This window comes from Garra rufa, chromosome 1 (assembly GCF_049309525.1).
Source record: "Garra rufa chromosome 1, GarRuf1.0, whole genome shotgun sequence".
NCBI classification, from domain to species: domain Eukaryota; kingdom Metazoa; phylum Chordata; class Actinopteri; order Cypriniformes; family Cyprinidae; genus Garra; species Garra rufa.
The window spans coordinates 51,344,089-51,416,177 of NC_133361.1; the positions used below are offsets into that span (position 1 = coordinate 51,344,089).

General features: G+C 36.2%; 5 protein-coding genes across 6 annotated transcripts; 4 read left to right on the forward strand and 1 right to left on the reverse strand.

Annotated features, from left to right (window-relative positions):
- The first annotated feature begins 9,414 nt into the window (after positions 1-9,414).
- On the forward strand, positions 9,415-16,948 carry prr15la (proline rich 15 like a). The gene is made up of 2 exons (XM_073833513.1): positions 9,415-9,653; positions 15,843-16,948. Exon 2 carries the CDS (start codon positions 15,865-15,867, stop codon positions 16,195-16,197), a length of 333 nt encoding a protein of 110 aa, XP_073689614.1. The 5' UTR covers positions 9,415-9,653; positions 15,843-15,864; the 3' UTR covers positions 16,198-16,948.
- A 696-nt stretch (positions 16,949-17,644) lies between these two features.
- On the forward strand, positions 17,645-21,110 carry atf4b (activating transcription factor 4b). Its single transcript, XM_073833514.1, has 3 exons — positions 17,645-17,803; positions 19,206-19,604; positions 19,693-21,110. The coding sequence occupies exons 2-3, from the start codon at positions 19,304-19,306 to the stop codon at positions 20,655-20,657; spliced, it is 1,266 nt and encodes a 421-aa protein (XP_073689615.1). The 5' UTR covers positions 17,645-17,803; positions 19,206-19,303; the 3' UTR covers positions 20,658-21,110.
- A 778-nt stretch (positions 21,111-21,888) lies between these two features.
- On the reverse strand, positions 21,889-27,942 carry LOC141324035 (GTPase IMAP family member 8). Of its 2 annotated transcripts, none has more exons than XM_073833517.1 (4): positions 27,668-27,942; positions 25,228-25,926; positions 24,084-24,665; positions 21,889-23,978 (listed from the first exon to the last, which is right to left on the reverse strand). In XM_073833517.1, exons 1-4 carry the CDS (start codon positions 27,696-27,698, stop codon positions 23,926-23,928), a joined length of 1,365 nt encoding a protein of 454 aa, XP_073689618.1. In that variant the 5' UTR covers positions 27,699-27,942; the 3' UTR covers positions 21,889-23,925. The 2 variants fall into 2 exon arrangements, with proteins under 2 accessions (XP_073689618.1, XP_073689616.1); XM_073833515.1 differs by having other exon boundaries at positions 25,228-25,929.
- A 1,682-nt stretch (positions 27,943-29,624) lies between these two features.
- On the forward strand, positions 29,625-38,847 carry adsl (adenylosuccinate lyase). Its single transcript, XM_073833518.1, has 13 exons — positions 29,625-29,840; positions 32,411-32,614; positions 33,886-33,930; positions 34,615-34,694; positions 34,978-35,149; positions 35,751-35,797; positions 35,948-36,038; positions 36,141-36,210; positions 36,694-36,841; positions 36,955-37,045; positions 37,724-37,813; positions 37,974-38,150; positions 38,702-38,847. Exons 1-13 carry the CDS (start codon positions 29,694-29,696, stop codon positions 38,786-38,788), a joined length of 1,449 nt encoding a protein of 482 aa, XP_073689619.1. The 5' UTR covers positions 29,625-29,693; the 3' UTR covers positions 38,789-38,847.
- Positions 38,848-50,222: 11,375 nt separating this feature from the next.
- tmem150b (transmembrane protein 150B) lies at positions 50,223-55,204 on the forward strand. The gene is made up of 6 exons (XM_073833519.1): positions 50,223-50,316; positions 50,401-50,460; positions 52,404-52,471; positions 52,548-52,675; positions 52,880-53,057; positions 53,183-55,204. Exons 1-6 carry the CDS (start codon positions 50,252-50,254, stop codon positions 53,380-53,382), a joined length of 699 nt encoding a protein of 232 aa, XP_073689620.1. The 5' UTR covers positions 50,223-50,251; the 3' UTR covers positions 53,383-55,204.
- Positions 55,205-72,089: the final 16,885 nt, after the last annotated feature.

The following is a 72,089-nucleotide window of genomic DNA, read 5'->3' on the forward strand; positions in this document are numbered from 1 at the left end:
CCTGAATTATGCTCTAATTACCTAATAACCTCCAACATAAATGAACAGAGTATAATGTTGTAATGTTTTAATGTAGCACCTGCATAATAATGTCAGCTCGACTTGCTATCTAGATACCGACAGCTGTAAACGTCTGAATTTCTACCAGGAAAAGCACTGTTGCTTCAGTCGACGACGCTGGCTTTTATTGTGAATGAGTGATGCTGTGTTTTCATAACCGAGACAGATCTTCAGCACTTACCGCAGATAATTCAGAGCGTACGTTCACCCCGTCACTTTATTACACACTTTATTAAAGCACTCTGACCAGAGATGAGAGGCTGCAAAATCCACACCATTATTTTTCTTAATGCCTGCGATCTATCTCTTTGCATTAATGCATCCGCAGAGGATTGCACCAAGTTTGTGCGTACAGTAATTGTGCAATGCGTGATACATTAAAAAAATAAATGAAACTATAATATAAAATGCTTTATTTATTTAAAAATATGTATATAAATAAGAAAGTACACCTGCAGAGGATTCTGAGTGTGTGTACACTGTGTAGAGTGTGTAATAAAATGCTCTATTTATAAAAAAATATATCAAATAGAACTAATACAAATTTAACTCAAATATAATAAGAATAAACATTTCTAAATATAATTGATTGCTCCAGCTCTTTGTGCATAAGAAAAAAACATTATTTAATTTTTTAAGTTTTCATATTTTTAATGTGGCATGGCTTTTATGCAAACGTGACGTCTTTGACGTTCTTTGTCTATTGAGATTCTTCATGTTTTTAGATTGATACACGTCTAGAACATCATTTGCATGTCCAGCTGTGCAGATACAGACTGTGTGTATATGTGTGTGTGTGTGTGTGTGTGTGTGTATGTGTGCTAGCAGCTGAGCGAGGTGAGGTGTGTAAATCGTGCTTTGCTGATGTATGTGTTTGGCATTCTTATGGTAATGGTGTCAGATAGCATGTAATGAATTCATTATACTGCCTTATTGCACCCTCATCTGCAAACAGACAGCCACTCAGGGACATACTGTATACGTGTGTGTGTGTGCAAGGTTAAATGAAAAATATTATATGGCATTATAAGATAATAATGATCTTGCTTTTGTTTAACCATTTATTTAACGTCAAAGCATTTTGCTTGTGTGTATTTATATTTATTTTTAGTCAGTTCATTTGGTTTATTATTTCTATCTGATGGTGTAAAAGGTAATTGTGCAGTGATTTTAGATGTGAAGAATCTTAAGTCTCTGCGGTTGTAGATGGCATCATGGCTGATCGGCTCGGCCCACCCTTGTTTCTTCAGTTATGAAGCACTGGTTGAAACGTGAGAACAACGGCAAAGCTACAGAAACGCTTAAATAAACATTTGATTCAATTTCAGCCTAGGAAACTGAGAGGTTTGATCTTAGGCCTTAAATTTACTCATTTATTTCTGTACAGATTAGTAGCGTCCCACACCGCACTGGGAATTGCTGATTATTACGTACTATATTATTCATACTCATAATGATGATGATTAGGACAATGGAGGGAAATTAAATTGCTGGAGTATTTGGTATGTTTGGAATGGAATTCGAGCACACTGCATAGTATGTACTTACTGTATACTGCAGGGCAATAACCATCATCGACATTGACAGGAACAAAACCCACCAAATATTCCCATTAGCAGTCAATCTGGATGACATTTTCATAAATGATTACATTTGGTCCACCTCAGACCTGAATATGTGGTTACATGACTGCTATACAGCCTATTATTTTTTAAATAACACACAATGCAACAATAATTTCAAACATTTATGTAGGATTCAAGCCATTTTTGCATGCTCTTTTAAAGCTAAAGCATGTGCATGTTTTGAATCCTGGCAGTCCGATCAAATAATCAGTCAGGAAAAAGATGTTTATTATAGAATAAATCGCTGTCACAAGATCTCATTGAATGCGTGGTGCTTGGTTATCATCTCAGAAATAAAAATGTTTATTTTGGATTTTTAAACCAATTCAGGTCAACTGCGTAAAAATCGCATGAAGTTTCTTAAAATGAGAAAATAAATAAGTTAAATGATAATCATAAATAAGAAACTACACCTGCAGAGAATTCTGAGTACACTGAGTGTGTTTGTGTGTACAGTAATTTTAAAATAAATTAAAATATAATAAAATGCTTATAAAAATATATAAAATAAAAGTTATACAAATTAAATAATCAGTCGAGAAAAAGATGTTTATTACACAATAAATCATTGTCACTGGGTCTCGCTAAAAATGTTTGTTTTGCCTTTTTAAACCAATGCAACTCAAGTGTATATTCAGTGCTTACAAGTTTATTTATGGCATCCAAGAATCTATGAAAACTTGCACAGATGTTTTCTTTATCCACCTTTTTTCTTTAACGCGGAAGTATGTCTATGGGTAAGACTTCTGGTTCATAAGTCGCTATAGAGAAAAAAACGAGAAGAAAAACAATGTGCAGTAAACAGTAAAACTGTTTGCACTACAAACCAGTGTGTTCATAACTAAGATAATACATTAAAATAATATGGCAAGGCACATCAATTTGCAATATCAAGCTGCAAAAGAAGCTGTTTTGTACAGCTAAAAATAGCTGGACGTGGATGAGACCAGAAGCCAGACCCATAAAATGTACAAATGGTGGCGCCCACTCTTACAGGAAGAAAAAGGTGGATAAGAACTTTCATCAAGGACAAACAACATCTGAGAATATTGTTCTAAGAACGTTTTCTCTCAACCTATATCAAATATAAATAATTTTAAAAGCATGTTGCATGAACATTACTTCACCAACGTTTTGTACTCTTTTATATAAGTGGCAGAGCAGACTTGGAGTAAGAAAAGTCCAGCACTTGGTGTTTGAGTAGGCCTCCACACAAACTCTTTACTTCACAAACACGCAGAATCTCCTTCCCTCTTGCTCTGCTTGGCTTCATATTTCTCAATTACGCAGGTTTTTAAACACCTCTTGTACTCCTATTAGAGAAAAAAGAAGCCGAAGAAGAAGAAGTTCTGCACTATTTATCCCGTCAGACTATCAATCACTGTCGCTCTCGCTGCCCCGTCTTGGGCGCAAAGACAGCGCTACGCGGCCAGCCATTTGTCAAAGCGGCCCCGGAGGCTACGCATGGCTGTGTCCGGGGAGGACGGCCTGTCGTCGGGCCGACGTGGATGAACGAAAGCGCTATGCAAATTAGCGGCTAATCTGTGGCGGAACACAGGCGCGCCCGGCTCGCAGGTTCCATTACTCCTCTTTAGCTCGGTTGATTATGATTAAACTGATGCCTGCCGATCGGTTTTAACCCTTTTGCCCGCCAAAAAAGCAGCCCGGTGCGGATGCTGCGCTCTGGCTGGAGGCGCACGGAAGATGAACTGTCTGTTTATATAAATAAACACGCTAAGTTTGAGTCTCGATGGTTCCCCACAGAATCAGCAGTTTGGAGGCAAACTTCCTTCTTCGATATGTTAATGAAACAACCTTATCAAAATGAGGAAAAACGTGAAATAATGAAGGCTCGGGTTTTGTGTAAGCCCACTTCACTACACCTGACAGACTTTGTGTTTTTGTGCCTCTGCTAATCCTAAAAGATGATACATTTAAATGTTCTCACTACAAAGTCTGAACGCAGAATCTAATGTTTGAAGTTTATTTTATTCAGAGACATTATTATGCGTATCTTCGGCAGGAAGATGCGGCGGATAGAAAAGAGAGATGGAAGCAGAGATGTTATGATTGATGGCTTCCATCATTCAGCATCTCTTCTCCACATCGTCAAAAACGAGTGTCTGTGCAAAGATAAGGTCTGGTAGCCACGAACTAAGACCTCTGTGAGAACATGCTCTAAGCGAGATTTTGGGAAGAATGAAAGCAACAACCCTAGTCGGGTTATTTCATAGTAGCCTAGTTTTTTAAAAATGTTTGTTTAGGTTGTTTTGTTTGCACTTCTGGTGCGTTTTCCAACCTCATAATCCTGTTCAGCCTTCATTGTTCACTCTTTGTCCCTGTGATTCTTATTCTTGGTTTTCTTTTATTCACGAACAATGTAATCTTTATGTGGATACCATACTCTGCACAGTTTGCTGTATTATGTTTCTGATGCAGCCATTGTTTACCCCATAATATGGCACGGAAAATAGGGAACAAGGGACTCCAGGACTCCATTCAGCAGAATAAAACAAAGAAACGGCAAAATAACTGTGTCATCCTTTTTCCCTCCTCCTTTGAAACGGCTCTATCTGCACCCGTAGCCCATCTGTCCGTTTCTTTCCCTCTGTGGACTATGATATGACATAACTTCATTCTCTCAATAGATTGACAGTAATTTCATTTTCAATTTGTTGTGGTTCAAGGCTGTAATGATGACTGACGGGTGCTACTGCCACCTGGTGGGAAAATAGAAAACTGCGGAGCGTTAACCAGCACAACTGGCGAACCTGTTGTTCATGAATCTCGCCACGAGAAGGCGCACTAACACAACACGCATTCAATGACGCAAGGTAAATAAAAACAATGCAAATGTAATGCATCTCTGAGAGTGTCAAATTGAAATTGTATCAAAATCATTTATTGAAAAACAGCTTATGTTATTTAGAGTTTCATTGAGGTTAATCAAATTCATTAATTTTAAGTGAGGTAGTAAAATATGATGTATTTTAATTCTAATTTGAGAAAAAAATAGATTTAAAAATACAATAAATAAACTCATAACATCTGTTTGTAGTTTTTACCCCGTGGGTTTTCATAGACAACATGTGGTGCAGAAAAAAAAATAAAAATAAATTATATATATGTGTATATATGTATTTATTTAAGACTGTGTCCAGCAATTTAAATATATATATATAGTATATAAATTGAAATGCCATCAAAATCATGTAATGAAAAGAGATAGATAGATAGATATTAGATATTTATTTAATTCTAATTTTAGAAAGAATTAGATTTAAAAACAAAAATCAAAATAATTATATAATCATATAGCACCTGTTTGTAGTTTACAGAGCACTTAATTTATCAGTTTAAATACCCCAATTTTTTTCATATATACTACATGTGGTGTATTTACAGAAAAAAATATAACCAATATGTAAAATGCAATCTATAGATATTTGAATTTAAGTGAAAAAAAATTCTAAAACGTAAAATATTTATAAAAAATAAATATATTAATAAATATGTGATTTTTAAATGGCCTCAAAATCATTTAATAAAAACTGTTATTTAGAATAAAAATCAAGATTAATCAAAAATTTTAACAAAGGTTGCAAAATATATAATATTTTAATTCAAATTTTAGAAAGAGGTAGATTTAGAAATAAGGCACCTAATTTATCAGTTTGAATACCCCATGATGTTTTATAGATGTGGTCTATTTATAGAAAACAAACAAACAAACAAACAAAAAATATATACAGTATATATATAACCTTTATGTAATATGCAATTTATAGATATTTGCATTTATTTAAGTATGGTATTTAATATAATAAATATAATATAATTAATACAATAAATAAATAAATGTAATATAAATATAATATGGTATGATAAATAAATATTATAATAAAATATAATATAATAAAAAATACATATATTTAATATATATTTAGTATGTCATTTCTTATGATGAAAGAACACTTTTCCTAAAATGCTCTAATTTATTTTAAAGTCGTGAAGCAGGTTTACAAGGCAGAAAAGCCTGAGAAGTTATCTTGCCTATTTTGTTGTGTTGGGCTAGTGACATTTTTCTGTTGTGATTGACTTGGATTTCTTTTAATTGCAATTCAGTAAATTCATCTTCCTGTCATTCCGTTCCAAAATTCCGTATCCATTTAAATTTAAATTCCATCTCATCGATTTAAAAGGGAGACAGTTCCTAAATTCTGAATTCGTTTAAACTGCTGAAGGTTCAAACCTAAAAGTCAGATATCAGAAATAGGCCAAACATTTTACATGCCTTTTAAAATGAAAAAATGACTGTTGTTGGGCCAAATGAAGTTTCCCATCACAAGCTATAAGATAATGATTAATGGACTGTGTGTTCTGCAGACTGTGAAGCGGCAGATCTTGGCTGCCATGAGCAAACTACCAACGCCAGAGCCCAGCTGGTGCTGAACAGCCCCCCAGCCGCACGCTTTTCGAGTGGGCCATGAAATGTGGCTTGTTCTTATTTAATCCCCGTGTGTATGAAGGCCGCATACGCTGTCCTACCGCCAGCGCACCATGTGAACCAGGCAGTCCCTAGACGGAGGGCAAGTCCTCCTTAACACACCCAGCTAGGGCAGCGGTCAGCCATTAGTATCCCTCAACCAGCCTAATCGCACCAGTGGGCATCCTGGCATCAGCCGCTTCTCTGGCCATTGTTCCTGTTCAAATGCTGCCAGAGCCTGCACTGCTGATTATTACTTCTCAAGTAAACAGGACAGAGAGTCTGCCCTCTACTGGTAGGATGTGGAATTGTTATTTATTCTTGAGATTAAGATATTTATAGTTTAAATTAAGCACAATGTCTTACATCTATATGTAATTAAAATATAATTTCATAATTGCCTATAGAATAGGAGAAAAAAAGGAGATAATCTAGAGAATTTTAGACAATTTAAAGTATTTATCGAAATTATTTGATAAATGTAATTTAAAAAGGGTTTGCTCTGCAGTATTTTGCCAAAATGTTCCCTGTCTGAAGGTAAAATGACATTCAGATGTTTTCTAGACAATTTTATTAGTATCTTGTAACTGTGTGGATCTACGTTGAGCCGTATTTATTTAAATAAACAATCTAAAAAGACTAATAGGGGAAAAACCAGCAACAAAACAGCTTTAGCACAAAAAAGAGTTGAAAAACACAATCAGTGTCAGAATAGTTAATCCAAAAATGAGAATTACCTCATGATTTACTCACCTTCAAGCCATCCTAAGTGCATATGACTTTCTTCTTTCTTTTTTTCAGATCAATGCAATTGGAGTTATATTAAAAATGTTCTCGCTCTTCCAAGCTTTATAATGGCGGTGAATGGGTGTTGAGATTTTGAAGTCAAATAAAGTGCATCCATCCATCATAAAAAGTGTTATGGCTCTGGGGTGTTAATAAAGGTCTCCTGAATCAAATTGATATGTTTGTGTAGGAAAAATATCCATATTTACAACTTAACTGTTATCTCTAGCTTCATCTAACTGTCGTACACACGTTCACGAGAGAGTGGCGATCCAGTGTCGCTTATCATCAGAGCCTATGCTTTGAAACGCCACTCTCTTGTGAATGCACGTACAACAATTAGCAGAAGCTAGAGATTTAAGTTTAAAAAGCAAATATGGATATTTTTCTTAAATGCATTGATTTGCATCAGAAGGCCTTTAATAACCCCCTGGAGCCATGTGGAGTACTTTATATGATGGATGGATGCACTTTATTGGACTTCAGAATCTCAACACCCATTCATTGCCATTATAAAGCTGGGAAGAGTCAGGACACTTTTTAATATTACTTCGATTGTATTCGTCTGAAAGAAGAAAGTCATATATACTTGGAATGGCTTGAAAGCAAGTAAATCATGGGTTAATTTTCATTTTTGGGTGAACTATTCATTTTATAGAGACGTGAAACATATGTTTTCTTATGAGATGTTGTATACACATGACACGTGGACCTTATATTCAGACTAGACATGTTTAATTCCATTTAGAAATGGAATGTGATGCTTTTCAGAATGTGTGCTCTAAAAATATGCATACTGTATAATATATGTTAATATATGAAGAGTTCAGATGAAATGTTCTTCTAAAACTCTCAGGCTCCAATGTTTATGTTCAGTTATTTCACTTTGATGGCAATGGCACAAACCTATTAAATGCCATTAAAATAAAATTATTAAACCTACACATAGGAGCCTGATAAAAAATCTCATTTTAAAAGAAAATTTCAAATGGAACTTTTCATGCTGACTTCACCAAGATTTTGAAACAGTTTGCCATTGATGATTGAATCTGCAGAGCCTATTGACATTTTTAAAAGGAGACTTATGTAGTTTACCCAAAATGAAATTTCTGTCATTTATTACTCACCTTCATGTTGTTCCAAACCCTTAAAGGATTAGTTCACTTTCAGAACAAAAATTTACGGATAATGTACTCACCCCCTTGTCATCCAAGATGTTCATGTCTTTCTTTCTTCAGTCGTAAAGAAATTATGTTTTTTGAGGAAAACATTTCAGGATTTCTCTCCATATATTGGACTTCTATGGTGCCCCCAAGTTTGAACTTCCAAAATGCAGTTTAAAGGCAGCTTTAAAGGGCTCTAAACTGATCCCAGCCGAGGAAGAAGTGTTCTTAGCAAAACAATCGGTTATTTTTGAAAGAAATTGACAATTTATATACTTTTTAACCTCAAATGCTCGTCTTGTCTCGTCTCTGCAATGCACATGTGTAGTCTGTGTGATCCGGGTCAATACAGTTAGGGTATGTCGAAAAACTCCAATCTCGTTTTCTTCCCCAACTTTAAAATCCTCCTACATCACTGCAGAAGTGCCGACTCAGTGTATACAAAGTCAACATACAAAGAAGATCAAACGCCCTTTACAAAAAAAAGGTAAAAAGCATTGTAGGACGATTTTGGAGTTGAAGACAAAAACGAGATGGGAGTTTTTCCACATACCCTAACTGTATTGACCCGGAATATACAGACTATGCGCACCGCAGAGATGAGACAAGACGAGCATTTGAGGTAAAAAAATATATAAATGGTCAGTTTGTTTCGAAAAAAAAACTGATCGTTTCAAGGAAGAGAGGAAATTGTTGAATAAAGCCGTTATTTTTGTGTTATTTGTGCACATAAAGTATTCTCATAGCTTCATTAAATTACGGTTGAACCACTGATGTCACATGGACTGTTTTAATGATGTCCTTACTACTCTCTGGGCCTTGAATCTGTCAGTTACGTTGCTGTCTATGCAGGGTCAGAAAGCTCTTGGATATAATCAAAAATATTTTAATTAGTCTACTCTAGATGAACGACGGTCTAATCTATGAAAAAACAACCAACAAGTGTCCTTGTGCATATAATGCCTGAGAAAATGTCCTGAGAATATATATATATATAGATAGATAGATATATAAGAAAAGCTTTAAATGAAACATATATGGCAGTCTTGTAAAGACAGAAAAAGTTGGCACACAGTGTGAATCCCTGCTGATTACATTCCTAACAACCTTTTATAACCTTTTAAACATTAACTAATGTAATATCCAAAGCTTATCCAGTCATTATTCTTCTACACCCAATCCGAGTAGCATATATATCAGCTATTGTTATGTGATGCTGATGTCACGTTACCCTGTTTATTCAGGCAGCAGAGATAGGAGGGGCCTGATGTGGCTGCAGGAGGGAGGAGTCATGCACCTGTGAATCTACACCTGGTTGCCAGAGAGGACGAGAAGGACAGCCAAGCTGGAGAAGAGGCAAGAGAAGAGACAGACAGAAACTCATAGAAATCCAAAGAAAAAAAAACAGGCTTCTATAGGGTGATGACTGCACTTGCTGGACTCAACAGGACAGACAACTGAACCTAAGGATAGCGACTGCTCTAACGCAGATAACAACCATCGATAACAGCGGACGTACATTCACCTACACAGGTGAGAGAGGCTTATTACAGGAATTCACCTGACGGGAAAATGCTTTCTCCATATAACATCATCCAGTGGAAGTTAGTTTCGTATTAATTAGTTGACAGATAAAGTTACTGTGTAAAATGCAGATGCAATGTTGAGTTCTACAGAAAGAGATAAATCAATCCTATGGGAATGTATAGTAAGTTCTAGAGAGAAAATAAAAGCATACTGATAGCTTTGAATTTTAATGACCTTTGGACAGAGACACATTTGATTACACATTTATAGCAAACAGTAAACCTTTATGACTGGGTAATCATACACAATGAGAAGCCTGAGATGAGTCTGTGTGTGTGTGTGAGGATTATTGCAATCAAGTGAACACTTTGAAATGCAAAACATTTCTTTCAGTTGTGTCAACAGCACAAGTTCAGTAGGCACCATGAATGTCTTTTGAATTTACTCATCCTGACAAAATCATTGCATTGGGAAGGAATCCAGATAAGAACGTCCTAAACTCACTGAACTTTTCAAACAATTAATCTCTCAGTCTAAAATTGGTGATATATTCAAAGTAGAATATTCAGGTGGACAAATACAAGAAGAAACAAGCATCGTGATGAAATTAAACGCAAACGTTATAGAGTCAAGTGCCTCTACTGCCTGCTTTATTTGTTTACCATGTGCCTGGGCATTTGTATTCACGCACAAAAGTCCCCATCTCTCCATTAATAAAAAACTTTCGGTTTTGTTTCTACTAGTCAAATAATCTCACGTGTGTCTCCTCTACAGTTTCGGAAGAGATCTCAAACTCTGCTCAGATTTGCTACACTGCAAAAAAAGGCTTTTCTTACTAAGTATTTTTGTCTTGTTTCTAGTCAAAATATCCAGAAATTCTTAAATTAAGATGCATTTACTAAATAAGCAAAATCACATAAGATATTTAGTCTTATACTAAATTAAGTTTAGTTTGCTTAAAATAAGTACAGTTATCTGCCAGTGGGGATAAGTTTTAAGATTATTTTACTTACCGCACTGGCAGATAATTTTACTTGTTTCCAGGGGGAAAAAACTAAATTAAGTGCATTTTGCATTTGTAATTTTTGCTTATCTAATAAATTCATCTTATATTTTTAGATATATTTTGACTAGAAACCAGGCGAAAATACTAAGTAAGATAAGCCTTTTTTGTCTTCAGTTGAACTTCAAACATTTCTCATCAAATTCTCTCTAAAGCAAATTATCTGTGCTGTACTATCCACATTCAATTACTTTAGGTCAGCAACTGTCATTTATGTGTATGGTTTTTATTTCTCAAGTAATTTTGGAGGAACATCTGAAATCACTTTGATACTTAGATACTTAAGATCTCCAAATGGTCTTCTGCTCTTTAAAAGAGCAACTTCTGAATCAGTAAAATCCACTAACTTGGAACTAGTTTCCCTTTTTTTCTTTTTGAAAACAAATCTGAGAGGAAATAGGCAACAATACTTTCAACATTTTCGGCCTACACGAAGGTTCAAACAAGAACATCTTCCCAGAGGTTCTTCTGAGCGTCACAATTATTGTCATTTGCGCTACTTTTACCCACTTGTGTGTGACTTTTCTCAGAGCGAAGCTCTCTGAGGACCTCCAGTTAACACCTGATGTTTTTTTCCAGCCACCGACAGGAATAATTAATTCATCAAGATGTCTACAGAGATTTCGATCTCTCGTAGGAGCTTCTGTTGAAACCTAATGTACTTTGTGTCGTTATTATTGCGATGCCAGTAATGAACTGAAATGCTTTTGCAAGAAATGAACGCCGTCCGTAATTCGCGTGACAAGACAAATCAGAAGTTTGGTTTTCCGAAGCCATTGTTTTCTCTACATTATCGCAATCTGTCTATCTTATCAAATCTTTGAATAATCAGCACACAGAGAGTTCCTGATGGCCATTGACATGTTCCCGGAAAGTGCTGGGTTTTCCTCCTGAACAATGATGTCCATGACCCTTATCATTATTTTTATCTTTATATGAAAACCACATGCGTAACAGCTTAAAGTGCACACGTACGACCATGTGCTTTGCGTAAAAGTTCCCCTTGCATGCAAAGAGAAACCTTCCTTAACCCAATCCTGACAAACCATAATATTTCCCACGGTAAAACTGATCGAATATTAGTGCATTGAAGTTCTAGAATGTTTCAGAATCTACGTTTTTATTAAAAATCATAGACTTTATGTAGTTTAGTAAGTGTTGACATTACTTTTTGACAACCAAACCAAATGCTTTAACAGTATGCATACTCGTTTTCTACTTGAAAACCAATTATTTGTGAAATTTATTAGCCATTTCTGAATCCTACGCCTTTTTTTTCACTGAAATACACTTATCATTGAAACCATCTGGATTAAAGGCCTTCCTTTTATAAGGTTAAAAGCGGTTAAAAAACAAGGCTGTAAGGTTGAAAGGGAGCTGACCGGCAGCACCTGATCTCTGTTTGCTCTCGTAAACATAAAAGCAGGAGCAGGAGTCAAAGCCCTGAGAGAGAGCGAACAGAAATTAGCATACTGTATGAAAATGACCTCTCTGTTGCTACGCGACAGAGCCAAGCCTTTCCTGTGAATGGATATTGCCACACGCTACAGCAGTTTTGTGTGAATCTGAGTGTGGGAGTTTATTTTCGCATTTCACAGAAGGCTGATTCAGTTCCCGATATGATAATGGACAGTGAAGCAATAAAATTTTTCCAGGATATCAAGAAGTAGCCCAAAGTATTTGTTTATTGTCGCCGTTGTGTGTGTGTGTGTGTGTGTGTGTGTGTGTGTAAGTGAGCGGCAAACCTCAAAATATGATATGAAGTTTCATTTGGACAGTGTTCTGCTGTGTGTACTGTATGTCGAAGGCGTGCTCGCTTTTATTGTAATGTTTTACTTCAAAGCAGCCATTCTGGCTTGTGTAAGAACCTTAAACGCTCTCTGGACTGTGAACTCCTAACACGTGAATGGACCGTGTCAAATCAAATGAATGAATGAAGCATGTGAAATCCATTTGCAAAGCCACAAGACTATGTACATTATGGCTAAAATGAAACAAGCTGCATCATTCAGAACTGAGACGTGAAGTCTAAGAAGTCGTTACTGTATCCACCTTATTTTTCAACGCGGAAGTAAGCTGTTTTCTGTAAATATGTGATGCTTCCGGTTCATTAGCCGTTGTACGGAAATAACAAGAAGAATAACAAAGTGCAGTAAACAGTAAAACTGTTTGCATTACAAACCAGTGTGTTCATAATTAAGATAGTACATTAAAATAATATGTAAACCACACACCATTTTTCAATATCAAGCAGCAAAACAAGCTGTTTTGTAAAGCTAAAAATAGTTCGAAGCGGATGAGACCGGAAGCCTCGCACTTTATATTTACAAATGGCTGGGTCCGCTCTTACGAGAAAAATAAGGTAGATAATGACTGTGTTTACTTATGGCCTAAACGGAGACTGTGGACCAGAATTAGGCTCTTACATGTTTATTTATGAAATATTATAGCTAATGTGAATGTTCTTTAAGCTCCGTTCAATGTTTTGCCACATTATTAGGTCCTTTTAACAAAATTATTAGTGCTGTCAAATCGATTAATCACAAGTAATCGCATCCAAAATAAAAGTTTGTGTTTTGATAAGCAATATGCATCGCTACGAGCTTCAAATAGTTGTATATAAAAATATACAAATATACATATATGTATGTATGTGTATACATATGAATATACACAGCACTCGTGTGTATATATATATATATATATATATATATATATATATATATATATATGTAAACAAACTTATTTTGGATGAGAATAATTGTGATTAATCGATTTGACAGCACTAAAAATAAAAAACTGAGACATTTATAAACATTTTTATATATACTGAAGTACAAATGTAAATTACCATTCAAAAGTTTGAAGTCTGTAAGATTTCGCTTTTTCTCTCTTTTTGAAATTAAAGAAATACATTTTTATTAATCCAGGACACATTTAATTGATCAATTCATTTTAAAGACTTTTACATTGTTACAAAAAATTTAACATTTAAATAAATTCTGTTATTTTAAACTTTCTATTCATTAAAGAATCATGGGGGAAAGTATCAGGGTTTCCACAAAAATATGAATCAGCACAAATGTTAACATTAGTAATAATAATAAATGTTTCTTGAGCATCAAATCAGAATATTAGAATGATTTCTGAAGGATCATGTGACACTGAAAACTGAAGTTTCAGCTTTGAATCACAGGAATACATATTTTAAAATAAAAGAGTTTAAAATGCATAAATGTTAACATTTTTTACATTGTAATATTATCTCAATATCAATGCTTTATTTTTGAGTGAACATAAATACATTTACTACCCCAAACATCTAAACCATTGTGTAAATTGTCTGGTTACATGTAACTGCGTTACGTAATCTAATTACAAAATAAATGTAACTGTAATCTGTTATGGTTACTGGGAAAAAAATGTGTCATTAAATTACAGTTACTTATGAAAATGTTAACGATTACAGAGTCTGACAGTAGTCAGTGCTGAGTACTACTGTGAGGTTAACCCAACCTGCTTTAAATGTTTGAAAACGATTAACAGTGAAAAACATTAGTTAGAAATGTAGAAAAGTAATCAAAAAATAATCAATTGTACTCAGTTACATTACTTCAATAAAGTAATCGAAATAGTTGCACTACTTATTAGTTATTAATTATTAATCTTTAATATTACTTCTTCAAAATAGCCTTCCCAACCTTGCTCATCAGTGTTGCCAAGTCCGCAGTTATAATGCAGAATTGGGCAACAGTACATTAACACTGTTGCCGCAGGTTGATTTTCATGTCCGTGGTTCTCTTCCAGAACAGAAATTTACAGGTAATTTACTCACCACCTTGTCATCCAAGAGTCTTTCTGTCTTCAGTCGTAAATAAATTTTGTTTTTTGAGGAAAACATTTCAGGATTTCTCTCCATGTAGTGGACTTCTATTGTTCCCAGCCGAGGGAAAACTGTCTTATCTAGTGAAAAAATTGTTTATTTAAAAAAAATAAAAAGACAGTTTAAATACTGTCTAGCTCTGTGTGAACTCTGTGTATTCTGGTTCAAGACAGTTAGACAGTCGTCTTATTTTCTTCTCCAACTTCAAAATCGTCCTCCATCGCTGTTTTACCTTTTTTAGTAAAGGTCATTTGATCTTCTTTGCATGTTCACTTTGTAAACAATAAGTCGGTACGTCCACAGCAATGTAGGACAATTTTGAAGTTGGAGGAGAAAATGAGATGGCAGTTTTTCGACCTACCATAACTGTCTTGAACCGAGTTCACACAGAGCTAGACAAGACAAGCATTTGAGGTTAAAAAGTATCCATTTTTTTTGTTTAGTTTGATAAGACCCTTTTCAGAGCCCTTTGAAGCTGCATTTAAGCTTCATTTTGGAAGTTCAAACTCGTGGGCACCATAGAAGTCCATTATATGGAGAGAAATCCTAAAATGTTTTTCTCAAAAAACATAATTTCTTTACAACTGAAGAAAGACATTAACATCTTGGATGACAAGGGGGTGATTAAATTATCTGTACTTTTTTGTTCTTGAAGTTAACTTTAACTTTAAAGCGACCTCAATAACGTGACATTTATCCCATGGAATGTGAATTTTACTGGGGAACCCAAATAAACATACATTTTACACCCCGAAACACAAATAAGATTTTTAAGTTTTGGGCTACTTTTAAGTAGCAATTGGGCAGGTTTTGTTGTGAACATCTGGCAACCCTGCTGCTCATACACTAACACATACAAATAAAATAAACTAGTCACCTTTATTTTAAGCACTCTGTCATTTAACATTAGAATGGTCCACATTACGCATTTCCATCCTCCCAGCATATAGCTGCAGTGCAGCGTGTGTGAAATTTGATGCCTGTAACCGAAGCTCTACAGGTTAAAACTTTGCATACCTCTACCATATGGTGCTTATTGAATGACACTGAAAAATTCATGAGCGGCTGCCCCTTATAATGTAAGACACAGATCTTACATTAGCATTAGCTCACACCCTCAGGGCTCAGCTTACACATTATGACTATTCCTACTACGAAAGTAGTTTATTAGTTCACATCATTTTTATATTCAGTCCAACTGTTTATCCTCTAATCTAATATGAAACGCTCTCATTCTGTCCTCTTCCAGAGCAAAGTCTGTTTTCATCTCAATGGCAACCGCAGAACCTGCACCATCCTGGTGGAAACTGACCTTCCTGCGTAAGAAGAAATCAGAGCCGAAAGTGTTGTATGAAATCCCTGGAGATCACAGCAGCAATGCTGGGGAGACACCAGGGACCCCTGACGCAGCCACGGACAGCCAGTTTAACGCCCGCTTGGAACGCATCGTGGATAAAACTGCAACAAAGGGACGCCATGTGAAAGTCTCACATTCAGGCCGCTTTAAAGAGAAGAAGAGAATCCGCTCTACACTAGCAGAAAACCCTGACCTGTTCCCCGAGGCAGAAACGGCGCCTAATGAGAATAATAAAAGCGGAAAATAGAGTCACTGTGTAAACATAGAGTCACTGTGCGTGAAGCAGCTCGAGAGGGCCTTGGTCTGTGCAGCACTCTTCCATTGATGTCCTCTGCCGTTTACAATCACCTGAGGTTGAGCCTGAAGCAAGAAAAGGATGGCTGAATTAGTGACTGATCTCTACTAATGTTTGGGAACAAAGACAGGCACAAACCCAAAGATCAGGTTTCTTCACAGATAGGCCTACACACTGCAGGACCGCATTGTGGTCGCCTGATGAAAGGCTGACAGTTAGCAAATGTTTAGCTAAGAGAAATCCACTGAGAGAGAATCAAACCAATCATATATCAGCACAAGATATCAGTCACGTTTTGATTATCCTAGTATATTGCAGCACTTGTGATCCAGCAATAATATACTACTATATTAAAAGATCATCATATAGAGACTATAATATATATTGTAATTGTATGAAATATCATTATTTAAAAATGGTAGAAGTGTCTGATGTGACATGTTATAGCGTCTGATCACCAAATTATCTGTTTTGAATAAATGTGTCTGTGTTGCTTTGATCCTGGTTGATATTTATTGTATATAGTTTATAAAATGTAATCTGAACATGGTGGGGTTTTCCATTTTATTATTGTGTTTTTATGTTACAAAAAATGTAATATTTGCACACTGCCTAATTGTTTGCTTAGCTAGGATTTTGTACAAAATTACGTGTTGTTTTTAAATATACGTCTTTAGAAAATAAATGAATGCCTTCAAGATGAGAGCTGCCTTTTATTATGTAACTCTCCATGTTCTCCTAATGCGTCACTGAATCCCTAAAGCTCTTTGTAAACAAACTACACACATTCCTGCTTGCACTGACTAGCTCTTTTGTTCCTATCCGAGTTCAATACAGCCGTTTTCGTTTCTCTATTCAGTTTTTCCACCAGCAAGAGCAATGGCCTTTTCTTTCCTTTGTCTTTTTCCATAACAATAATTTTTGTAACCGAGGTAAACCTAGTTTAATTTTCATCCAGCAGAGGGTGATAGAGCCACTAACTTTACATACGGGGAATGTAGACACTTCCCTGAAATGACTCATGCCCTGCTTTAATATTCGTTTTGGTAGACTTTGTGCTCACGACATACGTGTTCATAAGTCTATCGACTGATAGACAAATATAATGTTAATATCTATTTGTTATCAGTCAGGTCTGATTATATTCTTTACAATACGGTGTCCAACACCAATATCATTATTTTTCCTCATTTGATATAATCAAAAAGACTCATAAGTAATCACACAATAGATATAAAACGTTTCATAGTTATTTTTGATACCTCAACTAATACAAATGGGCTAAAAACAATGGGACTATATGCCGCCTCCGCCCAGTAACACAAAACAAAGCTCTAAAGCGGAAGGATATGGCTGAGCGGCACTGCGGTCCTATATAAACACGAACACGACGTCATCACCCGCAGATCAATTCTTCTCCCAGTTGATTTTTTGTTGATACTCGAGCGATTCTGCTCTTCGCCGAAATGGCCGTGTGATCTGCAGTCGGTAGACAGCGCCCAAACTCCTCAGTGCATCAACATAGTGCACTGGTCCAGTACATTTATTTCAAAATGGCGTAAGTACACTTTTAATTGTTTTTGTCTTACAATGTCATGCCGTTTAGACCAGACAGCCGGCGAGTCGAAAGTTTAGCATTAAAGTTGTCAACATTATGATCATAAATGTTTAATCCTATTTCTTACGTGCCTTATAGAGATATGTGAGGATTTGTTATATTAAATAGATATAGGAAAATGTCATGACAGCCGTCTCGAGTTCAGCGCGCCATATGTCTGCCAGACAGCGGGAACATCAGTCGATGGATTTGTAGTCATTTCAGTTTTAAAATGTACCACAATGTCTCTTTTTTCGATAAGGGATGCTTATGTAATCATCCTGATCGTGTTTTAGTCAAATAAACCCGAGTTAAGGGTGTTTAAATGACTTTTCTTTGTCGTGGCGTGCTCCTTATAAAATGGCGCACGTTCCTGAAGAGGGAGCGGTGGTGAGCCCTGAAATGGCGGAGTCTTTTTTTTGACTTTCATGCTGTATAACAATAGCACATCGCTGTGTCTTTTACTGAAAATGACATTTTTAGTTAACTCTATGATTTTAGATGAAAAGCACAGAGGTTTTGCCTTTTGGTTGAGGTTGAACATTTATAAATAGAACCAAGTCTCCTGACTGTCAGTGATAAAAGCGTCATGTGGGAATGTCCATATGTTTTTTTTTTTTTTTTTTTATGCTTTACACAACACATACAAACAAACACAACAGAAATTATAAAGTCAGGGAAACTTAAAAAAGAAAGAAAAAAAAACAAAAAAAAATAAAAATAAAGTTACAATCGAAGAGATGCATGACCTTTACATTACTCAAAGATTTTGAAGACAGAAAACAAACGGACAGTTTTGATTGCTTTTCTATTAGTACTATGAAGAATAGTACAGAAATAGTTTTCCAGTTCTTTATAAAATACTGTAAAACAGGGTTTTTTGTTAGTAAATTTGCATTTATGAATGTGAAACTTAATTAGTAATATAAATAGATTAATAACGAATGCTTCATTATTCATATTATCATAATCAAAATATCCAAAAACAACATTTTCAAAATGCAAATTAAAATTAGAGAGTATCTTTTTTTTGATAAACACAGAGGTATCATACCATAACTTTTTAACATGACTACAGTGCCAAAAGATGTGGGATACAGTTTCCAAATATAAAGAGCAAAAAGAGCAATTGACATCAATATCCCTCTTAAATTTGCTGAGAAAATGTTTAATAGGATAGAATGGGAATGTCCATATGTGTAGGAGTAGGGTGTGGACAAATGATGTCATCGTGCATCAGTAATAGCTAATGAGGCTTTGTTTTCTGTTACGTAATAGCTTTTGCATTTGATTGTTTACAATTATGATTTAAATTGGTATGTATTACATAAGAGATTAACTACTTTCCATCTTTTTTTCCCAGGTCCCTTGTGGCAACTCTGATCTTTGCTGTACCTGACAGCACGAAACTATTCGAATTCTCAGTAGAAGATTCTCTGATACCGCTTGAAATAGACAGCCATGTCTTTGATGAGCTCACGGTTTGGCCCGGACGATATGGAAGTCCTTCTTTGGGACCCATCATCACCGATGGCTGACCCTCTGGGGTCCTTCCTAGATAAAGATGAGGAGGTTCTTCCTCTCGGAGGCGCAGAATCGCCCCTCTCATCTTTCTCTTCCTCTCCACTTCCCTCTCTCTCCCCACCCTGCACTCCTCCCTCCACTCAGAGGGGGGAGAAGGCTGGGCTCAATCAGATGTCCCTGTCCTGGTTTCCCTCAGACGAGCTGTGCTTAGATAATCGTGGCACAGACAGTGGTAATGGTAAGGTGTAGCAGTTTATTTCACCACAGTTTCAGCATATTAATAGTTGAAGCAGTTATTTTAAATGTTTTTTGTTTGTTTGTTTTAGATCATTCATTCAGTGAAATGGATTGGATGACCGAGCGCATTGATCTGAGTGAGTTCGATCTGGAGTCTTTCATCAGCTCCTATGATTCTGAGGATCCACCCAGTTCCCCTGAGGAGCTCATTGCTTCTCTTGAGTCACAGATAGACCTGGAGTCCCAGCCTGTAGCTTCTGACAGTACCCCTTCGCCCTCTCCCCCAGTGTCTGTCCCTGAAATCGATCAAGTTTCCAACCTTTCATTCACTTTGAATACTCCACTCATTCCTTCAACACCTTGTGAAGTGTCAGATTCCTCCGCCGTAGTCCCTGAACCCCAGGCTGAGCTCGAGATCAAGTCTGAGCCGGCCTCCCCAGTCCCATCACCCTCCATCCTCCCACCCGAATCCCCTACTGACACGCTTGAGCTTGGTTGCGAGGTTGACATAGCTGAAGTTCAGAGTCCAACCCCTGTTGAGGTGCGGGTGCCCAAAATTGTCCTATCCCTCTCCCCAACCCGCATCGTTCTTGTCCTTGCTCCCAAAGAGGAGGCTAATGTGATGGTAACCCATCCAAGTGAGGTGGTTATGGATGATTCCCCAAGTCCAACTTCCCCTGAACCAGAAACCCCAGCCTCTCCCCAGTCTCGATCTTCTAGGGTGAAGCCATATATTTCACCTGAATCTAAGCCCACCCAAAATCAGTCAGAGTCACCTTCCCTCACAGGAAGAGTGAAGACAGCCAGTGGCTCAAAGGTTGTGGTCGAGAAGAAAAAAATGAAGAAAATGGAGCAGAACAAGACTGCGGCAACCCGCTACCGACAGAAGAAGCGTGCAGAGCAAGACGCCCTCCTGTCAGAGTGCACAATCCTAGAGGAGAGGAATCAAGAGCTGGTGGAAAAAGCAGAATCTCTCTCTAAGGAGATTCTGTATCTGAAAGAGCTCATGGATGAAGTCAAGAGGGCAAGAGAGGGTAGGAGTACAAAGTCGTAGAAAGAAATGGACACAGAGGCTTGAAGCTGAGAGAAATGGACGGTTTCAGCATAGCCTGAAGTGCAGAATACTAGGAATGTTGGTCCTAAAGAAAGTATTTCTTGAAGGGTTGAATTAATCATTGTTTTCATTCTTCCCCAGTCTCTTAGTAGAAACAGCTTCCTTTTAGCATGTCAGCTATCAGTAAAGCCTGGAACTTTTACGAGTGTATTTTATTTTTTTATATTATGTGTCTCATTGTATGCACAGTATTATATATTAGTGCATTGTGAATTGTTGATTATGTCCGTTTGAAATTGTGCTGTATTAAATGCTTAATCTTCAACCTTTCCTACTGTCTTTATTCAAAGAAATGGTATAGTGTGCAGTGCACTTACTAGATTGTGTATGGAACTTTCACTAATTATTAACTATTTTAAATGTTATTTGTAAAATAAACAATTTAAAACATAATGTGTTTCATGTGTCCTTTAATGATGAAACAAGCTTTAATAATTTATAAAATTGATTTTGTGACAAGTGTTCGCTACCTTTGTAGATAGGTCATGTGATATACAGTCGAGGTTGAAAGTTTACATACACCATGCAGATTGTGCAAGGTGTATGTAAACTTTTGACCTGGACTGTATAAACAAGTTTTGTTATTATTTGACCAAAATAAGTGGGATCATGCAAAATGCAAGTTACTTTTTATTTAGTGCTGATATTACACATATAATACATTTACATATAGTCCACAAGAGAAGTAATATTTGAAAAATGACCCTGTTCAAAAGTTTACATACGCTTGATTCTTAATACTAATTTAGTGATAGTTGTTCACGAGTCCCTTGTTTGTGGGACCTGAAGGATTTTTCTGAAGAACAGCAGGCAGTTTAACTGTTCAGGACAAACAAGGGACTAATGAACTATTTAAAAAAACAACAACTTTGGATCATTCAGGTAACAACACAGTATCAGGAATCAAGTGTATGCAAACTTTTAAATGGGGTAATTTCTATAAATGTGATATTTTTTCTCTTGCGGACTGTATGTAAACATCTACGTGAAATATCCTTTTCAGGTCAGTACTAAATAAAAAATAACATGTATTTTGTATGATCCCTCTTATTTTGGAAAAAACAGCTGTATCTATTGCTGGCAGAAAAAACATGGGTTTTAGTTATAATGTCCAAAGAGTAAGAGTATTTGAAATAAGAACACCACTCGCTATGCCAATTTCTCTGTAAAATTATTCTTTATTAATATGAAAATATGAAGGGAAAAGCATACAAAGGCTCTTAAGTCAAACCAGTTGAAATGTCTCTTTTGAGGCTGAAATGTTTGCCCAAGCACTTGGGAATTCATAGCATATTATCATATTGTGCCAAAAATGTGCAGACATAATTATTATTATTATTATGCAATAGTAACTGCCATGCCCTGAATGCTCAACACACATTGTTAAAAAATGTGTTTAGGTAGAATTCAATGCTGATATCACAGTCGTAAGTATGATATGTCCTCCTTATTAGTCACCAATCATTAAATTCACAACAAAATAAATGTTCTTAAGGTGCTCAATTGCACATTCAGTTCAGTCTGTGAAACTATACTAAAGAATCCAGCTCTATTTCAAGTGCACATAATTCCATGTACTAGAGTTTATGTTAATACAGTGAGTGCAATCAAACTACATTTAGATAGTAAGTAATTGTGCATGAAAAACTATCAGGTTGTATAAATACTGTGCACTTCTGGGCATGAGAGCACTAGACAACAATCATCATTGAAGCCAGTGCATGCATTTGGCAAGAGTATCAATATTTGAGTACTGAGAATCACTGTTATTTGTGGTCTTAGTTATTCATGTTATATGTCGCTCACAGGATTAGATGAAACCAAATGTAAAAAAAATATTATGTCAGTAAGTGCTACGTGCTTCTAGCAAAGGTGAATGTCCTCTGAAAGAAATCTTTCTGTATGTATGCTACTGAATGTCAACATAAGTCAAACATACTGACTATGAAGTTAAAAAGCAGTGGAATGTCTAGTTCAGTTCAGTTTACATTCTGTCAATATGACTTTGACACAATAGTGTGATTGGTTTTATGGGTAATAAAGAATTGGATCCACCTTTTAGGGTGTGTTCACACTTGTCATGTTTAGTTCAATTAAACAAACTCTCTTTCTCTGTTAGTGGGGTTCATTTGAGTAGGTGTGAACACTGCCATTCGAACCCGGTGCGCACCAAACAAGCGTCAGAGGCCGCTAAAAAGATGGGTCTCTGTCCGCTTCTAAACGAATCCCAATGCGATTTCTTTGTTAGTGGGGTTGATATGAGTAAGTGTAAATGCTGCCATCCGAACCCTGGTGCGCACCAAACAAGTGGACCCTGACCCCTAAAAATATGAGTCTCGGTCTGCTTCCAAACGAATCCTAATGTGATTTCTTTGTTGGTGGGGTTCATATGACTAAGTGTGAACGCTGCCATCCGAACCCTGGTGCACACCAAACAAGCGGACCAAGACCGCTAAAAAGATGAGTCTTGGCCCGTTTCCAAATGAACCCTGGTGCGATTGCTCTGTTACTGTGATTTATTTGAGTAAGTGTGAGCGCTGCCATCCGAACCCTGGTGCGCACCAAACAAGTGGACCGAGACTGCTAAAAAGATGAGTCTCGGTCTGCTTCCAGACGAATCCCAATGCGATTTCTTTGTTAGTGGGGTTCATATGACTAAGTGTGAACGCTGCTATCCGAACCCTGGTGCGTAGCAAACAAGTGGACCAAGACCGCTAAAAAGATGAGTCCCGGTACGCATACAAACGAATCCTAATGCGATTTCTTTGTTTGTGGGGTTCATATGACTAAGTGTGAACGCTGCCATCCGAACCCTGGTGCGTACGAAACAAGTGGACTGAGACCCCTAAAAAGATGAGTCCCGGTACGCATACAAACGAATCCTACTTTGATTTCCTTGTTAGTGGGGTTCATTTCATTAAGTGCGAACGCTGCCTGAAAACAGGAAGTAATGACAAGATGTGACACTATGCGACATGATTTCAGGAAGGGAGCAAGATGGCATTAGGTGTATTCGACTTAAAGTGCTGCTGAGTTGAACGCACCTTTTTCTTTTGTTTGGAGTGTTCAGTGAGTTCTGTCACAAAATATACGTCATTCAACCTGACCAATCCATTTTGGTCCAGACCAAATGAACCAAAGAAACCGAACTACAAGTGTGAACACCCTTAGATTCCTCTAGGATTTTCACTTTGTGTCAGCTTATTCTTCACTGCAGAATGCATCTTCCACTCGCTTCCTCCTCGTCTAATTCTTGGTTCACTGCAGAACAGAGAAGCAATGATTAGGTTTACATAACGAACAAATGAATACGTAACTTGACGTGAAAGCCATTACTTTTAAAAATGTGGAATCAGAAACACTTACGTTTGACTGGTAAGAAAGGCTTCTGTCCATTCTCCGCCACCATCTCCTCTATTTTCTGTAAGAGTTCAGTCACCTGCGACTTGTCCTTGCTGGCTTTGGTGCAGTCTAGCACATGGTAGCAGTTCCAGCAATGCTGCATTAGTTTCAGCAGTTCACCTCCGTCCCGCTGAATGTGATCCTCAATTGAAGTACCATACAGCCAGTCGCCACATGAAAACAGCACCAGCGTGTGCTGACATGCTTCATCACCAAACATTTCCAAGTGACTCTTAAGGGCCTGTCTCTTTTTGGGAGTAAGTGTGGATACCACGGGGATGACTAGCAATAGCGCATGTGGGCCAGGATGGAGAAGCCCTGCGCCTAGTTTGATTTCTTTTCGTATGTTGCTTGGTGTGCGCTGGATGGAGAACCAATCCCAACCTGGTGTGTCAACAACTGTAAGGCGCCGGCCAGCAACCAATGCTTGGCGGCGGACAGACACATCAGTGGGGCGCCCTGATTCAAACACGTGACAGCCCAGTAGAAGATTACCTGCAGAGCTCTTACCTGCTCCACGCCAGCCTACCAACAGTACTCGTAACTCTGTTAAAATAGAGAAAGTGGGAATTTGCAAAAAAGAAACTTCACATGATCAAATTGAACTTTACATGACCTAAGGCAGGTGGTAGGCAGTTAAGTAGGTAAGTTTAGTCCTATACCCCTTTTCCACAAAGGCAGTTGGGGTGCTGGTTCAGAGCCAGAGCCTAGTTTCAAATCGGTTCTTTCTCTTTTGACACCCAAAGCACCAGCCCGGAACCAGGAAAAGTGGTTTGTAAGCAGCACTAAAACATAGCTGGTCTAGAAGTAAGTAATGCTTGCGTCAGGAGCTGGGGGCGGGGACCAACGGTGACCAACAAGACAAACAGAAACTTTTGACTGGGCTTTTTTTGTGCAATATGTTTCAGACATTTAACCAATAGACTTGATGTCTGAGGCTGAGATTGTTGGTTAGGTTATTCAGGTGTGTTAGATTTAGGGTTAGAGCTAAACTCTGCAGGACAGTGGCTCTCTCGGACCTAACTTGCCTACCCCTCACCTAAGAAGACATTCTGCAATTCTACCACCAAATCAAAGGTAAAAACGTATGAAAGAGACAAGAACTCACCTCTTGGGGGAGATCTAAACATTGCGGCTGTCCTCTCCACTTCTGTACCTCTTTCTTCTTCTCTTTCATTGTCAGTCTCTTCATTACCAAATCCAAGGCTTGGCCTTACCATTTCAAAGAACCAGCCTTGATTCTCCTGCACCATCTCTTCCACTTTCTGCAAAAGCTCTGCAACCTGGGCACTTTTATCCGAGCAGGTGTTATTCAAGGCGTGGTACCTACAGCCGCACCTCTCCACCAGCCTCTGCAGCGCTGCCCCACCATCCACAATAAATTGCTCCACACCCATGTCCTGTGGCAACTGGTCCGCACAGGTGAACAAAACCATTGTGTGCCTCCATATCCCTGCTCCTAGTGCCTGAACTCGGGTCCAAAGACCTTGCCAGTGGTGTTCAGTGAACGGAACTCCAATGGGAACCACCAGCAGCAGGGCATGAGGACCAGGAGAACACTGATCAATGATGGACTGCTGATTCTCTGAGTCCATCTCCTCAGTTGTATCTTCGGTTTCCAGCTTCCATCCTGGGGTGTCTATGATCAGTATTCGCCAGGTGAGTATGTCTACCCAGTGTTGTTGGTCTGTTTGGGAACTGTCGGAAGAGTTTTTCTCCTGGCTCAAGATGGTATTCAGTGTTGAGGTCTTACCAGAGCCCTGGAACCCGAGCAAAAGGAGGCGCCGGATGGGTGGAGAAGAGCCCTCTGCTTTCGAGATATAGAGATAATGATACAGTGAGAAAATGATACAGTGAGTGATCGAACTACCTGCAGTTCAGTCCATGCTGACTACATCCACAACACCTATTTGTCTACACCAGGGATAGGCAATGTCAGCCCTAAAATGCTGATTGTCCTGCAGAGTTTAGCTGCAACCCTAATCAAAAGCCTCTTTCACACAGCGATTCCAAACAAAAAAATGCACAGAAAATGTGTCCTGCGATTTTCCGGAAATCACATCCCCTAAAGATGCCGTAAAGACATGGGACATTTGAATGTAACGTAATGCGATGCTGTTCCACTAAACTGGTGAACGTTCTCAGCTTAAGCACGGATAGCAAGGAGCTCCCTGATATCTGCGCCATTCCTATTTACACATATTTGTTTGTCGGTAAAAGAGTCGTAACATAGCGTGTGTCACCAATACGGCACACCCTTTACGGCATTGGTCTTGGATCAATCCCGGGCTGGTTTGCGTTCACACAGACGGCACTATGGCAATTTTCTGGCAATTTTCCAGAATTAATGCACAGTGTGAAAGGGGCTTAACACACCTGAACAAGCTAATCAAGGTACTATTAAGGCCAAACCTACTAGAAGCCATGTTGAAAAAAACAGCATATGCTCATTAGGTATGTTTTGAAGCGTGGCTGCTGGTTTGAGCTGGTCTTTAGCTGGTTTAAACTGGTCCTTAGCTGGTCATGAGCTGTTTTAAGCTGGTCCTTAGCTAGTCATGTGCTGGTCCTAACCAGCATATGCTGTTTTTTTAACAGGGAGGCAAACCTGCAAGCTTTAGCCAGAGAAATGTAATGGCTAATGCTAACGGAAAGGAGACCAGATGCCGTTTTTTTAATGGATGTAAATGGAGGAGAGGCTTCACCAAGCTAAATAAACAGCTTTTTGGAGGAAACAGCTCATCGTTTAATGAATCATTTAAAATTAATCAATTAATTTTAGTTTATATTGAATTTTTTTTAAAGAGAAGTGACTGACTTTTTGCGACAAGTGGGATTCAGCTTAAGGCACTTATCATTCATTCCTATAGTATCCGTAAACGTGCGACGTTGTGAGTGTTGCACACATCTGACTGAAATTCAGTGACACCAAGGCTGTAATGTGATTGGTTATTAAGGCACGCATGAACAAAGTTGACTGTTACGCTTATGTCTCTAACAGTAAGTAATACAGACACTCTCATCCCCCAATAGTAAGACAATCTCTGCTAAGGCTATAGGCAGGTAAGTTTTTTTTTTTCAGGGTTGAAGCTAATCTCTGCAGGCCTTCTGCACACCAGTCTGATGACCGGAAAATAACACTTTCATTTGATGGGAAAGAAACGTTCCTGTCCATTCTCTGCTACCATCTCCTCTATTTTCTCTATAAGTTTAGTAGTCTATGCCCTGTCTCTGTTAGCTTTGGTGCAGCCCAGCACATGGTAACAGTTCCAGCAATGCTGCATCAACCTTGACCGTTATCCTTATGATCTCATTCCAATTTTGATCCAGGACGAATGATTTTTATGTGGGCATTTGCCTTTATATGATTGCTAACTCATCTAGATACAGCCAAATCTCTTCAGTCTGCATTAGAAAGTCCCTGAGACGCAGGAAGTGCATGCAATGCAGAAGGGAAGTGAGTCAGCTGTGTGTGTAGGTGGGATTTAAAAGTGAACGACTGTCCACCACACTAGTGAGATGAATGGAAGTAAAAGTTTAATGTCACTTACCAGCATTTGAATCAGAAGAGACTGTAGCCATCTTGTGTCTAGCTGGTGCGTTGTCTCCTTGTCTCGCTCTCTTTCTCCCCCTTTCTCTCGCTCTCACTCTCTTGCGGTTTAGTCTCAGCAGCCAGTTGCCTGTGCTCAAAACATGTCTTTCTCCCCTCTCATCTCCCTCCTACACTCTTGCCCTCCCTCTTCAATTCATTTTTTTTTATCATACAACACCCTCGAAACCTTCCCCTCTGCTTCTCTTTCACTTTCTTTCTTCTATGAAATGATACAAGCAAGGACAAACAGCAGGAGGGAGCTGGGAGAAAGAAGCAAGTAGAAATAAGATGGATGTAAGGAGGGGGAAAATATGTGGCTTGTGATTGTGATCTTATGAGAGCTAGTAGGCTGAGTTTGACCAATATTATACCGTAAACAGCCTCCCACAATTCTTTGGTAGTAATACATAGTAATTTTTGGGGTGGAGCAAAGGCTGTCAATAGACCAATGAAAACAAGGTAGTATCAAGTTTAGACCTGCCTTCCTGATTCTGCAGTATGACCTAAACCCAGCTCCAGCAAAACTGAAACACTAAAGCAAGGGACACCATCATACAAATTGCATTATTTTTTATTTAGTACTGACCTGAATAAGATATTTCACATAAAAGATGACATATAGTACACAAGAGTAAAAATAATAATAGTTGAATCATAAAAATGAGCATTTTACAGTATTTTTATGTATTTGAAAGCTTTCCAACAATGACTGTATGATTTTGAGATTCATCTATTCACACTGAGGACAACTGAGGGACTCTATATATGCAACTATTACAGAAGGTTCAAACACTCACTGATGCTCCAGAAGGAAAAACCATGCATTAAGAGCCGGGGGTAGAAGCTTTTGAACAGAAAATTCACCTAAATATTTTACCTAAATAACATATATTTTTTTTATTTAGTATTGCCATTCAGAAGCTATAGAAAATACTTACATACTTCCCAGAAGACAAAATACATTAAATTTACCCTGATCTTCAAATTAAAAAAAGTTTTCACTTCTTAATGCATAGTTTTTCCATCTGAAGCATCAGTGAGTGTTTGAACCTTCTGTAATAGTTGATTATGAGTCCCTCAGTTGTCCTCAGTCTGAAAAGATGGATCTCAAAATCATACAGTCATTGTTGCAAAGCGTTCAAATACACAAAAAAGAATTTGTGGGACCTGAAGGATTTTTCTGAAGAACAGCGGGCAGTTTAACTGTATAGGACGAACAAAAGACTCCTGAACAACTATCACTAAACAACAACAAAACAACAGCAGCAAACAGCTGTGGATCATTTCAATAACAACACAGTATTAAGAACCAAGCATAAGCAAACTTTTGAACTTCAACTGTAAATATATACCCTGCTGAAAAAACTGGTTTTAGCTGGTCATAGCTGGTCAGACCAGCTAACTGGGAGACCAGCTAAAACCAGCTACTTCCAGCTTAAACCAGCCAACCAGCCTAGGCTGGTTTTAGCTGGAAGTCTATGGTTCAGTGTTTTAATATTTGAAAGGGATTCAATACACATTATGATCTGTTACAAAAAGTAGTGCACAAAGGCAACTCTTCCTTTATGAATATATAAATAAAAAGTAAAAACCCTTGGCACATTAAAAACTCTGCACTGTTGTATAATATTGAATCTATTAGATAGGATGATAAACTCTTAGAATAAAATACTACACTATACAAATGAGACTTGAGAGTGGACCGTTTTGAGCCAGTGAAAACCCTCTTTAAATAAGACACAAACTTAATAAAGCATTTTTTTTTCATTTATCTGTATGTATTTTGCTATTGATCACTTTTCAAAGAAATTTAAAACCTAAAACCTAAAAAACACTAGATGGCGTCAACCTCCACTGTGCCTGGATGTGCCGTTGCTCTGTCAGAGCTGTCGCAAAAACTGTTAGCCTAGCTTCCTCGTCTTGGACAGAAGTGTCTCTGACTTGCAGACCGTGAGTGGCCACTGCTTCACTGAACTGCTACTAGCATGGAGGGATCCGGGGACGAGTTTATGAAATACCGCTCACCGCTGGTGTCTCGGTACGCCAGCAAAGAGATGGCCTACAACTTCAGTGACAGAAAGAAATTCACCACATGGAGAAAACTGTGGATTTACCTCGCTAAGGCTGAAAAGGTTAGTCACTGTTTATTGTGTGTTCATTTTTATAGACCATATATATATATAGAAATATTAATTAACGTTAGTTGTTTTTGTAAAATTCTCAATGCCAAGTGTGTCTTAAGTTTTTGACCTTGAGTGACTTGAGGGAAATCTCAAGTTCCCAGCTCTTAGTCTAAAAATAGTTTGAAAGGGTGGACATGAGTTGTGCTGTAATGTTTAATGTTTTACAACTGGACCAGACTGCCCATACAAAGTACTGTGGTACCATAGTCCACTGATGGTATTAGGTGGAAGTATTATAGTACTTCAAATATGTAGCATAGTACCTAAGTGTATGTGCCATGCTTTAAGTTTTTTTTTCTTCCCACGAATGGTACTACCATTGTATAGGAATAAAAAAGACAATAGCACCATGGTACTCTTTGTATATTATAGGCTACATATAATATATATAATTACACTCCCAGTCAAAAGTTTATGAACAGTAAGATTTGTAATGTTTTTTTTTAAAAGAAGTCTCTTCTGCTCACCAAGCCTGCATTTATTTGATGGAAAAAGTACAAATTAAAAAAAATATTTTTACTATTCAAAAAAACTGTTTTTATTTGAATTTATTTTGAAATGTAATTTATTTCTGTGATTTCAAAGCTGAATTTTTAGCATTATTTCTCCAGTCACATGATTCTTCAGAAATCATACTGTTCAAGAATCGTTTATTATGTTCAGGATTCTTTGATGAATAAAAAGATCCAAAGATCAGCATTTATCTGAAATATAAAGCTTTTGTAACATTATACACCATACCATTCAAAAGCGTAGTCAGTGTTATTTACTTATTTATTTGTTTGTTTATTATTTTTTTTCAGGTAGGAAATTATAGAAATTAAAATGTTTATTTTTCAAGTATGCTTTAAATAAAGTAAATTTTACAAAAGATTTCTATTTTTGATAAATGCTGTTATTCTGAACGTTCTATCCTTCAGACACCTGAAAAAATTCAGCTGTTTTCAACATAAGAATAATAATAACAATTAATGTTTTTTGAGCAGCAAATCAGAATATTAGAATGATTTCTGAGGGATCATGTGACTGGAAAAATTATGCTAAAAATTCAGCAGCGAAATCACAGAAATAAATTACATTTTAAAATGTATTCAAATAGAAGCAGTTATATAAAATAGTAAAGCCATTTCAAAATTGTACTGTTTTTGCTGTACTTTGGATCAAACAAATGCAGGCTTGGTGAGCAGAAGAGACTTTAAAAAAACATTAAAAATCGTACTCTTCAAAAACGTTAGACTGGTAGTGTATGTACAATGATATTGTATACATGCTAGTCCAATAAGCTTCTAATCATGCCTTTACTAAGGAACAAGCCCCAAAAAGAATCACAATATTCCCATAGCAATGTAGTACATTTGTATTAGTGTATTTTTGTATGTAATATATTTATTGTAGTAGACCTGTTTGCACTTCTATTGCACTGCTATTTGTATGTGCATTTTTATAAAGGTATATAATACCTTTCTACTTTACACCCATAAACTGGGTCTCAATATGTCTTGTGTATGTGGCTCAGGTTAAATGTCACTGAATTTCTCAAAGAATAAGGTCCTAGTAAGCCATTTAGAAGACAACACTAGACTAGTATCAAAAAAAGCCCTCGAATTCAGATAACTGATAGTCCGTTGCTGAGACTAACAATAGTTGGCTTGATTTAGAAATGAATATCATTGACTGGAGACCTGTGGAATTTGCTGGTTTAGCTAATGTAGGTGGATATACATATTTATTGTTTGTTTGATTTGAGTTACGAAATCAAGAACTAAGATTCTGTGATCACCCAGTAATCCATAGAGCTCCAAAGTAAAGGCTGCAGTCTGTTTGATTATCACTTAATTGAACACAGTCATGTGGTCACATGCTGGTCATTCTCTGACTTGTGGAGACAGACAGGATTCTGTTCACTCGTGTGATCCATGCTCTGGAAATGAAGTTACGTTGCAGAACTTTGCTAATCAAGTCCATGGGACACACTAAGGCACAAACAGTACTAGACGAAGCCCTGGGAAAGAGTGTGTGCATTTCCAAAATAACTGATGTAAATGTCAGGGTAAGAGGAGAGTGGCTCTTGTGGGTTGACCTTTACCCTGTCTCTGTGTACTGCTAAAGATAAAGCAGATGTGATTACTTCAGTTTACTGTAACACATTTTGTAATTTTGCATCAATATTGCAAATTTGGCCAATATGAGATAATATTTTAAAAAATGTGTTATAATAAATGTTAAAAATGTATAAGCTACAAGAGAATTTAGACGTCACAACATTAAAAATACCATATCAAAATGGTCATTTATTTTAAGATTTGCTACAAATGACATTTAACAGTCTTATAAATTGTGTTTGTGAAGATGAACTTCAAGTGAGTGTTGGATGATGTTAAATGTTACGTAAATTTAATAGAAGTGAGAATGGCCAATTAAAATATGTAACTGTGCATTAAATACATTTTGAGTTACATTTAACATTTTTAATCTTTCATCTTAGTTTCATCTTTATCGCTGTGATATCTTCTCTGCAGGAATTGGGTCTCCCCATAACCGATGCCCAGGTGAGCGAGATGGAGTCTCACTCGGACGACATTGATTTCGCCATGGCTGCAGATGAGGAGAGGAAGTTGAGACACGATGTCATGGCACATGTTCACACATTCGCTCATTGCTGTCCCACCGCTGCTCCCATCATCCACTTGGGCGCCACTTCCTGTTATGTGGGAGACAATACGGTGAGGCCAAAATATTGCCATCTTTTACTATGATTGCTATGAATTGAACTGCTGCTAGACAGTGTTGTTTTCGTCAACGATGACGATGACGAAATCATTTCGTTGACGCCACTTTTTTCCATGACGATAACGAGACGTTGAAGAGATAAAAATGGCTCGTTGATGACTAAAACATGACGAGACGTGTGTGAGTTTTCGTTGACGAGACGAGAATAGACGAAAATGTTAGTGGGTGGTCCGTCAGACGTTTAAAATGCATGACATTTCTGCTTTTGTGCATGCCAATTAAAACCGGAAAATATCTGCCGCTATGGCAAGCCGTTTTAGCATTAAAAACTCCTTGCCATACTAGTATGGCAAGCCGCTTTAGCATTCCATCCTTGTTTGTATTTTATGTTTTAAAACATTCCTTCATTATTGTAATTATTGGTGAAAATAGTCGATCCGGAAGCTCACATTGTGTTGAACTATAGATCTGCTATTTTCACAGCTTATAAGTGACACTACCCAACAGCAAAATACTTACTGACCTACATTAATTTGTTAAAAGACTACTTTTTCCCCTTTTTTTGACTAAAACTAGACTAAAACCTTTTTGACTTTTCGTCGACTAAAATTAGACTAAAACTATCACATTTAGAAGTGACTAAAATTTGACTAAAACTAATAACCATTTTAGTCCAAAAGACTAAGACTAAGACTAAATCTAAGATGGTTGTCAAAAACAACACTGCTGCTAGAAAAGTGTTATGCACAACAAAATTCCATATTCTATAAAATATGGAATCTTTTTTTTTCCTGAATAAGTCTTTTGTATGTGTTTCATTAAATATAAAGCGGTCGTACTCATCATAACCAGTGTCCATCCTATATGCAGATTGATATCTAAAATTATTTTTTTCCACCTCATTGACATTTGAATATTAAAACTGAATTAAACGCCACTAATAAAAGCAGCTAGCTTGGTTAGCTTATTACCTTAAAAGTCCGTAGATATTGCAGTCAGTTCATAGTGATTTCAACTTTCTCCAGCAAGCGGATGCAGTGAGACCTGTTTTGTAGTTTGCTTAGATGATGTTCAGTGTATATATACCCCATTGTCTGAGTGGCTGTGGAGGAAACGTGTATTAAATCTATTTTGAATTTTTAAGTTACAATTAGAAGCAGGATATATGAGCATGAGCCATCATGCCAAATCCTTACAAGAAAAAGCATGGTGTTTTCTTTTGAAATGGTGAAAATGGTCTTAAATGTGTTTGTTCCATCTGTAGGATCTGATAATGCTGCGTGATGGATTTGATATCCTGCTACCCAAGGTTTGGCTTTCTGATATTTACCATTTCAATCCAAATAATGAATGTTTATGAAGGTGCTTAGGAGTGACATTTAAAAATAAAATAAAGAAATCAATTATCATTATACTGTATTCATTCAGAAATAAATAACCTTCTTTTTTGACAAATAAATAGATCTGTGTAAAAGATGTGTGTTTTATTTATTTATTTACTTCATGTTTATTAAATGTTATAAATAAAATAACACATTAATCATTACATTTTTTTAAATTAAAATGTTAAATATGGCCAGACAACTACATACGGTATGGTACTTGTAGTCTTTCAGTTTTATTTTACTGTATTTTGACTTTTTTTTTTTTTTTTTTTTTAATACACTTTTAGTTTTCATTTTAATTTTCAGGTCATTTTTAGTTTATTATCTTTAATGTTGCTATTTAGGTTTATTTACATTTCAGCTTTAGTAGTTATTTTATTTATTTTATTTCCACTTTTAATTCTTTAAATTAAAATGGGAAATGTTGCTTACTGAGTTTGTTTTTCATTGAATATTTTTATTCAATTTTATTTAAGCTTTTTCAATGAACAAAAATAACAAAATTTATTTTAAAAAATGTATACAAATTTAATAATTTTAGTTTAGTAAATGATAATAACCCTGTCCTTAATAATTCTCATCCACTGAATGTTCTCTCTCTTTTATAGCTGGCTCGTGTCATAGACAGGCTGGCTAAATTTGCAGAGGAATATGCTGGACTGCCGACTTTAGGCTTCACCCATTATCAGTGAGTTCAGTGCATGTTAAATATTTAGCTATTTCAGCATGTTTAGAGTTTGCATATAAAATTAACTTTTATACCATTTTAATTTTTTCCTCCTTGTCTTTTATTCTTGTCATTTCTGACAAATTCCACTCACCCTTCAACATTGACTCAATTTGTAACCTTTAAAACATTATTTTTTTTTATACAGATTTTTTGAATTAATTTGAACTTTCATTTATTTAAAACAACAATACTAGACTTTTGGCTTTTATTGTCCCTCTCCTCGTCCACATCTTTTTGTCAGACCAGCTCAGCTGACTACAGTGGGGAAGCGTGCTTGTCTGTGGCTGCAGGATCTAGTCATGGACATGCGTAATCTTCAGCGTGCAAGAGACGACCTGCGCTTCCGGGGCGTCAAAGGAACCACAGGCACTCAGGCCAGCTTCCTGCAGCTCTTCCAGGGGGATCATGACAAGGTTAATGCAGCTGCATGAAATTTTTATACCTCAACACCGTTTAAGTCAAAAGTTTACATACACTTTGCAAAAACTGCAAAATGTTATTTTACCAAAATAAGAGGGATCATGTTATTATTATTATTTTTTTTAGTACTGACCTGAATAAGATATTTCACATAAGAGACATTTACATATAATCCTTATTGAAAAAAAAGACCATGTTGCAAAATCTGTAAAATGTTTTATTAATTATTTTATCAAAATAAGAGGCAGTATACAAAATGCATGTTTTTTTTATTTAGCGCTGATCTGAAAAAGCTATTTCACATAAAAGACATTTACATATTAGTCCACAAGAGAAAATTATTGTTGAATTTATAAAAATGACCTTGTTCAAAAGTTTACAACAAATAAATATTCAGGTTAATATTAGACTCTTATTACCTTTGTTACCCCAGAACAGCAGCATTGATTGTAATTGGGTTTTATGCAACTTTGAAACTTTTTGTGGAATTTGCAGTTTTGTATCCTGAAGGGAAGAATGTCAGTAATGTCATGTCTTTGTGGTTTACTCTGTGGTTAAACTGACATTATTAGTTTTGTCTCTTTTCTCTGTTAGGTGGAGGAGTTGGACAGGAAGGTCACTGAGATGGCTGGATTTAAAAAGTATGCTCTTAATATTTATTTTTTTTCTTCATTCATTGTTGACTAAATGCTTCATGTTATTCAACAGTGTGCTGATGGCTATAATATTACATTGTGTATAATTTTATGTGCATATGGTTAATCCATTCCTCCATTTTTTTTTCATACCAGATCATACATGGTGACGGGTCAGACGTACAGTCGTAAAGTGGATATCGACACACTCTGTGTGTTGGCCAGCCTCGGAGCCACAGTACACAAGGTCAGAAACATATAAGAAACTCTTACGCATTTGTAAATGTGATTTGATTAAAACAACCTTCTTTTTCTCAATCGTGGTTTTCATCTCTCTTTTTTGCTATAGATTTGCACTGATATCCGTCTGTTGGCTAATCAGAAAGAGATTGAGGAGCCGTTTGAGAAAGAGCAGATTGGTGAGTTTCTATGTGTTAGAATTTAGATCATAAGTGACCCTGGGCCACAAAACCAGTCTAAAGTAGCACAGGTATATTTGTAGCAATAGCCAAAAATACATTGTATGGGTCAAAATTATCGATTTCATTATCGAAATCATTATGATATTAAGTAAAAATCATGTTCCGTGAACAGATTTTGTAAATTTCCTACTGTAAATATATATTTGATTAGTAATATGCATTGCTAAGAACTTCATTTGGACAACTTAAGGGTGATTTTCTCAATATCTAGATTTTTTGCACCCTCAGATTCCAGATTTTTAAATAGTTGTATCTCGGCCAGATATTGTCCCATACATGATTGCAAAGCTTATTTATTCAGCTTTCAGATGATGTATAAATCTCAATTTCAAAAAATGGACCCTTATGACTGGTTTTGTGGTCCAGGTTCACATATATTAAATCAACCTTTAATCTGTCATGTTTTTCCTCTGCCTGTAGGTTCCAGTGCCATGCCCTACAAGAGAAACCCCATGCGTGCGGAGCGCTGCTGTAGTCTTGCTCGCCACCTGATGGTGCTGGTGTCAGACCCTCTGCAGACAGCAGCAGTGCAGTGGCTGGAAAGAACCCTGGACGACAGCGCTAACAGGCACTGTTATGATATCTTGTCTGACCATATGAAGTGACACTGCATCTTTTGTCTCTGTGTGGATGTAAACTTTAGACTCCCTTACTCAAGGTTTTCTTTTTGTGTGTATTCAGGAGAATCTCATTGCCTGAGTCCTTCCTCACAGCAGACATCATCCTCAGCACTCTGCAGAACATCACTGAAGGACTGGTGGTGTATCCTAAGGTGTGTGTGCTACTCTGTGTAAAAAGCAAATGTTTTAAAATTTTGGGACAATTATTGGTCTATTTTATTAAAATGAACTACATGATGCAAAATGAATTATAACTAATTGCATACACTACAGTTCAAAAGATGTATGTTTAAATATTTAAAAAGGTATCTTATATTCACCAAGGCTGCTTTTATTTCATCAAAATGCAGTATTTATATACTAAAAACAGTATTTTTTTTTAAATATTATTACAATTTAATTTTTTTGTATTTTGATATTTTAAAATGTAATTTATTCCTTTGATGGCAAAGCTGAATTTTCAGCATCATTGCTTCATTCTTCAGTGTCGCATGATCCTTCAGAAATCAGTCTAATATGCTACTTTTTTTGCAAGAAATAAGAAACAATTGAATTATTATTAATGATTAACAGTTGTGCTGCTTAATATGATTGTGAAAACTATTGTACATTTTAACATTCTTTGATGAATATAAAGTTAAAAAGAACAACATTTATTTGAAACTTAAATTCCTTTACTGTCACTTTTGATCAAACTTGATAGAAAATTCAAAAACTTTACATTAGACAATTTATTCAGCATATTTAATATTATTTTTTATAATTAATTACACTAAATTTACAGCACTGCTTGTTATTTTTATTTTTTTAAACGCATTACCTTTTTATAGGTGATTGAGAGGCATATCCGTCATGAACTGCCCTTCATGGCTACTGAAAACATCATTATGGCCATGGTGAAGGCTGGAGGAAACAGACAGGTGATTAATGAATAGAAAAAATCATGTCTTGTAATTAAAATTTGCTTTGGCAAATCAACCCATGATGTTTGAACAAGTTACTTGCACAGTAAATATTGCTCTGTAAGCACAGCAGACTTTCATGCAGGAAGAACACTGACTGACATTTTTGCTAAAACAGGACTGCCATGAGAAGATTCGGGTGTTGTCCCAGCAAGCTGCGGCTGTAGTCAAACAGGAAGGGGGAGATAATGACCTACTGGATCGGGTTAAGGCTGATCCATATTTTACCCCCATACTTCCTCAGTTAGATGCTTTATTGGACCCCAAAACCTTCATCGGCCGAGCCCCACAACAGGTACATGCACATGCTACCTAAAAAAATATTATTCCACTACTAATATGTGACCCTGGACCACAAAACCAGTCATACGGTTAAATTTTACAAAACTGAGATGTATACATCACATGAAATCTCAATAAATAAGCTTTCTATTGATATATGGTTTGTTAGGATAGGACAATATTTGGCCGAGATACATCTATTTGTAAATCTGAAATCTAAGGGTACAAAAAAATTTAAATACTGAGAAAATCACCTTTTAAGTTGTCCAAATTAAGTTCTTAACAATGCATATTACTAATCAAAAATTACATTTGGATAGGTTTACAGTAGGAATTTTACAAAAAATCTTCATGGAACATGATCTTTACTTAATTTCCTAATGATTTTTGGCATAAAAGAAAAATCAATCATTTTGACCAATACAATGTATTTTTGGCTATTGCTACAAATATACCCCAGCGACTTAAGACTGGTTTTGTGGTCCAGGGTCACATATTTGTCACTAACTTTTGTTTTAATGAATGATGTGAGCTGTGATGCCTTTCCTTTTCTCTTCGTCTCAGGTTGCAAGGTTTGTGTCTGAGGAGGTTAGGCCTGTTCTAGAGCCATACAAAAGTAAAATGGACGTCAAGATTGAACTAGAGCTCTGAAACAAACATGAGACTGACTGACATGTCAAAACAGTATTACAATAAATAAGGTGTTCAAACTTTTGTGTGCTGTTTTATGTGGCACTTTGACATTTCTTTGTGACAATTGAGATTCTTTTAAAATAGTTCACTTCCAGAACAAAAATGTACAGATAATGTATTCACCCCTTGCCATTCAAGATGTTCATGTCTTTCTTTCTTTAGTCTTTAATGCAAAAAATTGATCGATTCCACATTAGTCATGTATATCTTTGAGTATGAAAATAAATACCACAAATAAAAGAATAGCAGCAATAACAAAGAGTCACATCATTATGACGGAAAATTCCATTAATATAATTTCGATTAAAAGGAATAAGCATATTAATTCACAAAAGTTGTCAATCTGATCAAATTAAGCTTAATCAAATATAGTCAAATTGGAATTAAAATAAAGGTTGAATTAAAGATCGAAGTCAAATTTAAAGCCAATTAGAAATTACATCAAATCTGAGAGAAGTAAGTCTAATAGAAATATTAGACTGTCTATGTGCACCCAGTATCAGAGTAAAAGAGTAAGAAGTGTGAAGTCTCTAATGTACAGGGGTTAGCACTTCTTATACCCTTAACCAGACAGTTCTGGAAGATGTGATTTCCTGTAGCAAACAGCTCGCTTCTATGTCTAATATCATTAGTCATGTCTCAGCTTGTGATCATTTAATGTAAAAGGTGTCAATTTGCATGTTTGCCCACCAACCCAAACTTCCTCTATTCTTAAAAAAATGCACATTTACAAAGAAGTACTTCTTGTTCTAAGAAGATCGGTTTGTGTCGGAGTTGTTGATAGATATGATAAAATGTACGAAAATCACATAGCAACAGCATACAGTGCAGTCAGGGTAAAACTGTTTACCCTGGGCATTGAATATATATTCTCAAAAAGATGAATAATTATTTAAATATAATAATTCATAAGACATATTCATAATACAGTTAGTAATGCAAAATCTTAGATATGAATATGCAAATTCTTGTTAATTTCATAAAATCGACAAATCAGTCTGAAAGAAATTGTTTTTTTGAGGAAAACATTTCAGGATTTCTCTCCATATAATGGACTTCTATGGTGCGCCTGAGTTTGAACTTCCAAAATGCAGTTTGAATGCAGCTTCAAAGGGCTTTAAACGATTCCAGCAGAGGAAGAAGTGTCTTATCTAGCTGTTATTTTATTAAAAAATGTGCAATTTACATACTTTTTAACTGCAAATGCTCATCTTAGTCTAGCTCTGCATGAGCAGTGTGTATTCCTGTTTATGACAGTTAGGGTATGTCAAAAAACTCCCATCTCATTTTCTCCTCCAACTTCAAAATCATCCTACATCGCTGCAGAAGTACTGACCCGGTGTTAACAAAGTGAATGCGCAAAGAAGGTCAAACGCTGTTTACAAAAAAAGGTAAAACAGCGATGTAGGATGATTTTGAAGTTGGAGGAGAAAATGAGATGCAAGTTTTTCGACATACCTTGTTCCGAAACTGAATACGCAGAGCTAGACCAAGACGAGGGTTTGCGGTTAAAAAGTATATAAATTATTTTTTTTTTTTGTTTTTTTTTTTTTTAGAAAATAACCATTTGTTTTGCTAGATAAGACCCTGATTCTTCAGCAGGGATTGTTTAGAGCCCTTTGAAGCTGCATTTAAATTGCATCTTGAAAGTGTAAACTCGGGGAACCACTATGGAGAAAAATCCTGAAATGTTTTCCTCAAAAAACTATTTCTTTACGACTGAAGAAAGAAAGACATGAACATCTTGGTACTCTGGTACTGTTATGAGTTGATCTCTCTCTCTCTCTCTCTCTCTCTCTCTCTCTCTCTCTCTCTCTCTCTCTCTCTCTCACACACACATCTAAAAATCTAAATTACATTTTAATTGTACTGTGTTTTCTGAATATGGATGTATTAAATGTAGGTTAAATTAGTCTGTTTAAGTGTATTAACTTTTAACTCATAAATGTTTCTGTATTGTCAGACATACATATATCTGAGAGGCTAGGAGGGAGGGAAGTGGTAATAGGCCTTATTACCCTTTAAAAGCAACATGGCAGCTTTTGGAAAAACAGGCATGAGAAGACTACTTTAAAGCAGTCATCGGATGCAAAACTAACTTTTACATGTTGTTTGAACATTAATGTGTTGGCAGTTTGTGTATGGAATGTAGTACAGCGATCGCGAACACCGCTTTTTTAGGGGGGACCCTTTAGCTGAGTCAGTGCACAGGGCCCAGAATTCCCAGCGACGCCCCTGGACCCGCCCTCACCGACCTGAAACAATCCGAATACGATCACCATTGTGTGACTCAGGTGCATGGGAAGGCTCTAATTGAGCGATTGAGGTGTTCTGTTGTTGGATGTCATAATGAACATAGCAGTCGTCATTTACTCCTGGTATCTGAGCCGCTGAAGAGACAGAGGACAATGTTACTTTCGTTTTTAAAAGGAAAGCCCCGATCTACATATGTGTCTATGTTCGTGTAAATCGGCTTCACCAACAGCAGAAGTGAGTATAAGTGTTTTTTATGCAAATTTGCAAACAGCCTTTCTTAATAATGTGCTTGTTGGCAGGTTTCGCCGATAAACGAGGCTAAAGTAAACATTACGGCTCGTAATCCCACAGCAGAGAGGCAAATTTGCATTTAAAGGACCATGCAATAAAATGAGTTGATATTTTGCAGAGCTGATTTTGACAAGGTAAAAGGGTGTTTTTTTACACTACTATTGAGAATTTTTTAACCAAAGTATATTAGAGACTTTTCATTAAGACCCTACAGAATCATATGAACTTCTGGAAAATGGGCATCCGATGACCCCTTTAAGGTAAATGTAACTGACATCAGTCCCTTTCAAGTCAAAGCTGGCCATAGCTGGTGAGGGGCTGGTTTTAGAAGGGTTTTGACTACTTTTTAGTTTTTTAGGCTAGTACCTCATCACAACCAGCTGGAGAGACCGGCTGACCAACCAACCAACCAGATAAAGCCAGATGAACACCAGCTTGAATAGATCAGCAACCAGCTAAGACCAGTCATCCAACATAGGCTGGTTTTAACTGTTTTTCTGCAGAAATCTTTGTCATATTTTAAGGGGGAAAAAATGTTTCTAAGGATGTTAAACAGTACCATAAAAAACATACCACAATATCATAGTATTTGAATGACCACCATTTTAATATATGTCGAATTTGAAAGGTGCTTCAAACTTGATATTAGCATGAATGTAAAACTTTAATTTAATTTCTGAAGTATTCTAATCACATGTATACGTTATGTTATATTGAGAATTTTTAACCAAAGTATATTATATACTTTTCATTAAGACCCTAAAGAATCATGAACTCATGAACTCAATCATATCAAAATGGGCATCTGATGACCCCTTTAAGGTAAATGTAACTGAAACTTTTCAGTCCCTTTCAAGACAAAGCTGGTCATAGCTGGTGAAGGGGCTGGTTTTAGAAGGGTTTGGACTACTTCTTAGTTTTTTAGGCTAGTACCTCATCACAACCAGCTGGAGAGACCGGCTGACCAACCAACCAGCCAACCAGATAAAGCCAGTTGAACACCAGCTTGAATAGATCAGCAACCAGCTAAGAACAGTCATCCAACATAGGCTGGTTTTCTGCAGAAACCTTTGTCATATTTTACAGAGGACAAAAGTTTCTAAGGATAACAATGTTCATGGTAAACATTAGTACCATAAAAACCATACCATAATATAGTTTTTGAATGACCACCATTTTAATATATGTGGAATTTGAAAGGTACTTCAAACTTGATATTAGCATGAATGTAAAACTGATTAATTTAATTTCTGAGGTGTTCCATTAACAAATTTACGTTATGTTAAGTAATAAAGCCAGTATTTAGCCAAATAAAAGGTATGTATGTGCGTTTCTGGCAATTAATGGCTGTGATAAAACTAATGAGGGAGGAACCAACTTATGGCAAGCCGTTCAGGAAAAAATTCATGTATATTGTGTGAATATGGATTGGTTCACTGGTTGAATGTATGGTTTAATTACAAACGCATTTGTTCATAATACATTGGTTATAACCAGACATGTATTGGTTTAGATACATCGGTCTGATCACATGCACATGGGTTTGCTCCTGTATACGTTGGTTCGTTCAAGTAATCATTGGGCTTCTCAATAATGCTTTGGTTTCCTCAACTATGTATTGGTTGAGATAAATCGGTTTCCTCAAGTATACATTGGTTTGTATGTATATTGTTTTCTTCAGGTATATTATGGTTTAGATACATTGGTTAGCTCAAGTATACATTGGTTTTTTCAGCTGTAGATTGGTTTAGATACATTAGTTTACTTAAGCTTATATTGTTTTTTCAATTACATATTGGCTTAGATTTATCGGTTTCCTCAACTATGTATTGGTTATTATATATTGGTTTATTTAAGTATACATTGGTCTGTATATATTGGTTTCTTCAGGAACATATTGGTTTGTGTATATATATATATTGCTTTATTCAAGTATATATTGGTCTGTATATATTGGTTTCTTCAGGAATATATTGGTTTCTGTATTTATATATTGGTTTATTCAAGTATATATTGGTTTAGATATACTGGTTTCCTGAACTATGTATTGGTTAGTATGTATTGGTTTGTTCAAGTATATATTGGTCTAGATACATTGGTTTTTCTCAACTATGTATTGGTTAGTATATATGGGTTTATTCAAGTATATATTGGTTTAGATACATCGGTTTAGACCAATCTACAGCTGAACAAACCAATGTATATTTGAGCTAACCAATGTATCTAAACCATAATATACCTGAAGAAAACAATATACTTACAAACCAATGTATACTTGAGGAAACCGATTTATCTCAACCAATACATAGTTGAGGAAACCATTGCATTATTGAGAAGCCCAATGTTTACTTGAACGAACCAAAGTATAGGCTACAGGAGCAAACCCATGTGCATGTGATCAGACCGATGTATCTAAACCAATACATGTCTGGTTATACCAATGTATTATGAACAAATGGATTTGTGATTAAACCATACATTCAACCAGTGAACCAATCCATATTCACACAATAAATGGGTCAATGACGTGGCATGTCAATTCTGGTGTCCAAAGCATATTCATAATATTAAAAATGTATACATTTTTAAATGCATTTCATTAAATGACTCAACTTTCCCCTCTTTAATTACTCTTGTGAGAATTCATTATAAATAATTAATCTTTAAGGAACTATTGAGCTCAAAAGTCCCAAAACGTCATTCCGGGTAACTGTCCCGGCTTAAAATCTGAGTACAAAAATACAATAAAAATGTAAATAATAAAAATAAAAATATTTAAAATCTACTTGGGCATAATTGTATTGATGTTTTAAACGATACCTGCAAATATGGTTATAATACTGAGCTTAATTACATTTTAATGACAGAAAGACTTTTGTCCCCAAATTGTGATTTCTGTAATGTCATTCCTGGATAACAGACACCAATGACCATTTTAGACCATAATGCATTGTGGTATGTCATGTGACATAATATTGTATCAAAAAGAAGACCCTGAAGGAGCACCAGAACAAGTGCAAAGGTGAGTAAGCGTCTCTTAAAATGTTGATATTTTGACCTTTTCGGTCACTGATGCACTTTGTAGCAATAGCATGTGTCCTTTTGGATAACACTGACAAACTATTTATAATGTTTTTATATGAAAAAACTATCTATTTGATCTAAAAGATTACCTTAAAGCGATGATGGCTAAGTTGTAGTTTTCCATAGGTGGTTAAATTAGTGCCTGATTATAAAGAAAAATATTTGTTTTGTCATTCCTGGATAACAACATGTCATTCTTGGATAACAAAAAAACTCTGTTAGCCAGGACATGTCATCTGTTATCCAGAATGACATAGGCATAACAATCTAGTTTTTAATTAACATTTGTAAACTTTTAGGTATAGTTATTAAAGTTATATTATTAACATTAACATTATTTACATAATTGTATGTTTTTTGCCGTATTTTTGCTGTCATTCATCTTGATTTCATATGATTCACATTTAATTATCATTGAATTGAACTTTTGTAATGTTAATGGTCAAATCATGAATAATGTAATCATTATTATTAATAGATCCACATTTGGTAATACTTTATAATAACTACACGTTATTAATCATTATTTAAGCATCATTAAACAGTTAATTCATTAATAAATTTACGATTTAAAATGCAGCTATAAATTCTTAAAGGGATAATTCACCCAAAAATGAAAATTTGATGTTTATCTGCTTACCCCCAATGCATCCAAGATGTAGGTGACTTTGTTTCCTCAGAAAAACACAAACAAAGATTTTTAATGAAATCCGGTGCAGTCTGCCAGCCTTATCATGGATGTGGATGGGCACTAAACCTTTAAAAGTAAACAAAAACATGCACAGACAAATCCAAATTACACCCTGCGGCTCGTGACGATACATTGATGTCTTAAGACACGAAACGATCGGTTTTTGTGAGAAACTGAACAGTATTTATATCATTTTTTACCTTTGATACACAGCCACGTCCATCTGTCATGAGCACGAGTTTGGCATCAGTCACGTCACATGTGCACGCGCTTCTGGCATAGAATACGCAAACGCCGTAAGGGGAAATCAGTGAAAAGTCCCGGATGCAAACGTAATCTTTTAGCTTTAAATCAGTTTGAACAATAAGCGCAATAATTACCATTTTGAATAGCCGCTATACCCACAGTCTGTGTGCACTGTGTAAAAAATGAGTGTCGTGTACATGCGAAAGATCACTTCCGGCGTTTGCGTATTCTACAAAGAGCGCGTGCTCATGTGACGTGACTGATGCCAAACTCGTGCTCATGACAGATGGATGTTGCTGTGTATCAAAGGTAAAAAATGATATAAATACTGTTCAGTTTCTCACAAAAAACGATAATTTTGTGTCTTAGGACATCAATGTATCGTCACGAGCCGCAGGGTGTAATTTGGATTTGTCTGTGCATGTTTTTTGTTTACTTTTAAAGGTCTGGTGCCCATCCACGTCCATGATAAGGCTGGCAGACTGCACCGGTTTTCGTTAAAAATCTTCGTTTGTGTTTTTCTGAGGAAACAAAGTCACCTATATCTTGGATGACCTGGGGGTAAGCAGATAAACATCAAATTTTCCTTTTTGGGTGAACTATCCCTTTAATGCTTGATTTATAAGCCTACCTACAAGTATGAAATTAAAGTATGGAAATACAATTATTAAACACATTATAGATATGCTTTTAAATCAAGAATAAAGCATTTATAGCTGTATTTATAAACTGCTTATTAATGTCTTTTAATGCTTTATAAATGATGAATTAACTGTTTACTAATGTTTAACTAATGATTAATAGCGTGCCGTTATTATAAAGTGTTACCCATTTTAAAACTTTTGTATAGCTTCTGGTGTTTTAAGGTCAATTCTGTTCTTCCAGATGCCTCTGTCTAATAAAGAGAGGCAGAGACGGTTCAGAGCCAGAATAAACACAGATGCAGAAGCTAGGGCTGAGTATCTTGGAAAAAAGAGAGCAAGGTATTAGGGTGATGATTCAGTGGAACAATAATGTGTCAGTAACAAGCAAACTTGAAATATTAATCAAAATAGGTTCACACTCATTTGTAATAAGCCTAAATGTTTTAGCGGTGTAATGTGTTATTACACATCATACACTATACCCCTGGCCATTGTTTATGAAGCATTATAATTTTACAGATTTACTGTAATATTTAGAAAATACGATTGTAATGAAATTGGTGTGATTACAACCTGCATCTAATAATCATTATTATTATTATTGTTATTGTGTGTAGCTACTACAAATCAAGACCAGTTCCCAAAAAGCCTGTTGTACTTTTTTTAAATCATTAAAAACTGTGAGTTTTGCAACTGTCAAGTGTATCTTACTTAGTTTCAAATTTGAGTGTTGGAAAGAAAAATTATACTGATGATGGTTCTTATGGTAATCCTGAAAAATATTGCAGAATGTCATTCCGTCTAACAGTATGTCATTCTGGCTAACAATGACACGGGCAATTCATTTAACCCATATTTCTGTGTTAGATAACACAATTCAGCTTTTTGTTGAGTTAATGATAAAACAAGTCTTATTTACTTTATTGGAAAACATTTTTAAACATTTTCCAGTTTTTTTCTTTATTTGGTTCTGAATTTTGAATTAGCAGCAGCCCAAAATGAGCCTGTGCCTATATGAAATCCCAAATTGATTATATTAATTGTGATTAAAATGTAGTTTTCTGAGCACTAATTGTTTGTTGAGCTCCAAATATGGAAATAAGTACATTTGTATATGCCAACAATGATAGAAATGTAATTAATTTTAAAATTTATTACGTTACCCAGGAATGACATTTTCATGAGGTAAAAGATCTGATTCATCAAAAAAAAATGGTTAATTACATTCTTGAAATGTGTAAATATCATTGCATTACATACAAAACACTGTAATAAGTATAGAAAGTACTAACATTTAAATTTGTTGCCTGTTTTATTTTTTTCCACATTTTAAATCCTTATCCGTCATTCATCCAAATACACGATTTTTTTCCTGAACGGCTTGCCAACTGATTATTGTGTTACTCATGGCACAATAATTCATCATGTGGGTGTGAAATAGTACAAAACAGGGCAAAGTGTGTAGACTAGTGGTAGTCGTTTAGCTATAAATCAATGAAGCTGGCGCAAAGTCCAGTCACACATACTTTGAAACCTGTTGTTCACTTCCTGTGAGCGTGAACCTGTCTGGCGATTCCTCTCTAATTTCGCTCATTAAAACAAGCATTTATATCCCCGCTCGCTGTATGTTTTGTGTGGTTTGCACACCATTCCTCGTAAACTTTAGAGACTGTTGTGCATGAAAATAAGGAACCATCCCGTGGTGAGAGAGTCAAAGATCATATTTTGTATCCATTTTGACGTTTGGTTTTAACACTTGACCATATGCATGCATTTATGCAGCGACTTGATTAGATATTTGCTTTAACAAGCAAGTGTACTGTTTCTGAGTGATATAGCCTACATTAACGATGGGAAAGTTCGGATCATTTTACCGACTCGGACCTTTGAGTCTCGTTCAGCAAAATGAACGAATCTTTTTTCGAGTCATTTCGTTCATTTTACCAAAATATAATTAAAAAACACATCTACTGCTTACACAAACGTTGATCACACTACAAACAAGACAAAACTATAATGCTAAAATAAACAATAAATATTAATTCATTGTTTACCTGGGTCTTGTCTATGATTAGCTCACCTATCTATCTGTCCGGGTTCGAGTCGTTCGTTCATCACGTGACTAATTCCAGTACAAACCTATAGGATATTGCAATGCGCATGCGTGACTGAACGAATCACTCCCCCAAACGACTCGTTCGTCCCGAGTCACATTAAAGATTCGTTCAAGAACGACCATCACTAATATACATAACCAACGTTATCTGAAAGAAGGAAATGCAGCTGTTTGTGATATGATGTAAACTCTGTGAACACACACACACGTACAATACACAAACAGCGTTGTAGGTGAGCGGTAAGTCACAACAGTTGTCATTTGCCCTTTGCATCTCCTATAAATAATGCTAACGTTACCGTTCAAAAGTTTGGAGTTGTTTAGATTGTTTTTGAAAGCGGTCTAATTTGCTCACAATGGCTCCATTTATTTGATCTAAAGTACTTAAAAATACTAATGCTATGAAATATTGCGTTTTAAATGTTTAAAATCAAATTAACAATTTAAAACGTTTTCATTTTAAAATGTAATTAATTCCATTGGTAGCTAAATGAAATATCACTGTCACGTAATCAGAAATCATTCTAATTAAAAACCTTTATTAAATTGTGAACTTGTTTAACCGAATTTATTTTAACGCATCTTTGCTGAATTAAAGAATTTAAAAAAAATCTAACGTTAACTGAACCTAAACTTTTGAACGGTTTTGTGTATTGTCTATTTCCGTTTCATTTGCTTATTTTATTGTCTACTCTTTCATCAAAGTTAACAGATCTTACGGCTCTTATCATATTTAAAACCAGTTTTAATTTTAATTTTAATTTTTTGCTCTACTTATTGAGATTCAGTATCTACAGCTGCTAGCATGCTAAAACACTTGAGTTAGTGATTGTGATATTTCTTTTGTCGCTATCGTATTTTGCATGTCTGATGTTTATTTGTGAACATTTTGAATCTGTTTAGTAAGCTCACAGAAATAACCCGTGCTCCACAGTCTAAAATAAAATCTTTTGACATGCGGTTGTGGGATTGACATCTCTATCATTTGGTGTTTAGTCTCAGTACAGGATTTTAAACATGTGACCATGGACCACAAAACCAGTCATAAGGGTCATTTTTTAAAATTGAGATTTATAGATCAGGATAGGACAATATATTGCTGAGACACAACTATGAAAATCTGGAATCTGAGGGTGCAAAAAAAACCCCTCAGATTAGTAATCAAAATACTGAGAAAATCGTCTTTAAATTTGTTCAAATGAAGGTCTTAGCAATGCATATTACTAATCAAAATATATAATTCACAAAATATCTTAATGGAACATGATCTTTACTTAATATGCTAGTGATTTTTGGCATAACAGAAAAATCAATAATTTTGACCCATACAATGTATTTTGGCAATTGCTACTTAAGAGTGGTTTTGTGGTCTAGGGCCACTTATGTTCTTTAGTGGTAGGGAACAGTTTCCACAAGAATAATGAAAAGAGGAACCAAAGCATAAAGGGGAATGTCATTCTAGTCTGCTGGCCTGAGAAAATAATACATGGGAATTTGACAGTAATATTAATTCCCAGTGAAGCAGTAAACCATAGTCCAAATATCTTCATACCAGTCTTCACCATTTGAAGGAAAACTGGCAGATGTACAACTTCAAAAAAACTGAAAGGGAATTTAGTTTTGAGGTTTTAGAAATGGAAGATGACTCTTTTTTTATTATCTGTTCTTTAATAAAACATAAAATACATGTTGACTTTCAACCCTACTGTAATCAGGGCAGTTGTGTGGAGAAAAATGTGACACTCCCTTAAAACACAATCTGATAACTTATATTGGTGGGGTTGTAAAACGAGTTGTGATTCATAGGTTCCCCCTAATGCTCCATATATGTATATAATACATAATTTCTAATAATCTAAAATGTATTATTTAAAGTATTAATGCAATTATTATTAGTGTACCAAATCGTTTTAGATGTCTTGATATACCTTGCATTTTGAAATGGCTCATTTTAAGATGGTCAGATATCCTGTGAAGACCATATAGTTGACTGAAACATTTGTTAGGTCACAGTGAAATGTATACATCCTAATAAATGTGTTTATATGTAAGGAGACAATTGGTCTTTCTACAGGTGATCTGATTGGTCCATCATGTGGGTGTGGGCATTACTTCCTGTCACCCTGGCAGTGTTTGGGATTATTGGGATGTGGGCTGTGTGAGTATTACCTCACATTTACTCTTTTCAAAATCCGCTTTTGTTTTTATTTATCTGACACTTCCTGCATTTGTTTGTGTGCAGGTATGCCATAGCAGTGTCCAATGGAACTGTTAATATAACCAAAGAATTCCCTTTCATCAGGTATGTACCTTAAAATAGACCTTAGTTAGGGTAGCACCAATGTATAATTTTTGACGGGAATGAAAACGAGGCTGTGTGAGACAGTGTTCAATGTGTGTTCGAATTTTTTTTAACGACATGGTAATTGTTGAGCTAAAAATGACCTTTCATCAATTATTAATGGATTTACATAATTCTATCCTATCTATAATCATAATCCTAAACCGAATCAAATTGATTGTCATTGTTTATCAGAACAAATTGTTCTGAATTTGCAAATACCATTCCTGAACTGAAATCAGTTCTCTGTCTACCTAAATATTCACATACAGTCAAGCCCGAAATTATTCATACCCCTGGCAAATTCTGGCTTAAAGTTACTTTTATTCTACCAGCATTTTTTTATTTTATTAGAAATGACACAGACGTCTCACAGAAGATAATAAGACAATGTACAAGAGGCATCATTGTGGAAAAAGTATTACTCATCTTTTATTTTCATTTAAACAAAAAGTGTCAGTTCAAAATTATTCATACCCTTCTCAGTAATCAACAGAAAAGCCTTTATTGGCTATTACAGCAATCAAATGCTTCCTATAATTGCTGACCAGCTGTTTGCATGTCTCCACTGGTATTTTTGCCCATCTTTAGCAATGAGCTCCAACTCTTTCATGTTGGAGGGTCTCCTTGCCATCACCCTGATCTTTAGCTCCCTCCACAGATTCTCAATTGGATTTAAGTCAGGACTCTGGCTGGGCCACTGCAAAACGTTAATGTTTTTGTCTGCTAACCATTTCTTCACTTCTTTTTCTGTGTGTTTTGGGTCGTTGTCGTGCTGAAATGTCCACTGGTGCCCAAGGTCAAGTTTCTCTGCAGACTGCCTGATGTTGTTGTAGAGAATTTAGATGTATTGCTCCTTTTTCATGGTGCCATTTACTGTGATTAGGTTTACTGGTCCACCGGCTGAAAAACACCCCTAAAACATTAGGTTCCCACCACCATGTTTGACAGTGGGGATGGTGTTCTTAGGGTGGAAGGCTTCTCCTTTTTTATGCCAAATGAAGGCTACATCATTGTGGCCAAACAATGAAATTTTTGTTTCATCTGACCATAAAACAGAAGACCAGAAGTCTTCTTCTTTGTCCAGATGAGCATTTTCCTTATCTGGAGAAGTGGTGTCCTCCTTGGTCTGCGTCCGTGGAACCCAGTAGTGTGCAGTGTCTGTGGACTGTCTGCCTTGAGATGTTGCCACCAGCAGAGCCCAGATTCATCAGGATGGCCTTGGTGGTGATCCTTGGATTCTGTTTTACCTCTCTCACTATCGTCCTGGCCAGCACAGGTGTCACTTTTGGCTTCCAACCACGTCCTCTGAGATTTTTCACAGTGCGGAACGTCTTGTATTTTTTAATAATACTTTGCACTGTAGCCACTGGAACTTCAAAACATTTAGATATGGTCTTATAGCCCTTTCCTGACTTGTGAGCAGCCACGAAGCACAGCCGCAGGTCCCAAGTGAGCTCCTTTGTCTTAGTCATGACTGTCCACAAACCAACAGCAGAGAGCTTCTGTTTTTCACCTGTTGAGTTGATAAAACAGCTGTTCCCAATGAATCAGGGTAATTAGGATGCTTTAAAACAGCTTGGACTATTTGGAATGGTATAGAACTTAAAAATAAAAGCTGAGAAATATTTTTTTTCCACAGTGATGCCTCTTGTACATCGTCTTATTATCTTTGGGGAGAAGCCTGTGTCATTTCCGGTCCAAAAAAAACTTGCTGGTTGAATAAAAGTAACTTTAAGTCAGAATTTCGGGCTTGACTGTATATGCTATATTTCAATTAAGTAACATCAATGGATCCAAGCTTCTTCAAGAAGTGTTTACTTATAATTTTGACTAACTGTGTGTCTGTAAGATGTGAATTTAAAAATGTTCCATTTAAAATCCATGAATATTGTTTCCTCCAGCACATGTGGCTCATACAACCCCCAGAGCTGCCTGTTTTCTCAGATCTGCAACATTTGCTGTGTGTTGGGTGAGTCCTTTCATCACATTTGGAAAATCGTCTGACTGTACTGTACGTTCTGTGTGACCTCTTTCTCTTTCCGTAGCTCTATGGATTGTAACAATCAGATTTCAGCAGGTCCGTGATTTGGGTTGTGCGTCTTATTTAAACACAGCCGGTTTGGTGCTTGGCTTCTTCTCTAGCAGTGGGATTTCCATTCTAGGAAACTTTCAGGTAAAGTATATGGGCCATTCTACAGAATTGGTGCAAACTGCTGTCCCACAACCAAAACCACACATTTAAAAAGCATTTAAGTATTTAAATCTTAGATGTTTACAAAGATCCTTCTATTATCTGTTGAAACTCACAATAATATTTACAACCCTATTACTTACATACTGTGATTGTGCTTACTTGTTGTTGCGTTTGCATTATCAGCAATCCGTAGTGATAGGGGTTCATCTGCTTGGAGCATTCTTAGCTTTTTTCCTGGGTTTGGCTTATTTCTGGATCCAAGCGTGGCTTTCATACTACACCCCGCCATCCCATGACCACAAGTGGGTGGTCCCAGTGCGCATCATCCTCTGCAGTCTGTGTACTTGTTTCATTATCTGCAGTATCCTTCAGCTCTAACAGATGATTACGGTTCATAATAACTCATCTGAGTTATGAAATGAATGCATTTTCACTTCATATTATTATATTGTTCATTTTGTTGTCCTTAACCTTGTGTCTTCTCAGTGCTGGTTCTCTATTGCACAGGGTTTCGCTCTGAAGCTGCCATATGCGAATGGGCTCTGGTCATGTGTTTTTTTGGACTCTTTGCGATTTTTGCAGCAGAGTTCAGACACATTGACTGCCACAAGCTCACTGTACAGAAAAAGGAAAGCATAAATGGCAGGGATGCTAATGGTGTGTGGACGATACAGGAGATTCACTGAGGAACAAGTGGCAAGCTGTGGCTGTGGTATTTGCACAGATTCATACAAGACACAACAAAGGAGCATTACGTGCACAAATACACACACAAAAAAAATGTTCAAATACACATTTTACAGAATGAATTCATGAGCATATTGTTTACATGATGTTTATATACCTTCAAATTAGGGCTGTGCAATTAATCGCAATCGCAAAAAAATCGCGATTTAAGCACATGCGATTTCTAAACCGCACAAGGCTGCGATTTTATCTATCCCCCCAACGGCACCCCCCGCCCCCCTTGAACGTCAAGTTCATTTTATTTCCGATATAGCGCCACATCACAATAGAAGTCATTTAAGGTTATCTTTCATATAGAACAGGTCTATACATAGTTCTTTTATTAAACATACTAAATTGCCTACTAAATTGTTATTTATCTTATTTACACTAAGGCATGTCATTTTTGTCTCTTCATGGTCGCGTGATTACAATGTCTCCTCCACGAAAACACGGACTGGATCGCGGACTCCATTCATAAAAACCTAATCTACTATAGCGCGGAATGCCACGTAATTCGTCGATTTTTGGATTAATAAATCAAAAGTTGGTCTGTCACTTAATTCAAATCGCGATATGGACTAGTGTCTGTGAAAACTGAAATGCAAAAAGACCGTTTTAATATGAATCCTGCATGTTCCGTTTGCTTCTATGAATGGTGGAGACGCGTTTTATTTCTTTACTACATACAGACTGAAGCACACGTGACGCTCCCGCTAATTTTTGGCATTTGCATCTCACATGAACAGATAAACTCAATCGCCAAATCACTGCTGTGAGTTTCACTTTTACCGTTTCATTTGAGAAAACTAGCATCATATACACACAGAAACTTCACTGCAACCTGTCAAAATAAAAGTACGGTTAACATGTAACAGAACAATATTAGTCCTGTATTACTTTTGTACAGTATAATGTAGGTGTTTATATATTCCTATTTAAATAATTTACATAAAACAATATATATGATAAAAAAATATATCAACAAGATTAACCACTTAATTATTATTTAAACGTTTTAAACTGAATATAATTTTTCTTCCACGCATTGATTTTAACAGTAAATTTCTGTTTGTTTGACAAATTAAAAGGGTTTATTTTTCATTTGATTAAAAATAAATAAATGTTTATGCTTTTACATTATCAGAAAAATTAAAACACATAAGAATTTTCTAAAAAAAAAAAAAAAAGCAAAAGATTTTAGAACCCTCAAAATGTTAAAATAGAGAGTTTTGGACTTATTTTTCCACTGAAATTAATGTATTCGTTATTGCACAAAGTAGGCTAAAGTACCGGGGGGAAAAAAGTAAAATGGCTTATTTATTTTATGTTGTCTGTTTTAAAGACAATTTTACCACAGTTTTGTTTATTAAACTTAATACTATGTTATTTCATGGTGAAATGTTTTGTTATGCACTTCTTGTGCACTGAATACATTTAGAATGTATCAATGTAGCTTGTTTGAAAAAGCAAAAAATAAAAAATAAAAAAATAATCGCAAATAAAATCGCAATCGCAATATTCTTTCAAAAAATCGCAATATGATTATTTTGTCCATATTGCACAGCCCTACTTCAAATGTTAACAAATGTGTTTTATCAGTGTAGTATTTGGGCTATTTATGTAGCTTACAACAAACAACCTCAATTTGGTTCTTTGTAGCCTTAAAGACTTAGTTTGCATTATGTTATTTAATATGTTCTGTTATAAAAATATTTATTTTTATCTGACCTTTGTCAAAACAAGGTGTTATTGAATATGAATAAATGTAACTATTAACAATTGCTGAGTTATAGTCAACAAAGTGAGCAAATAAGATAGTATTGTGGTATTTTTAATGCGGAATTAAGCTGTTTTCTGGTAATGTGTTGAATTTTCGGTTTAAAAGCCACCATAAATGATAAAACAGTTTGCACTACAAATCATTTTTTTTCAAGATAATACATTAAAATAATATGGTACGACACACCAGTTTGCAATAACAAGCAGCAAAACGAGTTTTGTGCAGCTAAAAACAGCTGGAAGCGAATCCCTTACAAAAACGAACCATGGTTTCACAACAAATAAAACCAAAAAAACATGGTTTCTATAGTTAAACCATGCTGACCACAATTTTTACCATGGTTGTGCTATGCTAACCATAGTTTATCCATGGTATTTGTATTAAAAAATGGCCACAAAACCAGACATAAGTCAATAAGCTTTCCATTGATGTATGGTTTGTTAGGATAGGACAATATTTGGCCGAGATATAACTATTTGATAATCTGGAATCTGAGGGTGAAAAAAAAAAAAAAAATCAAAATACTGAAAAAAAATCACCTTTAAAGTTGTCCAAATGAAGTTCTTAGCAAAGCATAGCCTATTACTAATCAAACATTAAGTTTTGATATAGTTAAAGCAGGAAATTTACCAAATATCTTAATGGAACATGATCTTTATTAAATATCCTAATGATTTTTGGCATAAAAGAAAAAATAATAATTTTGATTTTTGGCTTTTGCTACAAAATACCTGTGCTACTAAGACTGGTTTTGTGGTCGAGGGTCACGTGGTTATACAAATAGTAATTAATACGCCAAAAAACATGGTTACCACACTTTTACTGTGGTAAAACCATGGTAAATTTCGTAAGTGTGACACCGGAAGCCAGACACATTCAATTTAGAAATGGCTGTGTCCACAATTTACACAAAAAATAAGGCGGATAGTAGGCCTATAGTAGGTTGGATTTAGCAGTTTTTCCAGCAGAGTGTGTTGAGATTGTTGTTGTTGTTGTGGTATTCTTTGTCTAAATAATGAATAGCCTACTTATTTTAATTTTATGGACGATAAACCTTGGTAAAAAACCTGACACATGAACAAAATATCGACAGTAAATAAACACCTAACTGACCAGCAACAGCATAGCAACGCACTAAATTATGTCGACATGTTAGTCATTGCTAGTCAGTTAGGTGTTTATTTACTGTCGATATTGTGTTCATGTGTCAGGTTTTTTTTTTTTTTTTTACCAAGTTTTATCGTCCATCAAATTAAAATAACTATAGGCTATTCATAATTTAGACAATTAAAGGCTACCATAACAACAACAGTCTCGACACATTCGGCTATTTGAAGTTCCATTCATGTTCGTAGCACAAAGGTTTAAGGGCAAATTATGCCAAGTTTAATATTTTGTTTCTTAAAGACGCTTCATTTTGCTGTAGTATTAATAAACACCGTTAATAATACATAACTTGTGACTGAAACACGTAATGAAAGTGCATTTACATAAACCAATCACCAGAGGGAGCGCTTAACCTGAAGTTATCTTATATTTTGCGAGACTCTTCACAAAGGTTCGTCTCACAGGTTTTTAGTTTAAAAGCCACTCGAAATAAGGTTTAATGTGAAAATTACTCATTGAATAACTAAATAGCCTAGGCCTGGCTAGTGTCATGTGCATGCCAATCCAATAAGCCTGTGAATTTGGACACCGCAGAGTTGGGCATGATTTTCAGATGGGAAACGGCAGTAGAGAGCAGTCTGTGCGTCTCACGATGACATTCTTTCACATACGCATTGCTCTCAATGGGTGGGGGGAAAAACAGTGAGAACACAATTTCAAAGGAGGGGGCAAATGAAGGGAACGTAAAGGCACGTTGAAAAGGCCTGGGAATCGGTTATTTCTTTCTCTTTTCTATTTTAATATCCTTTCATGACCAGTGTTTTTCTAAAAATCTGAGCAATCTTCTTTGGATATCTGCTTGTTTTGGTTTGGGGGTTTTTAGGGTAAAGGGTCAACTGAGTAATGTTGTCGTCTAAGCACTGACATACTTTCCGCAAAAGCTTTGATGTAAAATACAGTTGGTATGCTTGCTATCTGTCTATCAATCTATCAATCTAATCTAATCTAATCTAATGTATCTATAAAAAAACTTCACCAAAGTTGTCCTCAGACAAGAGCCGGTATTGTTTTGGTTTTAGGACAAAATTGATGAAAGGTTTTCATCCACTTCATATGTTGACTACTATTTTATCGGTACTAATAATTCAAGTTTGGCCTGCAAATTTGTATGTTGAAAAAATAACAAATAATAACATACAATTTGATGCTCAAAACCTAGTGTGACCGCTGCTTTACTCCCAGAAAATGTCCTAGGCTGCCATCCTTATCCACCATGAAATTCATACATGGCATCACTGTGACCTTTTAACAGACTTGAACAGACATTTAATACAGAGGCAAAGCCAAAGGGCTCTGGTGTTAGATATGGGGCAAGTGCTGTGTTTGGCTAAAGGGCATCAAGCCTGACTCTTATGTAATGCCTCAGTGTGTCTGTATCAAGCGTGCATTTGTTCTATCTTTGTTTTAAAAGCGCAGCAGGCCGCAGGTCCACCGTGCCTTTCACCTCGACCGTAATCTCCATTCACGCCTGCGTTATTCCAGATTATTCTTATCCTTTGCACAGCTCCCGCTGGGCAACAATAGCACTACCGTACTATCTGCAAAGCAAACGGCCTGCCTGCCACCTCATACACACACGGCTTATCAGCAAACAGCCAAATCCTGCCCCGAGAGCTGGGAAAAAAGAAAGCGAGTCGGTTCGTCGGGTTTAAAATGTTCCAGCTATCAGGGCGGGAGCACAACAGAGGCATAAAATCTGATTTAGGCCTAAAAACCTTAATCTCCTCGATCCATAATCTAACAGGTCTGGAATTCCCCCAGCTGTTAGGAAAAAGGGAGCGAGGGAGCAGAAGTCGTGCCGCTGTTTCCAGCGAGTGGGCATCTCCAGTCATGATCTCATCCCGCAGCGCTGGCACTCTCAAGCGGAGAGCTGCCCTTTTACTCAAAAATGCCAAGCACACCAAATTCCTACACTCTGAAAAGTCCCTAATTGCTGAGATACACATTCAAACGGCCCCTTTGCCCTCTTATAGAGAACAATCAGACAAGACTTAATTATATCATTATATGCCACCGGACCCCTGCACACTTCGGGATGTTTCTGAATGTGCACGAGGTTTATTTGAGAAGAGGAGAGTGCTGCTTTCATCTGCATGTGGGTGAACAGAAATTATGTTTATCAGAGGTTATTAAATGTCTCTGTGTGATGTCGTTCTCTGTACATGTTGCACTATAGCGTGCTGCGGGGATGGTATAATTTTGTAGGCCCACCCGAAAGTTAGCATCGCCCTTGTTCTCTTGACAATAACCCTTTGGATCGGCTTTTGGATTCTGGCATAAAATAAGCTCTCACCAACAAAACTCTGATTCTTATGTTTTTTTTTTCATCATAAAACCTGTTAATTTGTGAATATTGTTATTAATTGACCTTAATTATCAGCAATTTTTTCCCCTTTGAAAATAATAATAATAGATAAGATTTTTATATTGCTTTTCAATTATGGCAGTATTTCATGTTAAAATAGAGACAATGCCTTTAAAATCCAATTTTTGACGTTAGATTAGTGCCATCTGGTGGGAAAGAAAAAAAGAAATACCTCTCCAATTCCATGGTTTAGCTACGAGATTCCTATAGCTCTATATAAAAGGCTTTCTATATATATATATAAAAATTCTCTAGTGGATTTTAGACATAAAGACTTATTTTTATTAAGTTGTGGATTTAGATATATATTTAGACATTCTCAAAGACAACTTTTTGTAAAAAAAATTTTTTATTTTTTTATTTTTGCTTGAAATGTCAGTTTTTGCATTAATTTGACTACAGTCGTTTTGTTACACATAACATCAAAATTCAACAAAAATGAAAATGAATGCTTTATCAGAGGTTAATTAATCAGATTTCAACCTCTTATTTGAGTCTTCTGGTTCAATTTTGCCATATTGTTACAGTCACACCAGTTTTGTATGTGCATAAATAGTGTGTTGTCTGTGTGTCTGTGAGTGTGTGTGTTTGAGTGTGTGTGTCGGTTTTGTACTCTTGATGTTTTAAGAATCTCTCTAGATTCTCCAGAATCTCTCTCTTCCCAGTTTCATGTTGGTGCTTCTTCTCTTCAGTTTCTATACAGGGTTCAGGCCAGGGAACTGGGACGGCCATGGTAGAAGCTTCATTCTTTGCTCAGTGACACAATTTTTGTGTTGATTTTGATGTTTGTTTTGGATCATCGTCCTGCTGGAAGATGCAACCATGGCCCCTTATAAGATTTCCAACAGAGACAGTCAGGTTTAGATTTTTTATCTGCTGGTATTTGATAGAATCCATGAAGACATGTATCTAAACAAGATGTCCAGGACCTCCGGCAGAAAAATAGGCCCACAACATTAAAGACCCAGCAGTATTTTTAATCGTGGGCATGGGGTACTTTTTTATCCCTGTCTGCACCAAAACCATCTGGAGGGTTAGCTGCCAAAAAGCTCATTTTTAGTTTCGTCTGACCATAGAAGCAAGTCCTGTTTGACGTTCCAATCATGTCTGACAAGTGAACATGCTGGAGTTTATTTTTGGGTGAGCCAGGAGGATTTTTTCTTGAAACCCTCTGGAACAACATGTGTTGATGTAGGGGCTGTTTGATCATTTCATTTTAGGCTTTCTGACCCCAAGACTCAACAATTCTCTGCAATTCTCCAGCTGTGATCCTTGGAGAGTCTTTGGCCACTCCAACTCTCCTACTTATCGGGCATTAGGATGATATAGACACACATCCTCTTCTAGGCAGATTTGTAACATCTTTAGTTGATTGGAACTTCTTAATTATTGCCCTGATGGTGGGAATGGGGATTTTCAATGCTTTAGCTCTTTTCTTACAGCCACTTTCTATTTTGTGAAGCTGAACAAACTTGTTCTGCACATCAGAACTACATTATTTGGTTTTACTCCTTGTGATGGATGATTAAGGGAATTTGGCCTTTGTGTTCCTCATATTTATTATCATGTGGAACAGAAAGTCATGGCTGGACAATTTTATACTCCTAGCCACCCTGGTGTGCTAAAAAAAAAAGTGTAATATTAATGGGAATATACTTCAGAGATATTTTACTTAGACAAATTTTTAGGGGTGCCAATAATTGTGGCCAACGTGAACTAGAGAAAAACACTTCTTTCATAATGATTTTCCCCCCATTTTCCATCGTTTTACTTCAAACAAAGGTTAGAATTTTGTGAATTTCTCGAAAGAAAGATCTAAAGGATAAACGATGCAGATTTATTTTCACAGTCACCTTTGCTCATATTTACTAAGGGTGCCAATATTAGTGGAGGGCACTGTCTGTCTGTTGGGGAGATATTTTAGAGTGTCACCCCTTCATTGCACCTTTTTTCTGCATCGTGAATGATTTGTAGATTGTACACAAAAAAAAAATCCACTGTATTTCAGTATTTTTTTTTTTGTATATTTCCCATTCATTTCCAATGGCAGTCATTGTTGACCACGGATAACACAAGTGTGACCTTTTTTATATGACCATTTCGCTTTTTCGAATCAAGTGCACAATTTTTTTCAATGGTCACATAGCGACTGCCATACAAGTCATCAAGTTTCATACCATTGCAATGAAGTAGCGTTTTTTAAAAATTCAAGACTTTTTTTTTCCTGGTCTAAAATGACTGAACAATACCAGAGGGTTAAAAAACTATGTATTGGCGTTTTTCTGCGGTTGAAGTAAAATACATTCTGATGTTAATTCTAAAGGAAAGACGGCCGGGAAAGACACGTTAAAGAGCCACAAAACGGTATTTTTTGTTTGAATCTCCTAAAAATTTAAAAAGCTGGGACCTTATTTCATACCAGAAGTAACCTGCTCTGTCTTGTCTGTCTGTGTGTTGTCAGACAAATAATAACTAAGGAGGGCGGGTACACCACTCTTACATGACTCCAATTTCACCACCACTAAGCTTCGACATCTCTTTTAATTTTTATTTAAAATCCGCATGTTGGAAAGTTTGAGTTTGAGAATACTTAGTGTAATTGTGAGCGTAAACATGAGGTTGTAAAAGAGGACTAATGAGTAGATGGGTTTTCTTGTTTGGTGTGATGTTTAATGTCCCTGACAACCTCTGAATTCTCATTTAGCAACTATTTAGCTGCTGCATTTCATAAAATGCATAAAATCATGAGGGGGTATTACTGCTGAATTTATGTCATAGAATGAAATGCAATAATGTCTTGCCCTAATTTCAGACAACCCTATAAAAAAAACACAGACTTAGGATGATGGAACTGGAAATGCAAAGATGCAACCTATTTCCAGGTTTTAGGACTCATTTCTATGCACTCTTAAAAATAAAGGTTCTTTATTGGCCCTGATGGTTTCATGAAGAACCTTTAGCTCCATGGAACCTTTCATTGCACATATAGGTTCTTTAGATTATTAAAATGTTATTTATGCTTAAAAAAAATAATGGTTCCTTTAAGAACTGTTCACTGCATCATTGCAAAAAACTTTTTTTTGAGAGTGTATAGTGCATTATTCATTCTTCTGTTATTACCTTCTCCATAAATTTTCTATTTTTTCCCCCCTTTCTTGAGGCCCCAAAGCTTGTGCCGTCTGGGCACTTGACCCCAAAAATTCCCACCTCCCAGTCCAACACAATACCTCGCCGCTCTGAGGACTTTAGCTGAGTTGCTCAGCTCAGCAGCTTTGAACTCCTGTTTAGTTGTGCCCTACTAACCTCAACTGAGCGTAGTGCATCTCAACTCTGTCTATCCCATCTCAAGTAAACTAAACTCAAGTGGTCAAATCAACTCAATTCCATTTATATCACCTGAGGTACATCTTAAGTTATCATATTGTCAACTCAAATGAAGTCTTCTCAAATAGTCATTTTAATCTCAAGTCCTCTCAATTTAAAGGATTAGTTCACTTCCTATTTCTTTTCTATTTCCTAATAATTTACTCACCCCCATGTCATCAGAGATGTTCATGTCTTTTTTCTTCAGTCGAAAAGTAATTTAGGTTTTTGAGGAAAATATTCCAGTATTCCAGTGGACTTTATTAGGGATCAATGGGCAGAAGGTCCAAATTGCATTTTCAATGCAGCTTCAAAGAACTCTACACGATCCCAGCCGAGGAATAAGGGTCTTATCTAATGAAACAATCTGAAATTTTCTAAAAAAATAAAATAAAAATAAAACCACAAATGCTCGTCTTGCACTAGCAAGCATTACGTAACCACATTGGAAAGGTCATGCACTGTAAAAAAAAAAAGAAGTTGTTTCAACTCAAAATAATTTGTTACCCCGCTAACTTAAAAGTTTTAGTTTAGTCAACTAAAATATTCCAGTTGTCACAAATTAACATTTAGTAACTTAACATTTCAAGTCGACTGAACTAAGAAATTTAAGTCAGCGAGGTAACAAACTATTTTAAGCTGAAACAACTTTTTGAAACAATTTTTTTTACAGTGTGCGTGACAAAGAAATAACCAAACTAACCACATGTGACTTTTCCAATGGATGTGCATCGCAGAGCTAGTGCAAGACAAGCATTTGTGATTAAAAAGTTTATAATTTTTTTTTTTTTTTTTTTAAATGATCAATCGTTTTGGTAGATGAAACCCTTATTCCTCGGCTGGGGTCGTTTAGAGCTCTTTGAAGCTGCATTGAAACTGCAATTTGGCCCTTCCACCTGTTGATCCCCATTGTAGTTCACTAAATGCAGAAAAACCCGAAAATGTTTTCCTCAAAAACCTTCATTTCTTTTTGACTGAAGAAAGAAAGACATGAACATCTTGGACGACATGGAGGTGAGTAAATTATCAGGAAGTCTTTATTCTGAAAGTGAATTAAGGCCTGTTCACACCAAGAACGATAACGATAACTAAATGCAACGATAACTATATTTGCGTCCACACCATTGAACAATAACTGTTTGTATTTGTTGCTTGTACACGACTTTTACACGAGTAGATGTCCTCAGCACGCAGGTTTCAAGAGCATCTAAACCGTGAATCTAGCATAAACTATCTGATCTCTAACGTAGTCAATGTAGTGGAATAAAAACAATACGTACTCTTTTCTGCTGCAACTTTAAAGGAGAAAAGACAATGTTGTCCAAACTGGCACTGAATTCCTGAGGTAATTTTATGTTTTATGTCACTCTGTTTGCTGTGGAATGTCTGTTTGCTTCTCTGCAATGTTGCCTGCTATTCCAAATGTGCAAGCCCTTTAAATTTAAATGAATTAGCTGTCAGTCTTTTATCGTTCATCAGCTAGAAAAAAAATCGTTCTGAAAGTGATCCCAACGATATCGTTCCACTGTATTGTTATTGTTATAGTTGTAGTGTGAACACTGCTATTCTTTTATATTTGAAATGATTTTTTGAACGTTATCTTTATAGTTCTAGTTATCGTTATCCTTATCGTTCTTGGTGTAAACGGGCCTTTAGACTTTTATTAAGAATTGTTGACCCAAAAATAAACATTCTGTGATCATTTACTCACCCTCATGTCATTCCAAACCTATACATGACTTTCTTCAGCTGAACACTAAAGGTGGGTTTGCACCCCAAAGTTCTTCAGTAAACAATTTTTAAATTTTGGGCCAACTTAACTCATCTCAGAGAGAAAGCAAGAGTGTGGAAGAAAGCAGTTCATCGAGTTTAAAATGTTTAGTGTTAACTCAACTCAAGTCAACATAGAGGAGCAGTATTGTGTCAGACCGGGAGGTGGGGATTTTTTGGGGTCAAATACCCAGACAGCTATGGGGGTGCATAGAGAGAGAGGAAGAAAAGTGAAATAAGTGGATCTGTGGAGTGGGTGAAAAGAAAGATAGGATGAAATGCACAGAATGACAACATAATTATGATCGTTGGCGTATGGATAAAGATAATCACACACAGACATTTATGACCTCTGCCGCTGATAAAGATCCTTTCTGTTCACCCACGCGCAGATGAGACTGGCACATGCCGCTGTTGACCGTTGGCTTGCTGTCAGATCTCCCAGTTTGAAACTGGATGTGCTGTTTTCCTCCGTAGGACAAAACAAGCTTTTATCATCACTTTTGGACTTCAGAGGACTCAACCCAACTCAGTTTAACTAAACGGAATCTCTATCTTTCTCTGTTTTCTGGTGTTGTTGGCGCAATAAACAATAATTACCCAGTGAGGGCAGAATATGGGTGTATCTGAGTAAGATATTCCTTTTTAAACATCTAAAGCTCCAGGCTTCTCTGGCTTGCGTGAAGCAGTCATGTGGTTCATCAAAGTCCTCTGGGTAGATGGGGCTCTTGTTTAGTGGCAGACACAGGGTGCATGTGTGCTTTGAAACGGCTGTGCCTCAGGCTCTTTGCGTTTATGTTTGATGTGTGGCATGGTTGTGGTTTTACATGGTGGCTTTAAGATGAGCACTTTTTGCTCTATGGGAAAACGGAGCAGTTTAAAGAAGTTTTACATTTCGGGATGTTGTACCATCTTGTTCCTGAATGTGGATGGTGTTACTATCAACAGGTGTGCATGTAGACTACTTTGAAGATGCTGCCGTTTGATGCTTTTATTAAACATGTAAAAATACTTTAAGCTCCACACATTGCACAACAGATGGCTGTTCTGGCATTAACTGACATACTAAAATAATTTTGCTCCATAAATGACCCACACTGATTAAAAAGCTTGCTTAATATAATCTTTTTATTGGTTACAATCCAAAACTGTTCATTTCAGGGATTTTATTATCCTGTATCAGGTTACAAAACTAAAAAAAAAAAAAGTCCAAATGAATGTTCATCTGTTCTCTGATAACCTTTGCAAGATGCCACGGTGTGCTTGAGACCTTTTTCTTTAAATACTGTGACCTTTTCCCTAGACCAGATGCCTTAAAGAACAGTTACTGGAAATCTCAAGCAAGGTGGATATTAAAATGAAGAACTATTGCATTATGTAACCATGATGACATTTCAAAATCTGCTGGCGGGACATTAGCTCCAAAATTAGACCTATGTGTTCTGTCCACATGGTTAGTATAATTTAGGGTAAGTCTGGTACACTTATTTTATTTATTTATTTTATTGTAGAAGATAGTTCTGTCGTGCACACTTATGCCACACCTGTGTCCTACATTATCCTCCGTAATGGCTTTTTTCGTTAACGTGCATACGACACTTAGCAGAAGCTAGAGATTACTGTTTATAAAGTTTTAAATATGGATATTTTTCTTACACCATCACATCGATTCGCTTCAGAAGGCCTTTATTAACTCCCCGGAGCAGTGTGGAGTAGGGCTGTCATTAACGATTATTTCAGTAATCGAGTAATTGTTCGATTATTCTGATGATTAATCGAGTAATCTGATATAATTTATTGTTTTGTGGTACTTAAAATAGACCTGAGTGAACAATAGCCTTGCTTAAAAATACATCCAGTCAAGCCCGAAATTATTCATATCCCTGGCAAATTTTGACTTAAAGTTACTTTTATTCAACCAGCAAGTTTTTTTTTATTAGAAATGACACAGACGTCTCCCAAAAGACAATAAGACGATGTACAAGAGGCATCATTGAGGAAAAAATTATTACTCATCTTTTATTTACATTTGAACAAAAAGTGTCATGTCCAAAATTATTCATACCCTTCTCAATGATCAATAGAAAAGCCTTTATTGGCCTTTAAGGCCAAGTAACTCTGCAGACTGCCTGATGTTGTAGTTGAGAATTTTGATGTATTGCTCCTTTTTCATGGTGCCGTTTACTGTGATTAGGTTTACTGGTCCACCAGCTGAAAAACACCCCCAAAACATTAGGTTCCCACCACCATGTTTGACAGTGGGGATGGTGTCCTTAGGGTTGAAGGCTTCTCCTTTTTTATGCCAAATGAAGGCTACATCATTGTGGCCAAACAATTAAATTTTTGTTTCATATGACCATAAAACAGAAGACCAGAAGTCTTCTTCTTTGTCCAGATGAGCATTTGCAAAGGCCAAGCGGGCTTTTGTGTGCCTTATCTGGAGAAGTGGTGTCCTCCTTGGTCTGCGTCCATGGAACCCAGCGGTGTGCAGTGTCCGCTGAGATGTTGCCATCAGCAGAGCCCAGATTCAACAGGTTGGCCTTGGTGGTGATTCTTGGATTCTTTTTTACCTCTCTCACTATCCTCCTGGCCAGCACAGGTGTCATTTTTGGCTTCCGACCACGTCCTCTGAGATTTTTCCCAGTGCGGAACGTCTTGTATTTTTTAATAATACTTTGCACTGTAGCCACTGGAACTTCAAAAGATTTAGACATGCTCTTATAGCCCTTTCCTGACTTGTGAGCAGCCACAATGCGCAACCGCAGGTCCTTAGTGAGCTCCTTTGTCTTAGCCATGACTGTCCACAAACCAACAGCAGAGAGCTTCTGTTTTTCACCTGTTGAGTTGATTTAAACAGCTGTTCCCAATGAATAATTAGGATGCTTTAGAACAGCTTGGACTATTTGGAATGGTATAGAACTTTGGATTTTCTCATAGACTGTGACAGTTTGCAAAGGGTATGAATAATTTTGGACATGCCAAATTTTAATCAAATGTAAATAAATGCTGAGAAATATATATATATTTTTTTCCACAATGATGCCTCTTGTACATCGTCTTATTATCTTTTGGGAGAAGCCTGTGTCATTTCCGGTCAAAAAAAAAACTTGCTGGTTTTGGGCTTGACTGTATATAATAGCAATGAAGCAATAATAATTAGTTCAAATAAAGTATTAAAAGCAAGTAATCATGGTTTTATTGAACACATTGTTGCCAAGTCTGCGGATTTCCTGTGGCATTGGGCTACTTTAACACTGTTACCGCAGGTTGTTTTTCTCAGAGTGAGGATTTGAGCTTTTATTTTGAAATTGCGATGGGCAATTAGTATATTGAGAAAGATAGTGGGGTATTCTCCTGTGTTTGCATAGGTTTATAAATTATTTACCTTACAAATCTGATTAAAAGTCCCATGTTGCATTCCTAAATGAACGTCATAATAAACCCAAACTCACAGCAATATGCAGAAATGGAGTTTGAGACACTCCACACATGTAAATGATAACAGCTTTTGTGGCAAGAACATACATAATGCCCACCTAAGAATTTTTGGTTGCCAGAACATTTCCAGAATGTTAGTTTTTGGTTCACAGAATGTTCTTAGACCATTTTTTATGGTTTGTTTTTGGTTAGCCAGGAAAGTTTTTTCTTTTTGTTCCCTGAACATTAGTTTTTGATTTGTAGAATGTTCCCAGAAAGTTATTCTAACATTCTCAGAACATTAGTTTTCGGTTCCCAAAAAGTTAGTTTTTGTTTTTTAGAACATTATTCTTACGTTCTAAACCAAATTCTTACATTCTAAACCATTCTTACATTTTGTAAACCAAAAACTAACATCCTGGGAACGGTATAATACCATTAGTTTTTGGTTCTCAGAACGTTAGTTTTTGGTTCACAGAACATTCCTAGAATGTTAGTTTTTGGTTTGTAGAATGTTCCCAGAACATTCGTTTTTGGTTCCCAGAATGTTAGGTTTTGGTTTGTAGAACGTTATTTTAACGTTACAGAAGTGTTTGTTTTTGGTTCCCAGAAAGTTAGTTTTTGTTTTTTAGAGTGTTATTCTTGCGTTCTAAACCATTCTTACATTCCCAGAATGTTTTTTTCACATTCCCAGAAAGTTTTTGTTTCCCAGAACATTATTTTTATGGTTTGTTTTTAGTTAGCCAGGAAAATTTTCTTAACATTCCCAGAACATTAGTTTTTGGTTTGTAGAATGTTGCCAGAAAGTTAATCTAACACTATAAGAATAGTTTTTGGTTCCTAGAACGTTAGTTTTTGGTTTGTAGAATGTTATTCTACCATTCCCAGAATGTTCGTTTTTGGTTCCTAGAAAGTTAGTTTTTGTTTTTTAGAAAGTTTTTCTTATGTTCTAAACCAAATTCTTACGTCTCCTCAAATCTAAGGATTTTTTTTTAAATCAAGTACTTGAATTGAGTCAAGGAATTGCGACAGTCATAGTGTAGAGTACTTTTTATGATGGATGAATGCACTTTTTTTGAGCTTCAAAATCTCGACCACCATTCACTGCCATTTTATAAACTTATAAAGCATTTTCTAATATAACTCCAATTGTATTTGTCTGAAAGAAGAAAATCATAAACACTTAGGATGGCTTAAGGATGAGTAAATCATGGGATAATTGTTGGGTGAACTATTTCAGAACATCATATAATTAACTCAAGAAATGGAAAAGGTGCTGCAAGAACTGAAGTATGTTCTGTTACAGCAATATTTTATTGTTGTGGAAAACAAGACATTTTCAGTGTTGTATGCTGGGCTAGAGTGAATCTGAGGACTATACTCAAAACAAGGTACTGCTGATAGTATTGTCATAGCATGAAAAAATCATATAGACAAGATATGAAGTACACATATTGCAATTGCTCTGTGCTTATCAGTTCGTATTTAGATGGCTGTCATGGGAGCCACACCGCAGGACATCGTCAGAGATTCATCATGAAGGCAATTAATCAGCCGTTGGTGAGTATTTCATACTAAATGATTGCAGATTTTGCCTTATGACTAAATAAATGTTTTATGGTTCCTAAAATTTGTCTTAAAATAGGCCAAAATCCTTTAGGGTTAGTACTTTTTCCCCCTCATTGGCCTTTTGGAAACATCTCAACTGATCGGTGCATGTAAGGTTTTTCCTTATATCTTGACATTTTGCCCCAGTGACATGCAGCATTAAATTTGGATGCATTTTAAGTGATGATTCATCCTCAAGACATTCGGTCTGAGAACAAACCCCTGGGATTGTTGGAATACATCGCAGTTCTCCCAGGCTACAAAACCGTTCACGTCATACAGGCTTTCCTCCTTGTCCTAAAAAAGACAAGCTCCGCTCTTATTAGCCGTCTGTAGTCCGCGCTAAAGGATGATGTTGAGAATAATGGAATAGAGGTCTGTGTGCGCTGACCTTTCTGAGCTAAACTTGGCCTGCCGGTGTGAATGTGCTCCTAGGGTCTATTGTGTTCACAGCCGTTATCATTGTATTGCAGTTTCCTCTGTTCGAGAGAGAAAGAAAGGGAGAGAGAGAGCATGCTAAAGCTGATGCTGGATCTTAGACATGCTGAGGTTTTTAGAAATCTGGAAACATAATTGATATTAATGAGACCGTTTTAGATTTCTTAGGAAGACATCAGGTTGATTGGACAGGTCAGGGACTAATATCTGCTGTCCTGTTTAAAACCAAACCTCTGTGTAATGTAATCTTAAAATAGTGATCTTTGGACATTTCTATGAGGGGCACTTTTGTGTAAACCTTTAGAAATTAAATGAAATTAATTTGGATAGTTTGTATCTGCTTTCTCTGCACTAATTGATGATCCATGATTAAGTGTTTCTTCTAAAGCTTCTTAGGTGGAATGAAAACAAACAAAAAAGGATCTTTGTGGATGGGTGAGAAATTTATGATCATTATAATGAGAAATCACTGACTTTTGATTCCAGAGTTTGGTGTCTTGGCAAATCTCAACCCATTTTCTGAGATCTGGGACAATGTGAAATCTTTTTCTCAGGTTACAAATGTGACCCTGGACCACAAAACCAGTCAAAAGGGTCAGTTTTTGAAATTGAGAATTATACATCATCTGAAAGCTGAAATAGGCTTGTTGGGAAAGGACAATATTTGGATACAACTATTTAAAAAATCTAGGGTGCAAAAAAATAAAAAATATTCAGAAAATCGCCTTTGAAAGTGTCTATATGAAGTTCTTAGCAATGCATATTACTAATCAAAAATTAAGTTTTGACATATTTACGGTAGGAAATTAACAAAATATCTTTACAGAACATGATCTTTACTTAATATTCTAATGATTTTTGGCATAAAAGAAAAATCGATAATTTTGACCCATACAATGTATTTTTGCTACAAATAAGACTCTCTCTGGATCTGTATTGGATTAAAAAGGACACCTTTTGCTCTCCATGACAAGAAGAAATAAAGGAAACACTTTATAAAAAGGTTTAGCATGGTAAAATTATGAATGCTTATGTAATTTAACACATTAATTCTAAAGTTGCTACTAAAAAGCATCTGCTATCTGAATAAATGCATATGCATTATTTGTCATAAACTAACAATGAACATGAACATTTTTTTATAGCATTTATTAATGTAGTGTTAATCTCTAGTTACATTAACACTAAAAAGTTTAGGAGTTTGTTTTGTGATAATTTTTTTTAAATGACTTTTTAAAGCAATTAATATTTTTTTTATTCAGCAAAGATGCATTAATTTGATCAAAAGTAACAGTAAAAATATATATACTAATATGTATCACAAATATAACTGTTTCTATTGTATTTTTGATTAAATAATTGCAGCCTTGGTGAGCATAAGAGGCTTATTTCGAAAACTTTAAGAAATCATGCTGACCTATAAGTGTTTGAATGGTAGTGTATAATGTTGTTCGCTATTAATACATAATACATGTGTAAAACTCCAGCATGTTAAAGGGATAAGAAGTTCAATAAAGTGCATCCATCCAACATAAAAAGTGCTCCACACAGTTCCAAGAGATTAATAAAGGCCTTCTTATGTGAATCGATGCATTTGTGTACAAAAACATCCATATTTAAAACTTTATAAACCATAATCTCTAGTTGTACTCTGTTGTACACCCGTTCACGAGAGAGTATAGGCATTGTGGCATTATTATCTTAAACAAATGCATCAGTTCACTTCAGAAGGCATTTATTAACCTGGCAGAGTTGTGTGGAGTACTTTTTATGATAGATGTGCGCACTTCTTTGGGCTTCAAAATCTCAACACCCATTCACTGCCATTATAAAGCTCGGAAGAGCCAGGACATTTTTTAATATAACACTGATTGTATTCGTCTGAAAGAATTAAGTCATGTACACCTAGGATGGCTTGAGGGTGAGTAAATCATGGGGTAATTTTCATTTTTGGGTACTATCCCTTTAACATGAATGGTTACCTAAAGTTTAATTCATCATTAGCCTAATGCATTAATGAATTGGAACTCAGTTTCCAAAATTTCTGTTTATTGCTTCTATCTCTCTCTCGTGGGATAGAAAGAACAAGAAACAGAGGCAGTGAGTGAGAGAGAGATGCGATTGGCTGAGGAATTTTGGCACTGTGTGAGTCTGTGTCCACCTGCAGACAATCCGTTTCACTCACAAGACGCCCACGGGCCTGCTCTCTCTGCTCCACCAACAGGGGGCGCGCTTGTGCTCGGTGGTATTTGCGTGACTAATTTCACACTCTCTCCTCTGCCCACTCGCTGCTTCACTGTCTCTTTTCTCTGTCTCTCAGTCAGATGTATGGACAAAAGACATGGTGTCAGAGAGTGGGTGAGACGATGGGACTGTTGCCATTGGCAACCTGGATACCAACACAATGATGACCCAGGGAATACCCTGTGTCTAATGGAATAAATGGAGGCATTGAGGGAGAGGGAGACAGAGAGTGAGAGGAAGAGAGAGAGAGTTTATGTCTGACACATCAGAAGGACTGTGTGAATTGAAGTCCACCATTGTCTGCTGTATGAGAGACTGGCTCAGAGACGACAAAGATGGACTGCTCCTAGACCTGTGTGTGTGTGGCCTTGTATCTCTACAGATGACCAAACTGACCCAGAGTCATAGTATTGTGCAGCCAGTTTTAAAGACAGTCTTTAATTAATGACATATTGATTAAGATGAAACCCATGCACTCAGAATGAGATTGTAAACACTGAAGTGTTCGGGAG

What these genes read in the sequence shown, in the direction of transcription:
- prr15la (XM_073833513.1), top strand. Translation starts at nt 15,865, where the DNA reads ATGGCAACCGCAGAACCTGCACCATCCTGGTGGAAACTGACCTTCCTG.
- atf4b (XM_073833514.1), top strand. Translation starts at nt 19,304, where the DNA reads ATGTCTTTGATGAGCTCACGGTTTGGCCCGGACGATATGGAAGTCCTT. An exon ending in TGGCACAGACAGTGGTAATG is followed by an intron (nt 19,605 to 19,692) that starts GTAAGGTGTAGC and finishes TGTTTGTTTTAG; the next exon opens with ATCATTCATTCAGTGAAATG.
- LOC141324035 (XM_073833515.1), bottom strand. Translation starts at nt 27,698, where the DNA reads ATGGCTACAGTCTCTTCTGATTCAAATGCTG. An exon ending in CTCTTCTGATTCAAATGCTG is followed by an intron (nt 25,930 to 27,667) that starts GTAAGTGACATT and finishes ATATCTCGAAAG; the next exon opens with CAGAGGGCTCTTCTCCACCC. An exon ending in GTTTAGATCTCCCCCAAGAG is followed by an intron (nt 24,666 to 25,227) that starts GTGAGTTCTTGT and finishes CTATTTTAACAG; the next exon opens with AGTTACGAGTACTGTTGGTA.
- adsl (XM_073833518.1), top strand. Translation starts at nt 29,694, where the DNA reads ATGGAGGGATCCGGGGACGAGTTTATGAAATACCGCTCACCGCTGGTG. An exon ending in ACCTCGCTAAGGCTGAAAAG is followed by an intron (nt 29,841 to 32,410) that starts GTTAGTCACTGT and finishes TCTTCTCTGCAG; the next exon opens with GAATTGGGTCTCCCCATAAC. An exon ending in GACTGGTGGTGTATCCTAAG is followed by an intron (nt 37,046 to 37,723) that starts GTGTGTGTGCTA and finishes ACCTTTTTATAG; the next exon opens with GTGATTGAGAGGCATATCCG.
- tmem150b (XM_073833519.1), top strand. Translation starts at nt 50,252, where the DNA reads ATGTGGGTGTGGGCATTACTTCCTGTCACCCTGGCAGTGTTTGGGATT. An exon ending in ATTATTGGGATGTGGGCTGT is followed by an intron (nt 50,317 to 50,400) that starts GTGAGTATTACC and finishes GTTTGTGTGCAG; the next exon opens with GTATGCCATAGCAGTGTCCA. An exon ending in AAAGAATTCCCTTTCATCAG is followed by an intron (nt 50,461 to 52,403) that starts GTATGTACCTTA and finishes TGTTTCCTCCAG; the next exon opens with CACATGTGGCTCATACAACC.